General features: G+C 37.3%; 10 protein-coding genes and 1 pseudogene across 15 annotated transcripts in view; 5 read left to right on the top strand and 6 right to left on the bottom strand.

Moving 5' to 3' along the window:
* Positions 1-375: 375 nt before the first annotated feature.
* LOC126602632 (probable polygalacturonase At3g15720) lies at positions 376-3,479 on the bottom strand (annotated as a pseudogene).
* A 1,612-nt stretch (positions 3,480-5,091) lies between these two features.
* On the bottom strand, positions 5,092-7,906 carry LOC126602633 (probable polygalacturonase At3g15720). Its single transcript, XM_050269553.1, has 7 exons — positions 7,820-7,906; positions 6,973-7,143; positions 6,294-6,501; positions 6,131-6,212; positions 5,772-5,880; positions 5,481-5,597; positions 5,092-5,361 (listed from the first exon to the last, which is right to left on the bottom strand). The coding sequence occupies exons 1-7, from the start codon at positions 7,904-7,906 to the stop codon at positions 5,092-5,094; spliced, it is 1,044 nt and encodes a 347-aa protein (XP_050125510.1).
* Positions 7,907-9,534: 1,628 nt separating this feature from the next.
* Positions 9,535-14,875, bottom strand: LOC126602439 (DEAD-box ATP-dependent RNA helicase 15). Of its 2 annotated transcripts, XM_050269304.1 has the most exons (13): positions 14,838-14,875; positions 14,699-14,743; positions 14,478-14,593; positions 14,150-14,250; positions 13,575-13,747; positions 13,246-13,477; positions 13,027-13,145; positions 12,290-12,346; positions 11,985-12,169; positions 11,250-11,394; positions 10,626-10,709; positions 10,477-10,540; positions 9,535-9,924 (listed from the first exon to the last, which is right to left on the bottom strand). In XM_050269304.1, exons 3-13 carry the CDS (start codon positions 14,585-14,587, stop codon positions 9,914-9,916), a joined length of 1,281 nt encoding a protein of 426 aa, XP_050125261.1. In that variant the 5' UTR covers positions 14,588-14,593; positions 14,699-14,743; positions 14,838-14,875; the 3' UTR covers positions 9,535-9,913. The 2 variants fall into 2 exon arrangements, with proteins under 2 accessions (XP_050125261.1, XP_050125260.1); XM_050269303.1 differs by having other exon boundaries at positions 14,478-14,590; positions 14,699-14,848.
* Positions 14,876-16,049: 1,174 nt separating this feature from the next.
* LOC126602442 (protein BUNDLE SHEATH DEFECTIVE 2, chloroplastic-like) lies at positions 16,050-17,563 on the top strand. Its single transcript, XM_050269307.1, has 5 exons — positions 16,050-16,241; positions 16,480-16,568; positions 16,861-16,924; positions 17,036-17,132; positions 17,273-17,563. The coding sequence occupies exons 1-5, from the start codon at positions 16,184-16,186 to the stop codon at positions 17,358-17,360; spliced, it is 396 nt and encodes a 131-aa protein (XP_050125264.1). The 5' UTR covers positions 16,050-16,183; the 3' UTR covers positions 17,361-17,563.
* On the bottom strand, positions 17,475-19,682 carry LOC126602440 (probable carboxylesterase 17). The gene is made up of 2 exons (XM_050269305.1): positions 19,177-19,682; positions 17,475-18,691 (listed from the first exon to the last, which is right to left on the bottom strand). Exon 2 carries the CDS (start codon positions 18,608-18,610, stop codon positions 17,678-17,680), a length of 933 nt encoding a protein of 310 aa, XP_050125262.1. The 5' UTR covers positions 18,611-18,691; positions 19,177-19,682; the 3' UTR covers positions 17,475-17,677.
* A 122-nt stretch (positions 19,683-19,804) lies between these two features.
* Positions 19,805-22,526, bottom strand: LOC126602441 (SPX domain-containing protein 1-like). The gene is made up of 3 exons (XM_050269306.1): positions 22,119-22,526; positions 20,789-20,915; positions 19,805-20,465 (listed from the first exon to the last, which is right to left on the bottom strand). Exons 1-3 carry the CDS (start codon positions 22,413-22,415, stop codon positions 20,023-20,025), a joined length of 867 nt encoding a protein of 288 aa, XP_050125263.1. The 5' UTR covers positions 22,416-22,526; the 3' UTR covers positions 19,805-20,022.
* A 6,715-nt stretch (positions 22,527-29,241) lies between these two features.
* LOC126604609 (RNA-dependent RNA polymerase 6) lies at positions 29,242-35,208 on the top strand. 2 transcript variants are annotated; one of them, XM_050271896.1, is made up of 3 exons: positions 29,242-29,508; positions 30,564-33,303; positions 34,102-35,208. In XM_050271896.1, the coding sequence occupies exons 2-3, from the start codon at positions 30,586-30,588 to the stop codon at positions 34,975-34,977; spliced, it is 3,594 nt and encodes a 1,197-aa protein (XP_050127853.1). In that variant the 5' UTR covers positions 29,242-29,508; positions 30,564-30,585; the 3' UTR covers positions 34,978-35,208. The 2 variants fall into 2 exon arrangements, with proteins under 2 accessions (XP_050127853.1, XP_050127854.1); XM_050271897.1 differs by having other exon boundaries at positions 30,568-33,303.
* Positions 35,209-42,598: 7,390 nt separating this feature from the next.
* On the bottom strand, positions 42,599-43,954 carry LOC126601337 (ethylene-responsive transcription factor SHINE 2-like). Its single transcript, XM_050268023.1, has 2 exons — positions 43,699-43,954; positions 42,599-43,463 (listed from the first exon to the last, which is right to left on the bottom strand). Exons 1-2 carry the CDS (start codon positions 43,776-43,778, stop codon positions 42,902-42,904), a joined length of 642 nt encoding a protein of 213 aa, XP_050123980.1. The 5' UTR covers positions 43,779-43,954; the 3' UTR covers positions 42,599-42,901.
* Positions 43,955-46,428: 2,474 nt separating this feature from the next.
* LOC126601437 (phospholipase D alpha 1-like) lies at positions 46,429-50,878 on the top strand. 2 transcript variants are annotated; one of them, XM_050268153.1, is made up of 5 exons: positions 46,429-46,470; positions 46,919-47,055; positions 48,072-48,128; positions 48,241-50,095; positions 50,309-50,878. In XM_050268153.1, exons 2-5 carry the CDS (start codon positions 46,966-46,968, stop codon positions 50,737-50,739), a joined length of 2,433 nt encoding a protein of 810 aa, XP_050124110.1. In that variant the 5' UTR covers positions 46,429-46,470; positions 46,919-46,965; the 3' UTR covers positions 50,740-50,878. The 2 variants fall into 2 exon arrangements, with proteins under 2 accessions (XP_050124110.1, XP_050124111.1); XM_050268154.1 differs by having other exon boundaries at positions 50,292-50,427.
* A 1,647-nt stretch (positions 50,879-52,525) lies between these two features.
* Positions 52,526-55,797, top strand: LOC126605982 (uncharacterized). 3 transcript variants are annotated; one of them, XM_050273445.1, is made up of 5 exons: positions 52,526-52,761; positions 54,414-54,672; positions 55,092-55,179; positions 55,461-55,527; positions 55,610-55,797. In XM_050273445.1, the coding sequence occupies exons 1-5, from the start codon at positions 52,534-52,536 to the stop codon at positions 55,661-55,663; spliced, it is 696 nt and encodes a 231-aa protein (XP_050129402.1). In that variant the 5' UTR covers positions 52,526-52,533; the 3' UTR covers positions 55,664-55,797. The 3 variants fall into 3 exon arrangements, with proteins under 3 accessions (XP_050129402.1, XP_050129403.1, XP_050129404.1); XM_050273446.1 differs by having other exon boundaries at positions 52,595-52,881; positions 54,419-54,672; XM_050273447.1 differs by having other exon boundaries at positions 52,665-52,881.
* Positions 55,798-65,248: 9,451 nt separating this feature from the next.
* The window catches only part of LOC126602237 (EIN3-binding F-box protein 1-like), a 3,698-nt gene continuing 435 nt past the window's right edge, over positions 65,249-68,511 (top strand). Inside the window, exons 1-2 of the mRNA XM_050269064.1 lie at positions 65,249-65,546; positions 66,202-68,511. The exon at positions 66,202-68,511 is cut by the window's right edge and continues 435 nt beyond it. Coding sequence (XP_050125021.1) covers positions 65,522-65,546; positions 66,202-68,117 — 1,941 coding nt within the window. The 5' untranslated portion in view covers positions 65,249-65,521 and the 3' untranslated portion in view covers positions 68,118-68,511. The remainder of the gene's footprint in view (positions 65,547-66,201) is intronic.

Below are 68,511 nucleotides of genomic sequence, written 5' to 3' on the forward strand. Positions count from 1 at the left end.
ATTTACATATTTATCCTCACTAGTGACCGAAGCAACCAAGCGAAGGTCACAAAACCTGACACTTTCTGTTGTACCAAAGTCCTCACTGATTTGTGCATCAACACATTGGTAAGTTATTTTGTCATTATTGTACAAATATGACTTGCACATTAGTCCGTATAAGGGTCTTAAGCTCACCATATCATTAGTTTTATGAATTAATACAATTATTCCAATTGAAAGTACAAATTGATACAGTTTCAATAACACATCATTAGTTTTATGATAAAATTAAAACTTCATGACCCATAAATCACTCTAAACATGACTGTTATAAAATATAGTTAACTTTACAAATAAACTACATTAAAGTATAGTAGGAGTAAAAAGAAAACTTCAAATTACGGAATCTTTGCTTTTAGTTGTATCGATGTAATGCTGGTCAATAATAATAGGATTTTGAGCTAGAACAAGTGTGATTTGACTAAAGAAAATCGACTTAGCATACCCATATCCTCCCTTCAAACAAAACAAGAATAGTGTTATATATTAAATATCTAAATTAATTATTTGAAAAACATGTTATATCACAAACTGTTTCATCCAGAAGAAATGATATATGGTAGAGAGAGAGTACTATTGTAACTTGTAAGAGACCAATTTACATTAGAGGGTATCATCAACACATGCGCAAATTTTATCCACCTTAAAACGTAAATTATATTTACCTTCCAAGTCTTGATTCTTGCACCATTTTGAGTATTGGTGAAGGTACAATGTTGAACATGCACTTGTTCAACTCTATCATCAGCTTCACCTTGTCCTAAGCTTCCCACACCATAGAAACAGAACACACACGCATACAGTTAAAAAGTCAATTAGAAAAATAGATTGATTAGTTTGTTTGAAACGAACTAAGGCATAGGATTAGGGTTTAGGGACCTTTATTGTTCGTAAAGTTTCATTTTGTGACGAAAATGTAAAAGACAACTTTTTCACATACCTAATACCGTGACCTGGTCCACATGCCACATTTGTTATGTTTACAAAAGAAGAGCCACCCTTAATTGCAATGCAGTCATCACCTATGTATTGTAAACAATTAATCATATGTTACAAAGAATATATGCAAGTAAATAACATAAGCAACTAAACAATGACGAAAAATATCATGGGTGTCCACAACGCAATATGCCATGTTGACGTGTCTTCAAGTATAAAATCATTGATCACTAAGTTAAAATTTAACTTAATAGGCAACATCACGTCAATAATGTTAAGCAATGTTACAATTACACAAACTTAGCAAAACTTAAAGTTGAAATACTAGTGAACTCATAGTTATGAATACAAAGAATACTTAAGCTTCAAATATATATAAAGTAATGTGAATTACTGGTTCCAACGGAAGAGTCATGTATATCTATTTGACTTGACAAACTGATGTCAATGCCATCAGTGTTGGGGCTATTTGCAGGTGCATTTAGATGAACACTTGATATATGTACACCAGTGCATTGATGGATCATGATATGATTTCTTGGGCTGTCTTGAGAAGTAAATCCACTAAGTTGAAGGTTGTCACATTTGTGAAAGTGTAGAGCCTAACCACAAAAATCTCGAAATGAGATTTCAAAATCCCAAAGTATATATATCAAATACGAAAACCAAAATTTCCTAGCTCAAATAAGGTAATCTTTTTTCCTTTATAATCAAATAATATAGTGAAAAGGTATATTACCGATGGTGCTTTGCAATGAAACTTATCCTGCTGAACATACATATTAACAAAAAAAGCCTGATGAGTTTTTAAATTTCATAAATAAAACATGAAAAACGGTATTTTAATTATAATTTTGAGTTAATTTACATACTTGGTTCCACCAAATTGCACCCTTCCCATTTACATGTCCGCTTCCCTTGATGATCAGACCCTTCACGTCTTCGAAGCATAACCAGCATCCAGATTCGCACGCCGTTGTCCAAACATTAGGATCGGAAGGACCCACAATATTCCCGTCAACCTGATTAAATTCAAAGAGAAGTTAAATTAAGGGATACTTTGGATGCGGTCCCTAATTCTTAACATTCTTTGACTAAAACCTTAATGGTATTCAAAGTTTGATCAAAGTCCCTTGACTTTGTACAACTCATTATATTACAATTAATATTTATATTTTTATAGTTTTGACATTAATTGTTTGATATTTTATGAGATTTATAATCCTATAAATTTAAAATCTCTCATTATAATACTATTAAAAACGGTTACAATAAAAAAATTCAACCATTTTGATTGAATAAATGGATAAAAACTATGTAAAAATAAGAAATAATAAATGGCAAAAGAATGTATCCATAGTGTTAAAAAAATTGGTACATTTCACATATAACAAAGTAGTACATTAATAAAGAAGAATGGGTACATTATAAATAAATTAGGGTATAGATAAAAGAATAAACAATTATGAGTACAAATGATTTTTTTAAAAATATAGGCGCTAAAAGAAATTAATACATGGGTACAAAGTAAAACTAAAAAGAAAATACTACAAATTTAAAAAATGTTGCAAACTAAAAGTGGGTACAAACTAAAAATATAAATTTATGATACAAAGTTTAGGCATAAAACATAAATATACCATATGTAATTTTTATATCATTGATTAAATATGCAAATATACTAATTGTAACATTTTTAATACTAAAGGAATATATTTAAAAATAAAAATATTTTATTATTCAAATAATTAATGATATTATTAATATCCAAGGACCTTGATCAAAAATTGAAAATGAATAGGATTTTAATCAATGAAGTAGCAAAAAGAAGGATGCGAATCTAATTTCTCCTTAAATTAATCATTAACACATTATAATTAAAAGAGGAAATGCATGCATAACCCTAAACCTTAGTTGATTAATTAAGTACAAGGATTAACGTAAAGAATTCAACGAAAACCATATATATGCAGATATACCTGAATTTGAACATTGTTGGACTTGCAAGGACCCAAAAATCTGAGAGGGTTGAGTAGGTTTTCCCTTGTGGGATGCTTAGGGCTTGTGAAGATCCTGGAGTTCCACATGCTCTTTGCCATGTCTTCAAGTGAGGAAAAAATCATATAATTAAAGTGAGGAAAAGATTTATCAAATTACTTGTGAATCATCTGCGACGCCATCTCCAGATGCACCAAAATCAAACACATTATTAGTACCATTTTGCCCATATCCAATGCCAAAACTAGATGTAGCAATGAATAAAAACGGAAAGCTGACTAAATGTAGGTCCTGCACACAGAATTTAAATAAATAAAAAGAGAAGCTAATTTTAGTAGAGAAAGAAGTAACGTTAGTACTAAGCAAGCAAGAATCGAGTCCAGAAATTGCAGTGTTCCTCACCATTATCAGTACGTAAGTATATGCGAGATGAATTAAAACTCAATTTCTTAACTTAATTTAGCGATAATCACCCTACGCTCCTCCCTCTTCTTATACATGGTGTGGGAGTTGGCCGTGCATGCATGCAATCACTATACTAGGATTAACGATTAATGACTATTAATCAGTACATTTGGCTATGCAATTGTTTTATGTATGTAAAATAAAGTCGACGGTTAGCAGGGTTTTTTTTATATTTTGGGATAAAATTAGGGTAATGCTAGAGAGAACAAATTTTAAACCAAATTTACAAACTAGATGATGTGTCACTAATAAGAAATAAACATGTTAATCAACGTTTAAGTAATAATCTAATTATCAACAACCACATCATTTGGTTTGCAAATTGAATTTAAAAAATTTGATCTCCCTAACATTATTCATAAAATAAAGTCCATGCATACAGTCACTACCTAATATTATTTCTTTCAAAGTGCACTGCCACAATTTTTTTTTCCTCTTCTTTTTTTTTTCATATTTTTAAAATTTTGAATTTTTATAAAACATTCATCGAATCCATAGCGACTAAAGCTATGTACCAAAAATGGAAATTGTACAATTACAAAATTTAAAATATTCATGTAATAGTATTTCTTTTCACTTGTAAGTAAGAGGTCTTAGATTCGATTTTCGACAAAGGTGAATTTGAACCATATTATTGCTAGCCCATTGTGAGGCTAAGCCCACCCCCTCCTACTTAGTATAGATAATATCGTTTGTTAAAAAAAAATTCGTGATTCATGCAGTATTTCTAAAAAATTTAAAACATTCGTCTAATCCATAAGAACTAAAATTATGTGTTATAACGTGTCCATATATACCTCAATATAATACGTAGAATGTTTTATATCATAATTGATCAGATTAATAATGACTTTATATAGTGAAATTTAGACACAACATCACAATCGTAGTGCACTTATAAGATTAACTAAACTGATTTCATGATCAATCATAGTCGGGCAAACATTCTAGCTACGACCTTGCTCGACGAAATCTTGTCGAGCAAAACCTTTAACGACAAAATCCTGTCAGACAACCTTTAACGACTCGGCGAAATCCTTTTGTCTGGAAATGATGTTTTGTTACGGTGTCATTATTGGAGTTCAGAATGTATCGTTGGTGGGAGTTGGATTTCTTAAAACTGAAATTCTTTTACCACCTCATATATTACATAATTATTGGGTTTTTTTTTAAATAATTTCTCTTGTCATGTAGTTGATTGATATGTTACTTGGCGAGAACATCTCTCAAATCTTTTGTTGTTTCCTAAGTTTTTTTTTTTTTGTTTTTTGGTGATGCAATATGTTGTTTTTATTTCCAAAGTTAAATTTGCTATGCGAAGAACAATATATATACATCTCATCCATATAGCATGCACATGAATTATTCTGTCAATAACAATTTCAGTTTTTTAGAATAAACGTTCATCAATAAAAAATGGATTTGGAAAGGAAAATAATGGAGCAAGGGGACAAAGAGAGAAATCAAATTCAGGTACATAGAAGACCAAGGGACACTTGCAACCAATATGAAATGTGTTCTCTAATTCCATTATTCTTTACCACTCGTTCCTAAAATTATCTTTCAAAAATCTACACACCAGAATTGGTGGTGTTCTGTAATTCATCACTTCTAATTGATCTATAACTATCACCTTCATTAGAATTTTTAATAAAAGACAAAATCTTCACTTCCACAGTCACCTCCACCCTCGCAAACACCGTTCAGGCAAGGCACAGTAGGTGTGGTGCAGCTTGATGTTCCTTTTGCATTCAGACAATAAGCAGAAACCTCACTTCCATAGTCCCATGATGAAATGTTAATCTTGTTCATTGAAATGTTGGTGCAATTTGTACTTGCACACTTCAATGTGATTGCATCCTTCCTAGCACTAGTTCCCCTCACACCAAAATATGTAACATTGCTCACTGACACTGCCTCCGTCTGCAACATTAATTAATTAATTAATTGCACAAAATAATTAGAAACTTTTCATGTGTAATTAACTAATACTTTTTTTTATAACAGTCAATATATGTTATCATGTATATCTTTACCGAATTTTTGCAATCGTGTCGACCATTGCAGTAAAATTGGTCAATGATGATCGGATTTTTAGCTTCCCTAAGATGGATGTGTTGGAAATGTATGTTCCTGGCGTACCCTGAACCTCCCTGATAAACAACAATGTTTATGAGATGCTTAAATTAAGGTTATTGATCAAGTAAGTGATAGTTCCTGTCTAAATGTGTGGTCCAGATTTATTGTAGCTAACGAACGCTACTTGTTAATTATAAAGTTTGGCCCAAAATATAATTGAAAATATTGTTGTTGTCCCTAAACGCTACCTGCCAGGTCTTGATCCTTGCTCCATACATGGACTCTGTGAAGGTACAATTTCCCACGAACACTTCTTCAACTGTTTCATACGCTCCTTGTGCTCCAAGGCTTCCCACGCTACAAGATCATACAGAGTTCTAATTCATTTTATAATATATTTTTTTGCTCCATCTCTTGTCTTGTGGATAGAGAGAGCAAAATCGAATTTGAATTTGGTAATCTAAAGAAACTCGTGTGAAAACACTTGCTCCAAGGCCCCCCTTTTTTTTTTTTTTTTTTGTGAGAGGCACACATTGTATCTGTTTCATGTAAGTCTCTTTTATGTAGGTTCTATATCAACAAAAGAGAAATTAGGTCATTGACAAACCTTATACCATGCCCTGGGCCACACATAATCCCTTTAATATTGATCTTGGAACAATTTCGCTTGATAGCAATGCAGTCATCCCCTAAAATCAATAAAAAGTAAAATCATTATTTTTATTAATACGAACAGAACCACGTAATTAAGTAACAGATATTGGGATTACCAGTTGCAATGGTGCTTTCATGGATGCTCACATTTTTTGAGCTTGAGAGATGAATTCCATCTGTGTTAGGGCTTGATTCAGGTGCAGTTATATTGAGATTAGTAAGAGTTACATTTTCACTGTTACTGATATAAATATGGCTTCTTGGGCTATTAACATGAGTAAGTCCCCTAAGATGAAGATTAGAGCAGTTGCTGAGGCGTAAAGCCTGCAAAACAATCACACGTAACTAATTAGACCCTTCTTTTATTAGGATTGTTTTTAGTTAAAAAGAAGGGGCTAAAATTTCTTTTAGGATTTCTCTTATAACTAATTAGCCACTTCTTACCTAAATTTCTATTATGAATTAAAAGTGAGAAGTGGTTTTTTTTATCCCTCTATACATATCTTTTTTTTTTTTTAACCCTGTTTCTTGATTCTCTTTTAATTTATTCAATTCAAATGTTAAATATAACAAAAGTGCAGAGTATGAAAATGAGTGTTCAAAAATCATTTTCTTAATATGTTTCGACAATATTAAGAAGAGTGGTCTTACTGCAGGACTATAGCAGTTTCCTTTACCCTGAAAATCGAGAGATTGGTATCTGATTATTTCCTGGACATAAATTAAAGTTTGGTTACCTGTGTCATGATGTAATTTGGATAAGGTTAATATGCATATAGAATGAGAAATGTGTACTTTGTGTTTTTGGTGTTCCTTTGGTTTATGCCACCAATTTTCACCCTGGCCGTCGATCTTTCCCGATCCATTGATCATGAGGTTGTCCACGTTTGAAAATAGTAGCCAGCTATTTCCAACACAACCAGTCCATCCACTTATATACGCAGGAGCAATGATAGTTCCAAAAAACTGCATCCAGCAAAATTAAGTTTCAATTCATCAATTTGAATACTGAATAAAACTGTAAATAATCGATCCAAAAGTTGTTAGAATGTGAGCATGATAGTGGGAGTTAGAACCGGTCATAATGCTTTAAATGAATCTTGATACTTAGCACTCATAGTTCAATTAGAATTATGTGTCAGTTTCCTACACAATTTTAATAGAAAATCACTAGGATTATTTCAATATAAATAGTGGTCAACGCTCTCACAAAATAGGTAGCTCATTAATGGATTTAGACCTATTGTAAGTCGAGCATATTGTTGTGCAAGAGAGGAGAAACTTACATTTGAAGTCAAGCTATGACTTATCTTCTTCGAATTTTAAAGAACAGATTATTCTTATATGCGGTATTAGAGCCTTAGTTGAAAACTCTCATGACTTTGCATTATTGATTATTTTACAAAAATATAATCCAACTTTTCAGTTACTTTTTTTAATACCAGTGATATTCTACACTACTAGAAGAAGGATTCGAATTTGAGTCCATCGATGGAATACATATGAAACAACGTATACTGGTTAGAAGCTCCCAAAAAAGCATTTTTTATTTATTTCAACCATAACTAACTACCAAAAACGTTTTCTGCTATCTGAATACTACTTTGACATTTTCAAAATGCTCCAATAAATTAATTAGTACCTTAATTTGAACTGATCTCGACTTGCAGGGGCCCTGGAAATGCACGGGTTTCAGTTTAAATGTCTTTCCGCAAGGTATTTCAAGCATTGGCAGACCATAATAACTTCCTTCAGCTTCACACAACTCCTTCCATGCTTTTAAAAAGGCCTTTCATTGCACAAGATATATATATATAACAATCTTAGAAGGCAACTTTGAGGATTTAAGAATTAAAACGTAATTAACTAATTACAGAAAAAAAAACTGCAGACACAAAGTTGAAGCCATGAAGATATTTATTACTTCGGAATCATCGTGCTGGCCATCTGCAAAGGCGCCATAGTCAAGCACGTTAAAAATATTACTTCGGGTTTCATCCACAGCGCCAAACACAAAACTCGTTAAAGCAATATAAAGCATCAAACTGGTGCGCAATAGTTCCTGCGTGTAGTATAATATATGTAGTAGTTATACTAACTTAGAGAATAATAATATATGTGTGAGCAAATTTTCGGAGTACTCCAAATACGGTTATATTTATTTTACTCAAATTATAACATGCATATTTGTTTTCTATTAATATACACTAGAAATGAGACATTAGACACCTGAAATCTTATACCACGTATCATGTGTGCCATATACCGATAAAAATTTCTCTATTCTATGCATGTATGTATGTATATAAATGCATATTCCCAAATATAGTCGTAGTACTAGCTAGTAAAAACTAATTTACAGATAATAGGATTGCAAGATGAAAAAGGAGGTAGAAATTCTTGTATATGGATACCATTTTGAATATAACATCCACTGAAGAAATGGCATTGTCAAAAGTTTTAGGCGTGGTTTACATCAACTTTGCCCGACTTCAATAAATAGGAACAGTATTGGAGCAAAGAATTGCATGAGGAAAGTGTTTATTGCCATAGCTCATGGCGTTTGACTCGGTTCGATGGTTTCTAATTTATGAGAAAATACTCTATACAGACTCAAAATTAAGATCTCAATTAGGGGAACATTATGATTTGTGAAAAACATTTTTGGTTGCAACGGTTACACCTTTATGTATTCTTATTAATTCACGTATTAAATACAAGCGGATAACAGTTATAATCTATTGATAAACAGATATTGTGTATTTAGCATAAGTGACTTAAACACACTATAACAGTATGAAACTGTACTACCAAAAAACCCCTCACGTCTTGTGAGTTACATCGTATTCGTCAATGCATCTTTAGTGCTAGTGCATTGAAGAAGAGAGTAGCTTGTCAATCAATTCCCCAAACATAAGTCCTGGTTCGACTTAATAGCCACCATTTATAGGTTTTAAGTTTCCGATTTGAGTCTGAAAAAACTTTCGGGTACATTGGAGATGTCCCAAATATTGCAAATGGGTGAGAACGTGATTATGACAAAGAGTCACTAACCAGTTCACTAGCGTGTTGGACTTTGTAATTTACCAAAATAGTAACGGGGACACTTCGGTCATTTTAAGCTTCTCATCATCCGATCATTCTTATTTTTAACCGTTGAATTAAATAAATTAAACAAAACAACAAACATGATTAACCAAGAACGTAAAAAATGCTTTTCATCCTTTCTCGAACAGAACTGTTACAAAAAGTTTTTTCGACATCATTTCCCAAATAGAAATGCATTCGGAATTCAGAAATCTTGCATTATCAGATACCGATATAAAAATAAAAACAGAAATAACGTGGAACAAAATCTTCATGGTAAAATCTCAATACTGGCACGAAATAATATTAAAGCGAATAACATTTTCTTTGTTCTCCCTCCTCCTTAGCGTCTCATCCCTTCTGTTTTAACCCACACTGCTAGATAGCTGGTACTTAATACATAATACTGCAAATGAATTCTGAAATTTCCAACTCTGCTAACATCTCAAAACAAGCCCTGCCGGGTAACAGGTTGTGGAGGACCGCAAATGTCTACACACCCACATTTAAAAACACTTATACATCTGCGTCGAGCTTCTACCGCATAAAACAAATCGTTCAAAATCAGTCTGATAAAAAAACAGAACGGTTTGCAACACCCTCCACCACCAGTGCAAATGACACCTTCGTACTGAGATGTAAACTTCAATTAAGATGGCACTGCATACAAAGAAGATAGTACATTAGGAACGCGTAAATTCAGTTAATCACCTGTAAGAAGCACAGGAAGGGCTAGATGCGAGTAGTAAATTAGAATTATGGTCTGACTTGCAGTAACGATTGACATATCCAATCTGGTATGCTAAACGAGGAAGAAATAGCAGGACATTAATGGAAAGAGAAGGAAAATATCAACCATCTACTGCCATGTGGTTAAGTTGCTAACTGTTTTCATTACAAAAATAAACCCTAATTCTTTTCCTAAATAAAACAGAAAAAAAAATTCATAAAACATTAAAGTGGCGAGGTTGGTTAGTTAGGGAAACCCCAAAAGACTGGTCTTTTGTTTTTTATTATCTCATTTTTCTGTTCAAGAAAGGCAATTATCGGTGTTGTACGGTCATAATAAAAACAAATCTGAGAAGATTGTTAAATGTGATACAGGTTCTGTTTCCTAATTCCAATCAGTTATTTTCCGACCTTTAGACCAAAAATAAAAAGTTGACTATAAAGCAAAACACCACAAAAAAATATCCAGCAAAGAAAACATACTGTATGTGGCAGTATCGATCTGTTCAGGAAGCTCCTTTATATCAACCTCAAACCTCTCCTGAACCTGCATTTGCATACCCAATAAGTTTAAAACAACGGAAAAATTACAATAAACATAAGAGAACACACGTGGAAAACTAATTTCGTACATCATTTAGAACATCAGAGTCTGCTGCGGATGAAACAAACGTAATTGCAAGACCTTTGGTGCCAAACCTACCAGCTCTGCCAACCTATCAGAATTTTGATGTGAAAGCAAGAAGTTAGATCCAAGATATATTCGTGAATGTGTTAGCTGTTCATCGTCATGTTAATCGTCAGAATACTACTACCTACAACCATCCATCTTTGTACCAGGCACAATGTAAATGATCTTATTCTATACCCAAAAACTATAATACTCTTTAACGTAGCAGATCTACTACATATGAATATAAATTAGTTGCCAGCCATTCGCATAAGAGACAAAAGATGTAATAGAATTGCATCTTAATCTATATTTATTTGAACAGTAAACCACACTGCATAAATGATCATGCATTATGATCATCAAAATACATTTTCAATATCAGGCTTCTCTTCCAGCTACAAGTAACCCCAAAAGAAAAACTAGAATTCTTTCTTAGTCCTCCCTTTATGGAAAGGTACCAAAGGCATATAATTATGCACCACAATACCCAAAAAGAAAAGATAAACAGACGCTAATCAAAAGACAATACATAAGCTAAAATTCAGCTAGACAAGACTTATTCCAAACCATAATATCAACTTACCCTGTGTAAATAAGTGTCAGCGGAATCTGGCATGTCGTAGTTGATAACAATGTTAACACGCTCAATGTCAATTCCTCTACCGACTAAATCAGTTGCCACAAGAATCCTGTTCTGACCCTCCTTGAATCCTTTGTACCGCTTCAACCTACAAAAGAGAGACAATTTAAAATTAAATGGTCAACCTCCCAAATTGAAATAACTAGGCCAAAAAATGACAACAGTTCAACAAGACATTTTAAACGACATAAGGGCAATCAGGGGAGAGAAGTAGGGGCAGTGGGACACAAACAGCAGAAGATAACCAGAGAGAGTACTCATCGCCTATAACATCAATTTAAAAGTATGAAAAAACTCTAAAGCACAAGAATCACCAGGCATGCAACTAGAGAAAAAAAAACATTTATATAACACTAGACAACTATACAGAGAGAAGAAAAAAAATATGACACCTAAACATTAACTTTATAAATAAACACACAGTATAATAAACACCTACACAAAGCTGGTTAGCTAATAGTTTGGATCAAATTTTATAAAACGGTTAAGAAAACTATGATTTAAAGATGGAAAATGACATAAACTACTAAGATCAACTAAAGTAGAAGTTGGGGTAATGAAATATCCCAAATCCAATAAAAACAAAATTTGTGACAAAAAGGTGTCAGAGTAACAAGAATTAAAAACTTGACGAGGAATACAATATGGAATAATAATATATAGGAATTAGTAACAAACCTTTCTTCTTGGCTCATTCCAGAATGGATGCATATAGAGGGAAAGTTACACTCTGAAAGTAGTTTGTTCAGCTCAGCAGCTCTGCTAACGCTTTTGACGAATATAACAACTTGATTGAAGTCCAATGCATCAAGGAGGTCATTCAACTTGCGGTTCTTCTCTGCCTCAGTTAACTTGATGTAGTGCTGAAATTTTAGGTTATTGAGGTAAGATTCTTGTTTATTTTTATGAACGAACAGTGAAAGGTAATAATTATATGAATAAATAAGTGTAATAAACTAAAAGACCACTTGCAAACTAAATACCTGCACTAGACCATGCAAGGTCAACTTGGCTTCATCATCAACATATATTTCCATAGGCTGAAAGGGACAAATGTCACAGTAAATCATATTAGGGGCCTTCCTCAAGCTAATAGAATCCAGAACGAAATGAATGACGGATGCACATCTCCTGAATCAAGATTCTGCTCCATCTGTTTTGTCTCCTTGAAGTTAACTTTTTCTAAATCACTTTAAGCCACCACCATTGACGCTCAATACAATCTATTAAGAAATTTGACTGCTGACCAAGGCTGATCCCAGTGGGGACACCAACATGAGTACCCCCGCTCCCCAACACCGCCGACCCACCCACCCACCCACCGCTCTCACCCTTGACTGGAAAATAATGCCAATACACTGGACTACAAATTTAAACCCACAAGATGACTTACTAAAAACAAAAAAGCCAAACCCAACGAGGAAGATAAACCTAAGGAAATACTAATGCAGATTGTAAGGCACTTATCCCACAACTGAGAGAACTCCTAGTAGATGGCCTCCTTTGTGTATTACTCTCGCTTTTTACTCCGAATGAACACCCTTGTCAAGCCACAAATTCCAAATAAACGGCAGACTATGGTGGTCTCCAAATTAACACGATGCCGGTAAGCACATTATGTAACCACCAGATTCGACTTAATTACAAAACCTCTCGGAGAATGTGGGATTATGAAAAAAGAGACTTCAAAATTGAAGTAGATTCGGCCATGGGACATTACATCTTGCATAAATTTCTTGCAAACTGGGCGGATGTCTTTGCTGAGTGTTGCGGAAAACATCATCACTTGCTTATCGTGAGGCGTCATCTTGAAGATCTCCTGCACATCTCTCCTCATGTCTGCATTGAGAAGAAGCAAATATTAAGATGTGGGGACACTAACTGAGACATACATAAAAATCAGAGCACAACCGTAATTCAAAATAGGTAAAATCCATACCGAGTGATTCAAGCATCTTGTCGCATTCATCAAGGATAAAATGCCTCACATTCTTCAAGGAGAGGTCTTTATCTCTTGCCAGTGCTAGTATTCTTCCAGGAGTTCCAACAACAATGTGTGGGCATTCATTTTTCAGTAAATCTTTGTGAAGTTTGATATTAACACCACCATAGAAGACAGCAACCTTGAGATCAGGCAAGTATGTACTGAACCTCTCAAATTCATGACAAATCTACACAAGAGTTCAATGGCAAATTAGTATTGTATTAACATGAACAGATGGAAAAAATTCAGTGGCACATTACTATTAAATCAGATCCCAAATGTACCTGGTATGCTAATTCTCTAGTATGGCAAAGGACAAGGGCAGAGACTTGGCCTGCGACAGGGTCGATCTGCTGTAAAGATGATAGAACAAAAACAGCAGTTTTTCCCATCCCAGATTTAGCTTGACAAATAACATCCATTCCGAGGATAGCTTGAGGGATACATTCATGTTGCACTGATGAACCAAAGAAAACCGCATCGAAGGAACCATTGGTAAGTAAAACATTACGTCTCCAATCTTTTTATGAAAGTCTTTACCGAAACTCTAATAGTTCTCTGAATTCAAGTTTATGATAGTAGGACAAATTACCTGAAAAACATAAACTAAACTGAATTAGAACTAAGCACATGTTCTAAGCACATAAAAGAAAACAAATGAGAAGAAGCCCGAGAAGTTAAATATTTAACCGACAAAGAAATAGATTGATAAAAATAACATAATGGGGATTCAAATATGCTTATATGACCAAAAACATAATCATAAACTTCACCGATGAAACAGGAAAAAAAATCAAGACAACATGGTTTGACTTCAGCTACAAAATAGCAATCGAAAGGTCTAAGTTCAAGAGTTTACCTTCAGAAGGATGCTCAAATCCAGAGTCGACAATAGACCGAAGAAGCTCAGGCTTCAAAAGGAAATCTCTGAACCCTGAACTGTGAATTCCAACATATCCCCTGCAAAAAAGCAATGACAAACATAACCAAATTAGACCTAAATAATATTCAATTGCAATCAGAATACTTCTGCATTACGATCGGATTTTGAATTACAACAATCATATGCAAGCAACAGATAATAAGCAATTAGAATAACGAAAAGGTTGAATTTTTAATTCCCCGATCGACCAAACAACGAACTGAAAAAAAAAATAAGTAAGCAAATATGTAGAACAAAAACTCACTTTTTGGGGGCTTCGCCGTTGACTTTAGCTGCAGAGTCAGGGGCCTTCTCCTCCTCTTCTTCGTAATCAACGAGCTCCTCGTCGTAGACGTCGTCCCTTGTTTCGCCCATGTTCTGCTGAGAAATGGACACTCCAATTAGGGTTTTTCGAAGCTCGAGACGCAATTAGGGTTTTGAGCTTTGAATCGGAGAAATTAGGGTTTTGGAGATAGAAAATTATACCTGAGTTGGAAGAATTAAGAGTGAAGGTATTGAGTTTTGGGGATTCTGCAATTGAAAAAGTTAGATGAAAACGCGAATTTGAAAATTTTTGTTGTTAGAGAGAGAGAGAGAGAGAGAGAGAGAGAGAGAGGGACGAGACCTCGACGAAAGAGGAGAGTAAGAGAGAGTGAGAGATAGGGTTACAGGAATTGGCAGCCGCATATATATAGAAGTAGCCACGTCCCAGAATTGCCCTTGGGGTTGACCGCAATTGCAACAAGATTTTTCAGGATTTTTTCTTTTTTAAAACATTTTTTTATTTTATTATTTTCATGGTAACAAGTGGCTATTTACTACAGTAGTAGAAATATTTTAAATCATTGCATGACGGCGTGAATTCAAACCTCATCGGTGGCTAAAATCTACTCTAACAAAATCTATTATTTGATCGAAAAAAGAAAAAAATGGTTGGCTGCCTGCCTGTAGTTGATTTTTGGTCCCATTCATAGGAGAAAAAAGTATTTGTCAAAAAACCAAAAAAAAAAAAAAAAAATCTCTACAACATTGACATGAAACAGATATTACTTTCTTAAAATAATTTTGATTTCTATCTTAATGCACATAGCAAAATAAAAAGTATGCAAGGCTCGAGTTACAATTCGTAATACATAATTGGAAAATTTAAGATATAGATTCATTCGAAAGAAATTGTTCTCATACTTATTATTTTTCTTATTAGTAATTTATGATTTTCTCGATCCGAACAAGTAAACAACTCCAAAGTTTGGAGTTTGGAGTTTGGATAAGGGCTAACCATGTCATTGTGCAAGGAGTTGATCCTCCTAACCATGTACCACCCACTTTCTCACCCCCATTGAGCTTGACTTGTAACTAACCTCCAAAAATGCATCTATTTATGACATCCAGTCTCTCGAGCATTACAACCCTTGACACAACCTTATCTGCATGGTAAGATATTATTCATTTTAGGCCACGTCCTCACGGGTTTGTTCTTGGACTTCCACCCAAAACGTGTCTTACTATAGGAAGGTGGATATGTACAAATAAGGCACACCACTTCCCCTTCCCCGGATGATGTGGGATGTTACAACCCTTCCCTAATTTTCTTTGTAAAATAGCTTCTCTGAAATGACCAAAATGTCTCTAGAAGCATAAATTTCGTCTCCTGTCGAGCCTCTGAGCTCAAGACACGTAGTAATCAATATTCGATTTCATTTGGATGGTACTCATCATCATGAATGCCTAAGCGCGAATGATGCAGAAATCGGTGTTTTAACAAAGAAGAAGTGCATATTTTAAGTATAAGGGCAAAATGGTAATTTTGAGGGACAGAAAATTGGCTAAAGGCAGCAGCTTCGCTGCCCTGTCATTTGCGTGGAAACGAGCAGATAAGCCTGCTACTTCTCTCTTCTTTGTTTTCTACCTACTCAATCTCCATTCAAACTAGTTTTCATCATAACTTGCTAGCTCCCTCCTCATTCTCCAATGGCTTATGCTTTGTACTTGGCACCTTCAAGTTCCTTGAAAATCACCCCAGAACCAGGTCTCTCTCCGCTTCTTTCGTCTTGTTATCGGCTTTTTGTATAGTTTGGACCGGAGCATAGTATGCGCAGTTGGATCCTTAGCCGTTGGATTTTTGGCAGTATATTGAGTCGTTACTTCACCTGTTACATGCTATGAGCCGGTTCATTCTAAAATTTCCGCTTGTTTATGTACTTTCTCATGAACTTGGTTGTTATTTGATCACTGACTTGAATCAATGTATACACAATGATGGATAGGCAACCATAGCGCTACTCAAAAGCTGGTTCGAATAGATAAGCTGCTGCAAATTTCTCCTGCCGCTAGATTTAACCAGCTCAAAGCTAAGGTTCTTTACTTTTTTTCCCCGATCTAACCTTGAATTATTTTTTAATTTACAAAGTATCTAGTGTTCAAGTTTATTGTCTATGGGTCAGATGGTCACATCATACTTTGGTATTAGAGCATGTTATTCACGTATTACGCTCAGACGCTACACATACCCCACATCCCTAATAACAGTTGAACACGTATTATGTCAGATTGGAAATGAAAGTCTTGCATTAGGCGCTTAAAAAATAATTTTGATTAGATATATGTTGCATGCTGAAATTTTGGTGTTGTTTTTTTCATCCCAATAGGCTGAGAAAAGCAATGAAAGCGTAAAACCTAACAGCATGATTTGCCCTGATTGTGATGCAAATGGTAAGCTAACTCTAAAAGCATGTGTGTGTGTGTGTGTGTGTGTGTGTGTGTGTGTGTATATATTAATTTTCGTTTTGGGGAAATTATATTCTTGTATTGTGAATTGGTCAGGTGCAGTTCTGTGCTCACAGTGCAAAGGTAGTGGAGTGAACTCTGTTGATCTCTTCGGTGGACGGTTTAAAGCCGGTGACTCGTGCTGGCTCTGCGGGTAACGCCTTTTTTTATCATTCAACTACGATTTTCGGGTAAAATGATGTGCTATAGTTTTCCCTGGAGAGTGTAGGGTGTAGGGACTCACTGAAACTAACTGTTTTGCTATTCATTCTCGTTGTTCTTGTTTCCTTGTAGTGGAAGAAAAGAGATGTTGTGCGGAAATTGCAACGGAGCTGGGTTTCTCGGAGGTTTCATGAGTACTTCCGATAGTACGGCCGAATGATGAAAAAAACCATTAGCTGCACAACCTTCCTAGCTTTGGACTTGTGTACATTGGCTATGCATAGTGATATAGTCTTGTGACATTGTATATGGATGGAAATTTATGGGATTCATATTATACGGCGGTTAATTTGCTGTTTCGGGTCGAATTTGATTACGAATTTCAACTTAATGAACAGCTTTGAGTAGCATTTTTTCTGCATACGTATTACATATGACTATGTTTACTAAAATGCAGATAGAAGTAGGAGTTCATGTCTCCGTTATTTTACAAATGGTTCATATTAGGATGCCCTGGTGATTGGGTATCTGAAATGGCTAATAGCTCCTGATGAATTCACCCATATTTCTCTGAAGCAAACCGGCCCCCACTGAAACGGGATCAAAGACATGAAACACATGAGACTCCTTCTCCGCCTCCACCAGCTTCACTTCTTTAACTCCTTTTTTCTGCAGAAACTCTGCATACATCACTCCTCTCTCTTTTAAAAAATCCAAGCCAGCCACATAAACAACCACAGCAGGGAACTCATCGCTCCATTCGCTTGCAGACAGTTCGGTCTTTTCAAAGTTACAACCGAAATAGTCTCGGTTGGAGCCTTTAGGTATGCTTAGTCGCCAAAACATGTCATTGCTCGCCACATCCTTTGCTCCCTCTTCAGCCATCTCTTTCTCGGTTCTCTTTTCACTCCCAAAATAAGGATGTACCAACAACAATCCCCTTATTTTGACACAACTGATTCGATTGCAAATGGCTTTGACAGCAACGTTGTGTGTTATGTTCCCTCCAGCGCTGTCCCCGGTGAGAAAAACCCGAGAGAGATCAGCTTTGTCCAGCCATGGTTCAGAGCTTGCTTGGCGACTAAGCCAATCGAACGTGTAATAGCAGTCTTCATAAGCTATGGGGAGCCGGTTCTCTGGAGCTAAACGATAGTCAACGGAAACAACAATGGATTGGGATGCAACAGCTAAGCCTCCTAAGAAATGATGGTAGCCAAGCCATGTGGTTGAGCCAATGCAGAAGCCACCACCGTGAAAATTAACCACAACCGGAAGCTTCTTCGAAGATGTTGGATTACTAGGAAGGAAAATCCTTCCCGTAATGGGTTTCGATGAGTCAATAATCACATCCTTGGACTTGAATCCGTCGGTTGATTCTGGTGAGGCAGAAGCCACCCCGGGTGAAAAGCGTTTTACAGATCCATCGGAAAAAACTTGAAGAAAGTCCGGTGCTTCTTCAACAATGGACATAATTCTTCAAACGAAAAGAAGCTCTTCCAGTTTCTTCAACTGAAGGTCTCCCAGTTCGCGAGAGTTTATAGAGGGTTGGTGCTAGTAAAGATATGATGTTAGGTTCTTCATGTAAAGTGTGTTGGCCAATAATACAAGAAGTTGGTATTAGAAAAAGGGTAGGTTAAATGTAGGAGGAACTGAAAAGTTTAGAAGTCAAAGAGGTGCGTTATGTATGTGTAGGGCAAAAAGATTTACCTAACATCAAGACCGGACTTTGACGATATCTCCTACCTTGACGGTATTTCCAACCAATAATGCAATATCATGTAACTTTATACAAGATTCTAAAAGACGCTAGTCCCTAGGCACTAGTAGGGCGGTGAGTTGAGGCCTAGCGCCTAGGCGGTTAGATGAGGTCTAGACAAATTTAATTAAATATATTATATTTTGTGTAAATATGTATTTATTTATACTTAAAATATATATGATTTTATCGTAAACTACAAAATGGAATGACATATATTATGAGCTATTAGAACATAATAAAAACATGGAGAACAAGTATATAATATGTGTTAAGATACCGTTTGGTACATGGGATGGGACGGAATGGAGTGGGACGAGGCGTTCCGTCCCACGTTTGGTGCGCCTAAAACGGGTGGAACACGCTGTTCCACGGGACAAATTTTGGGTTAATTTTCATTCCGCCTCATCCCCTCGGACCGACTCGTTCCACATCTGTGGAACACAAAATTATAACATCTCCGTCTCATTCTTCTTCCTCGTTTCCATCTGAGGGCATCTTTGCTTCCTCTCTGTTCCGTCTCATCCTGTCCCGTCCCGTCTACATACCAAAAGTATTCAACAAGTCTCTTACAATATTAAAAAAATAAAATACAAAATGAAAGTTATATATTTTCTGTCTAAGTAAGTCGAAACCTAAGCAGGTGTCTAGCCGGATCTAGACGGGCTAGGCAAGTGCCTAGGCGGTCTAGGCAAGCGCCTTGGTAGATCTAGACACCCTTTCTTAATTTTCAAATGCCTAAGCATTAATCGAGACGGAGGCTAACAGCCTAATGTCTAGGGGGTGATTTTTATAACAGTGACTTTACAATATAGCAATGCATTATCGAATTGGAATACCGTCAGAATGCCAATCAGCGGAAGGGCAATGAAAACTAAAATTCTGGAACTTTGTACAAAAAATTAAAATTTACCGAAAAAGGGGGCAACAATTGATAATTCTAACAGATAGGGAGACAATCATCTTCACACGAGTTAACGTCAGTTTGACATGCAAACAGTGGTCAGGGTAAAAAGGGATGGGATTTCAAAGGCTCGATCCCACCGTTATGAGAATACAATTGGTATCTATGATTGGTCTAAATTCAATACCAAAAGGAAATTCAATCCCTAATTTTTCAAAACCTTTATTTGGCTACTTGTTCTAAAACAGGCATATTCTTCAAATCCTCTTCCATCACATTCATTTGCAAAGGGGGCAATGAGAAGGCACTCACAGTTGAGCTTCCACTCCGTACCTCTTTCAAGACACGCAATGCTGACACAGTTTGCTTCACATAGACGCTCTCCATCTGTTTTATTTCTGCAAGTTCTGTAGGCGCTTTAAATATCCTATCTCTATTTTCAGTCACAGCCGTAGACTCGCACCGTTCTTCCACTTTGGTTGCTTCAGATGGGGCTGATGGGTCATTCTTGGAGAAAACATGATCGAGCATCACCTCGCACTCCTTTACAAGCTTGTTTAGTACATCAGTAGTGAAGAATGGTTGTTGCATGACCCTTTGGACAAAAGGAAGGCGAATTAGAGCACCAGTTCGCTTGTCATGTTTCTTTAGTATCTTCAATAGTCCTGTCGAGGAAATAGGAAGCAAAACACACCAAAAAGCACGGTTCAAGATTCTAACAATTAGGAAAAATAAAATAAGATTGATAAGTTCCTTTAACAATATTAGCCATTCATTCAACTGAACTCGCCCATGTTAGAGTTTTATTGGGCTTTACACCTTTATAAACATGTTATATTTTGTAATTACTATTTTTCAATTACAACAATAAGAGATTCAATAGTTGGTAGTCTCATGCACGATCGTGCACAACCAGAATGTCAATCTTTTCAAGACCACGCATCTCTTTTACAAGTTTTGCACACAAACATAAGATAAAGATGTATACCTGTATAGTTAAGGGCGCTGTAATTTTCTAACAAAACCATCTCTCCATGAAAATCAACTATCTCTCTCCCTACATTCATCAACTCTTCATTTGAATCCTTTGCGTCCGCTACCCTGTCTTGCAGCTCCTGTATTCCAAAATCAGAACCAGAAAGTACGCAAATTAAAAAATAATCAAAGTCGCATGCCTCTGTATCTTAGGACACACTTTCTGCTAATTGGCAGGTCCAAAGAAATACATAGAAAACTCAGGGGCCAAGTGTATTTGCAAATTGCAAGTTCATTAATAGAAGTCGTTAAGTCTTGGCGAAGAAAAGAGTAATACTTGTGCATCATAACATGCCAAACAAAGCATCAATACCAATGATTACAGTAGTGCTTTTGGCCAAAGACTATCGAAAGCATGAAGCATGTCATGCTCTCCCTTAATCATATTGTGTAAGGCGATTACTGATAGAAGAATTGTGTGACACAATAAAACTAAATTGACGGTCACAACAAAGAAAAGTGATAAGTTTTCCAAATTCAATTAGCTAATAAAAAAGTGATCTAAGTTTTCCAAATTGAATTAGCTAATCAAACTTATAATACAGACATACTGCTTCAGGTGATAAAGGGTTGAAGAACAAACTGCAAATGTGCATTTGATGATGATATATACAAATTGGAGACAAAGGGATTAGCAAATTAGCAGCCAGGAAAGTCCTGCATCAAATTATGTGAAGAAAAAAAAAGACCACAGAAGTTCATCGGCAATTAACGTTGCGAATATAGGTAAAGATTTTTGTCATGTTCCGTAGATAGACACATCATGAGTGCTCTGGGCAGTGGATTGCGGAATACAAGACAGATATATATCAAACAAATCATACTATTTCTTTAACAACACTGATATAATGTCGATAAGTTCTTATATGCCTTAAGTGGTTGTACCAATTGCTGCAAAACCCGACATTTTAAGTCAAATGGAGCTCTGAAACAAACAGAAAACCAATTTCGGGACCAATTCAACCAAATTACATACATCAAAATTGGCTAGTCAAATTAAATTACATACCTAAATCTACAAGATTGCTACTGAAACCAAAATTTACAGCAAAACAATGGCCTAAAACAATGCAAAAACCAATCAATTTCATCCAAATTCAATATTATACATCAAAGACACCATCTTTCTATATGCTAAACCAAAATTATCATACAAAAACGTAAAATTTCCGAATTCGCAAGCAGCAATTCAATCTCTCAATTTATCAACTAATTCTCGTAATTCCCAAAATCCGAATTGTATTCTTAGATAATAATTTCAAAATAAAATCAAGAAATTATACCTTCCATCGAATAACGTAATCTTCCTCCTTCTCCTCAAAAAAAGCATTAAACTTTTCCAATTCGTTCTCCAACAACCTCACGAAATCCGTTACCTCCTTGGAAACCTCACCGCCCTCGCCGTCAGCACGATCGTCGTCGTCGTCAGACAATCTAGGCCGTTTATTGGGAGGCTTGTCTCCGTCTTTGGGGTAGATCAGCTTCAGCTGCTTCTTCAAGTCCTTGTACGACAGAAACTTGTCCCGCCATTCCGGCAAGGCCTCCTCGATCAGGATGCCGAGGCTCTTCGAGAACTTCATGCTCCCGCGCTACACCGCGACGCCCGAAGTGTTCTGGGAATTTTCCGGCGAGATGTTCTGCAAACAACGGCGACGTGCGAGGTCTGATGAGAGAGAGAGGGGGAGAGAGAAGGACGGAGAGGTGATTATATATAGAAGTGGAATTAGAATATTCGTCAAGTGGGTTATGGGGAATATTCCCTCTGTTGACTATGAAAGCTAAGGACTTTGTATTTTATCTTATCCTTTCATTTCTTTTTTTGGTCGGTATTTTTTTATCCTTTTTTGTATTAAAAAAAAATTTGGAACATTAATTTATTTTTATTTTTTTGTCAAATGGAACATTAAATTTTAGTCGAATTAAAAGTTTTGATCTTTGAACTAAAACTTTGTAAGTTTTAATTGTGAACTTGTCCTAAATTCATTGTGCGAATCCAAGGTCTTTTTGAGCAACTTCATTAAGAATTTTCGTCATTTCTTTTATTTTGGACTGAAGTTTTAAAGATATTATTCAATAACATTATTACTTTATATTGTGATAATTTTAGAGATTAATATTCACGAATTTTTTGTCAAACACCAAAGTTCAATTGTGCCAGTTTAAAAGACAAATATTCCAATTTTCTCATATTTAAGTGATGATAAAAAAAAAACTATAGTCCATTGGACTTTCTATTCATTTATAAATGAGAAATCTTATGTTCAAATGTGAAATATAGCGAATTGACAACCAATTTATTCCTTTATCTCTTAATATAAACATACCAATGATAATAAAAATATTAGAGGTCAAGCTTTAAACCTCATTACTACAAAGATTAATTATTGTGAATATAATGTTACGTGGCTTTTCATCTTATCCACCTCATCTGTCCACTGTTGACTGTTATATCCACTCACTTGCTGTTAACGTATTTTAACTATGCAAATTTTGTAAATCAATTATTGATTCTTTTATTTTCTCAATCACTTGATATTATATGTGCAAAAGACCAACCAAATTATAAATGATTTAGTCATCCATATATATGTATATATAATATTAACAATTTTTAGTAATATATTCACGATCTCAATTTGATTAATGTTACTTGTTGATGCACAAAACCGAAGGGGTCTTGGAACAACGTAAATTCAACCGTGAATATGCAAGAAAGGTAAATAACACAAGATGTATCGTGGTTTACCCCAATGTTTGGGCTACGTCCACACTGATATTGTATTTCTCTGAGAGGATTGTGAGGGAGAGAAACTCTGTAATGTGAGAGGGGATGTGAGATGGTGAAGGGGCTTCAGGCCTAAGAGTTGGCCTCCCCTAATGAGGAGAGTGAGGAGTCCTTTTATAGAATAAGGGATCCTCACTTATTACATATTTGCCCCTTCTTTTATTACATAATTACATTTGAGTCCCTCGAGTATTTATACGAGGTCTAAATACGAAGGCCCTGAGTATGGTACAAACAGTAGTCCCCCAAGTCTTCAGTCAAGAGAGTATTTTGGCTAGAGACTTGAAATTCAGTTCATGTGTGGGCTAAAGTAACTAGATGTCGTCTAGAACTTACACTCGATATGAGACGGTGCTCAATCTGAAATGATGCTCAACTAGAAGTAGCACATGTTGCGAGGCTGCTCTGCTTGTGTTGCCTTGGTTGGCTCGGCTTGTGGCGTTGAAGGTGATGGAGTCTCTTTTATAGAATAAAGGCTCGTTCCTCATTACAAAAATGATGGGTTAGAGTTAGTGCTCGCGGCGAGGCGGTTGCTCAGCTGGCAGCAATGCTCTCTAATGATGGTGAGGGAGTCATTTTATAGAATAAAGGCTCGATCCTCTATACATAAATAATGGGCTAAGTCCCCTAAGTATTTTTCGTGAGTGCTCTCTAATGAAAGTGAGAAAGTCCCTTTTATAGAATAAGGGCTCGCTCCTCAATACATAAATAATGGGCTAAGTCCCCCAAGTATTTTTCATGAGGCCCAGTTGAGGCCCAATATATGGTACATAATGTAGTCCCTCAAGTCTTCGGTCAATAGAGTATGTTGGCTGGAGATTTCAAATTGAATCCATGTATGGGCCGAAGTGACGGTTGTTCGAAGGCGGTATTTGTATACCCTGCACTGAAGCTTTGTAAATGAAGCTTTGCAAGTGAAGCTTTGCAAGTTGGAGCTTTGTAAATGAAGTTTTTGAGGTTGGAGCTCTGTAAATGAAGTTTTTGAAGCTGGAGTTCTGTAAATGAAGCTTTCGAAGCTGAAGCTTTGTAAATGAAGCTTTCGAAGCTAGAACTCTGTAAATGAAGCTTTCGAAGCTAGAGTTCTGTAAATGAAGCTTTTGAAGCTAGATTGACATGAGTGATGCTCATGGATGTTGACATGAGTGATGCTCATGAATGTTAACATGAGTGATGGTCATGAATGTTGATATGAATGATGGTCATGAATGTTTATGTGTGATTGACATGAGTGATGCTCATGAATGTTTATGTATGATTGACATGAGTGATGCTCATGTATGATTTTGGAGTACTGGACGTACCTTTGATCACCTGGTTGGTGATAATAGCGACAGGCTGCTGAATAATTTTGGGAGTATTGTGCGTACTTTTGATTACCTGGTTGGTGATAATAGCGGCAGACTGCAGAATAATTTTGGAGTACTTGGGCGTACTTTTGATCACCTGGTTGGTGATAATAGCGGCAGGGTGCCGAATAATTTTGGAATACTGGGCGTACTTTTGATCACCTGGTTGGTGATAATATAGGGCTTGGCTCTTTTGGGCATATGGTCATTCGCCCTCCCCATAACACTCCAGCCCATTATTTTGAGCTTGACGTTATTTTTTATTACCCTATAATGGGGTTTATACAGATATATCCGAAAAGATAGGAAAAATAAATTACATCGTTCAAAAATAAATCCGACCCTCTGCTCAATGGGTCACGCCTATAATTCCCTTTTCTGCATGCCATCACCATCGCAATTATGTCTGCTTCTTTTTATCTTCTTTTGCTTTATGCTTTCTCTTTTTCTTTTCCCTTCTCTGTTTTTGCTTTTCCCCATTTTGAGATGATGGGCCACGAAGGCCGGTAGCTGTCATCGTTAGTATTTTGGTCATGGAGAAGATATAATAATAAAAGTATTTGGTGGTCGGTTAAAAGCCATGATCAAAAGAATCCTTCCTAGTAGACGATGATAAGAAAAGAAATCCCACCAGAAACTGTCTGTAAACCTAATAATCATACCCCACCAAGTTGACTCGGAGGTGGAGACTCAGCTTACTGAACAACTCGTACATCCGACCCAGATCAGCTGCGCTCCCATGTGAGTGCAGAACAGTGAGCTTAATATATTTGTGCGGTGAATGAACTATAGCACGTCACCATCTGCGCCATATTTCATCGTTTGCTGGAATGAGACCAGTCCCCATGACAAATTCTAGCATTTCAACCAAGATTCTCTTTGAATAAGCCTTTGAATTATCCCTTAATATATGTTTGGCAATCGCCGAATCAGAAACTATCTAAAAGGACTTTGGTCCAAATTTCAACCTTTCTAAAGGTCATTCTTTTCCAGCTCTTCTTGTCCTTGTCCCTCACCAGCACCTCGCTTATCAAAACCCTTTCCTCATCGTGTCGACTTGACGCGTATTCCTTCTGCTGCGACTGAGTCGACTTGTCCGGCCGAGTCAAAGCTAGCGACGTCGAGCATAAAAGCGGCGACTTCCTTATGAACTGGCCCCGGCCTGCATTCCAATTTCGCGACTCGGACTCTGATAAGTTGGCAGACCAAGTTAGCAACAGCAACGCCGAGCAGAGTATGGGCAAAGGAAGGAACTTTGGGAAAGAAGAACGAGTCATAAACGAGTCGATGAGTTGGGCTAGTTACGTTGTCATCGGCGTCGGGAAGGTCCAAGTCACTGGCGTCGTTGAGGTTGTTGATGGTAGCTAAGAAATCAGAGTCGTCTTCCATGGTAACTTCCTGACCGGAATTGCCTGCGTCGGAGAAACAGATTTGTGATGGTGGGTCATATCCTCATCTTCAAGAACTCGTTCCCCCACTTCAACATATTTGTTGGGGCGTCTGCCTTTTCCATTGGAGATGTCTTGCATCCCTTGCGGTATGTGGTGCCATCCTTTTTCACAACCCAGCCGTATTCAGAACAACGCGATCTGGTTCTTGTACCTATTCCCAGTTTTGTTGGCGACTTGCAACTCAGGACCCACAATGTCCAACATAACAGCGTAAAGCTTCTTAGTACTCTTAACAACCTATTGAAAGCAGAGGAGATAGTTGGTCTCTGAATCTCTGAATATCTGAATCTTTGACTGGTGGTGTAGAGCAAAAGAATCGGTACTTTAGTTAGGTTTCCAATAGAGGATAGCCCCAAGGTGGGTAATGGTGCAGGGAAATTAATGGGGAGAAAAATGGGTTTTTGGATGGTTTTTTGCAGATTCACGACGGAGGTGAAAAAAAATGAAAGATAACCGACATAAATTTTTGTGTCGATTCCCACATAAGACGCCAAATGTTGATGCACAAAACCGGAGGGGTTTTGGAACAACGTAAATCCAACCATGAATCTGCATGAAAGGTAAATAACACAAGATGTATCGTGGTTTACCCCAATGTTTGGGCTACGTCCACGCTGATATTGTATTTCTCTGAGATGATTGTGAGGGAGAAACTCTGTAATGTGAGAGGGGATGTGAGAGGGTGAGGGGGCTTCAGGCTTAAGAGTTGGCCTCCCCTAATGAGGAGAGTGAGGAGTCATTTTATAGAATAAGGGTTCCTCATTTATTACATATTTACTCATTCCTTTATTACATAATTACATTTGAGTCCCCCGAGTATTTATACGAGGTCTAAATATGGAAGCCCTAAGTATGATACAAACATTACTGTTACACATATAAAAATATTTAAATGATAACATCAAAATAAACGAATTTTAACTATGGTTGGACAAAGTGATACCCCATGAGATAGAAAGGTTACAATTATTATATGTATATTTTTTAAGAAAGAGATTCTTGGTATATACGCATGTGGTAATTAGTTATTTTTTATTTGATTGTTTGTTTTTCAAAATATATTTTGATTAACTTTCTAATCACTTACATTTTTTTTTTGTGCAAATTTTAAATGTTTTTATCGAAATTCTGAAAAGGAGAAACATAATTTTTTGGGTAAATATCAGTTTACTACCCTCATGTTTCGTGGTTTTCAACATTTAGTACATCAAATTTTTTTTGTCCCAGAGTCATACCTAAAGTGTTAATTTTGGGACAGTCTCATACATCCGTTAGTCAAACTGTTAAATCTACCGTTAACTTATGACGTGGTGCCTATATGGACAATGACTAGGCGCCACATGTCATTAAGGGGTCCACGTGGATTTTTTTTAAGGGGTTCCAAAAAAAAAAAAGGAAACCCGTCTTCTACCCCACACCCTCTCTCCTTCCATTATCCCTCCCCTCTCTACCTCCGAAACCTGTCTTCTACCCCCGCACCCTCTCTCCCTCCATTCTCCCTCCCCCTCTCTCTCTACCTCTCTCTCTCCTCTCTCATCTCTCTATCTACCTCTCTCTTATCTCTCTCATCTCTCTGTACCTTTCTCTCATCTCTATCTCTACCTTTCTCTCCTCTCTCATCTCTCTCTCCTCTATCTCTCCTATATTTGTACCTCCATCCATTCTCCAATCCAGCAAAGATTCAATCTTTTCCCAATTTTGAATACGAAAGAGAGAAAGCATCTTTCCCTATTTCTCTGCAATTTCTAGGGTTTCCGGTACTGACCCCGACCTTGACCCGATCTTTTCTCCAATTTCTAGGGTTTATTAAAGAGATCCCGACCCCGACCCGATCTTCTTCGTTACACCACCCATTTCCCACCGCTGTGATATTCCTCGACAACGTCTCGGTTTCTCAGAGCTCGAGCCCGCCTACTTCGCCGGAATCAGAGCCCAAGCCCGCCTTAGACAAACCCTCAAGAAGATCTTTCTGCCACTGATGTCTTCATCTAAGCCAAAGCAAAATCTTGGTTTTTCTCCATTTTTGGTTTCTGGGTTTGAGAGTTACTTTGTTTTTGGGATTTTACAAGGAAGAAGTGAGAAGGGAGGAAGGAAGGATGAGAGACTGGAAGTTGCTTTGTTTCGGTTTTTTGTTTTTTTGTTTTTTTGAACCCCTTCTCAAAAAAAAAAAAAAAATTCCACGTGGACCCTTAATGACACATGGCGCCCAATCATTGTCCACATAGACACCACGTCATTAGTTAACGGTAAATTTAACAGTTTGACTAACAGATGTATGAGATTGTCCCAAAATTAATACTTTAAGTATGACTATGGGACGAAAAAAACTTGATGTACTAAGTGTTGAAAACCACGAAACATGAAGATAGTAAATTGATATTTACCCCAATTTTTTTAGTACACGATATAATTTACACAAAGGAGAGAAGAAGTTCAACTAAAGCATAGAATGAGCAAGTTAATTTGATATTGAATTCATCATCCACAAGATTCGAACTAAGACCTCTCACTCAGAGAAATAAGCGCAATTTAAATTATTCGGTTACAATAAAACAATACTACATTTACGTTTTTTAACATATAATATTATATTATGGGGTGTGCTATTCACACATTTCTTTTTACTTCTCACACATCCTTTGTTAATTTCTGCCCTTTGATTTTCTTTAATTCAGTCGATCCGACTACCGCAAATTAAAAAGATGTGTATATAGTAAAAAAAAGATGTGGAAATAGCACAACCCTATATTATTTGACCGAAACACCAGTTGTAGAAACCGGTCGGATATAAGTAGTAGTATTTTCAATGTGACAATTCATCGAACACTTCACAGCCGGCATTTACTCTTCCTTTAATTTTGCCCTTTCCTTTTTCCATTCTAGTCAGAGTCACAAAGCGGGAACTTCTTCAAGAAGGCGAGCCAAAAAGCCACAAGACCGCAAAATCACGCTTCCTTCATTCATTCATAAACCTCTCCACATTCCACCACCGAGGCACACAGCTCACACTCAGTCTTTCTCTCTCTCTCTCTCTCTCTCTCTCTCTCTCTCTCTCTCACATTGTCTCGCTCCGAGTTCTCCAACTCAAGAGGTCAGTGCTGCTTTTCTTCCTCAGTTTCTGTTCATTTGTGTTTGTTTGCCGAGAAAATGTGGGGGAAAAGTTGTATGTACACGGTCTGATAGATTTCTGGTTGTGATTATGCATCAATGAAATGGAATTTCTTTCTAATAGGATGCAGTTTTCTCAGAAAATTTAAGTCCGTACAGTGGAAATTGAGTTTGGTTTTTATAGGTGTATATGATCACAATTTGTTCAGTTTGCTTTGTTTTCTGAGCAAAAAATGGAACTTGTTGTTCTGATGAATCTGATCATGTTGCTACAAAAGTGTAGGAGATTAATCGAAAACGAACAATCATGTATTTTTGTTAGTTGGGGTTAATGAATCTAGATCGCTGTCTTGGGGCTAAGAGGAAGATGGAGTTTTTATTCGATTTCAATTATTTGAGGTTAATGGGTTTTCAGTGTTCTTCATTTGGTAACATATGATGTTTTGAATTCCACGACGTTTCGCCAATACTTTGCGTTCTGTCTTGTATGCGTGTATTGAACTATGAGATACACAAGGAAGGTGTGGGAGTGCCCATCATGTGGAAGCCCTGTCCCCAAACCACTAAACCAGACATATTGATCACTGTTCTTGTTTTGCTTTACACCCATTTATGCTTCCAATCTCACTTGCCGTCTTTTCCTTTGAGTGGAAAACCCAACCCCAAACCACATTGTTGATTTGTATTGTGTTCGCTATTCTTCCATTCAGTTTGATTTACTGATTGATTGGAACCTTAATCTTTGGGTTTGTGCACAACATTCTTTTCCGATCAGCAAGGATTTCGTGAACGAGTCTGTCACAATTTTTTGTGTTATATTTCTTTATATTTTGTCAAACAGATGATTATAATTTTCCCATCCTCCTTGGTCATGTTGCTGAGGACCCTTTTTTGAGTTCTTCGTTACCAGATGGTGACTTTGGTGGTTGAATTACTGTGTGAATATTAATCTATGTTGCTGATTCTGCTCAAGTACATGTTTGTTCATTTGTATCAGGCTTACTGATCTGGTTTTTTTTTCATTTTCTTTTGTGTCAGACAGTGAATATTTGTAGAGAAAATGGAATCTGAAGCAAGTGAAACTAGCACAGTGGTAACTCAACTTAGTTTTGGTGGATTTGGTAGACATGTGAAGGCAAGCGATCTTGTAACGTACTTGGAAGATGAAATTGGGCTTGTATATAGGTGCAGGTTGAAAACATCTTGGACCCCTCAAGAGTCCTTTCCAAATTTTGAGCTCATTGATCCTTCAAATATTGCAAGAACAAATGATTATATCATGGTGGAGCCTCATGCATTTGTGCATTTTGCCATGCCTGAGTCAGTAACTTTTGCTATGGATGCAGCAGGGCGTTCTCAACTCTTTTACAACAATGAACCATTGAAAGTAAGTTTGGGTCCTGAGAATCCATATTTCTTGAATAGGAGGAGGAGGGATAAAGCTCCATTCAAGTTATCTGATGTATGTGTCGACATTGGAAGTTTAGTTCGTCAAGATGAGTTTTTTGTCGCTTGGAGAGGACCCACTTATGGTGTTGACTTTATTGTGGATCCTTTTGATGGAACATGCAAATTTTGTTTTACCAGAGACACTGCATTTTCATTTAAGGGGATAAAGAAGCATGCAGTCATTAAATGCGATTTTATGGTAGAGTTCTTGGTAAGAGACGTTTCTGAAATCAAGCAATACACAGATACTGCATATCATGTAATTCTGTTGCGGCTGGCTTCATCACCCTGGGTTTCGTATAGAACTGCTGATGATGACATTGACCAATCAGTCCCATTTAATCTGTTGGATGATGATGATCCTTGGATTAGAACCACGGATTTTACTCCTAGTGGGGCTATTGGGCGTTGTAATTGCTACAGAGTTTCAATACCCCCCCGACATGGTGCAAAGTTGAAGAGGACCATGGATTATCTTCGAGAACACAGGGTGCGGGAGGTTTGCCTCAAACGGCCTCCTAAGGTTCAAAACGAACCTGATTTTGGAATGCCTGCTTCGGATCCTTTCTTCTGTATTCATTATAAGGATGATATTTCGTTTGAGATAATGTTCTTGGTTAATGCAGTAATGCACAAGGGCATTTTTAATCAGCACCAGTTGTCGGACAGTTTCTTTGATTTACTGAGGAGCCAACCAAAGGAGGTCAATGTGGCTGCATTGAACCACTTGTGCACTTACAAGCACCCAGAATTTGATGCCTGTAAGAGACTGAAAGTTGTTCAAGATTGGTTGCTGAAGAACCCCAAGCTTTTCAAGGATCCTAAGCGATTGGATGACATTTCTGAAGTTAGGAGGTTGATTATCACCCCAACTAAAGCCTACTGTCTTCCGCCAGAGGTTGAACTTTCCAATAGGGTTCTTAGAAAGTATAAGGAAGTTGCTGATCGGTTCTTAAGGGTTACCTTTATGGATGAAGGTATGCAGACAATCAACTCTCATGTTCTGAACTCTTATGTTGCTCCTATTGTGAAGGAAATTATGACGAACGCCTCTCCTCAGAAAACAAATGTATTCAAAAGGGTGAAGACAATTTTGACTGACGGCTTTTACTTGTGTAGTCGTAAGTACTCTTTCTTGGCCTTCTCATCCAATCAATTGAAGGATCGTTCTGCCTGGTTTTTTGCTGAAGACATGAACATTGCTATCCTTGACATCAAAAAATGGATGGGAAAGTTCGCCAACAAAAATATTGCTAAATGTGCTGCTAGGATGGGCCTATGCTTTTCTTCTACATATGCAACGGTAGACGTTCCATTAAGTGAAGTTAATTTTGACCTTCCAGATATCAAGAGGAATGAGTATGATTTTTCTGATGGGATTGGTAAGATTACTCCTGACCTCGCAATGAAAGTCGCAGAGAAGTTGAAACTCGACAGAGATCCACCTTGTGCATATCAAATAAGATATGCTGGCTGTAAAGGGGTTGTGGCTTGTTGGCCATCCAATGGTGATGGGTACCGGCTTTCTTTAAGGCCTAGTATGAACAAGTTTAAGTCATGCCATACTATACTGGAAATTTGTTCTTGGACTAGGTTGCAGCCGGGTTTTCTAAACAGGCAGATCATCACATTACTTTCTGCACTAGATGTTCCAGATGAGATATTCTGGAGAAAGCAGGAGAGAATGGTTTTAAAGTTAAACCGGATGCTTGTGGACACAGATGTGGCATTTGATGTTCTCACTGGCTCTTGCGCTGAGCAAGGAAATGCAGCAGCTATAATGCTGAGTGCTGGTTTCAAGCCCCAGACAGAACCTCATCTACGGGGCATGTTAACCTGTATACGAGCCGCTCAGCTTTGGGGCCTTAGGGAAAAGGCTAGGATTTTTGTTCCTTCTGGAAGATGGCTTATGGGATGTCTAGATGAGCTAGGGGTACTTGAGCAAGGCCAGTGCTTTGTCCAAGTGTCTACCCCGTCACTACAGAATTGTTTTGCCAATCATGGCTCTAGGTTTGATAAGATTGAGAAGAATCTTCAAGTGATTAAGGGGCTTGTTGTGATAGCAAAGAATCCTTGCCTTCATCCCGGAGATATAAGGATTCTTGAAGCAGTTGATGCCCCTGAGTTACGCCACTTGCATGATTGCATTCTTTTCCCTCAGAAGGGTGATAGGCCCCACACAAATGAAGCTTCTGGAAGTGACCTCGATGGGGACCTTTACTTTGTTACTTGGGATGAAGATCTTATTCCCCCAAGTAAGAAGAGCTGGACTCCTATGATGTATGATCCTCAAGAAGCCAAACCTCATGGGCGTCCTATAACTCAGATGGTACTTACTTGCCCTTTTCATTGGTTGTCTCCAAGATTCTGTGAATATTTTGGAACATGATTAATTGTCTTCTCTTTCCATGCTTGCTTTCTATAATGGACAATATGCCATTCTTTTCTTAGACAAACAGCATTTTCACTATCTTGCATGCTTCGACAACAAAGATTAATAAAACTGCATGTCTATCAGATATGTGAATTTTCTTTTAGAGTTGATAGTGTCATCAGTCTGATATCATGTCTGGTTTATGCTCACAAGAGTTGTTTTGTTTTATGCTCTATAGGAGTAAGTTTCTATCAACTAATTCCCTGGAAACACATTTGATGCCACCATTTCGGTTATGGTTGTACTATTAAGGATGCGTGTCATAAACTTCTTCAGTTTAGTGTTATTCCTAGAAGTTGAAGCTGGTATGATGTGGACTACAGAATTTTATGTTCGCACTCCTACAATATATCTAGCAACATGAAATGCATGTTAACAATTGTTTTATATTCTATCAACATCAATTGTCAATGTGAAGTTTCCTGGCAAATGGGTTTTCTTTTTTGTACAATATAACCATTCTTCTACTTAATCCATTGATAGAAAGGTTATATAAACAAGATGTGGCAGAATTATGACGTATTGTCCAAAAGTGAATCAAGCGATGTTTCCTTCGTGGTTTGTTCTTCATTTATTAGGTTTACATTCTAAATAAATTGTGTTCTCTTGTTTGATTTACACTATTTTATTTCGGTCCCAAAGTTTTCATGGATATCTCTTGATTCTCTTACCGTCATTATGTTTATACCGCAGGATATTATAAATTTTTTTGCGAAAAACATGGTGAATGAGAACTTAGGGGCTATATGCAATGCACATGTGGTTCATGCTGACCGTAGTGATTATGGGGCTATGGATGAGAACTGCCTTCTATTAGCTGAGTATGCAGCATTAGCAGTTGATTTTCCAAAAACTGGAAAGACTGTTGCCTTGCCAGCACATCTAAAGCCGAAGATGTACCCTGATTTCATGGGGAAGGAGGAGCACCAGACGTACAAGTCAACTAAAATTTTGGGGCGACTATATCGCCACATTAGAGATGCTTATGACGAAGAAATGGCAACCTCTTTGGAGCTGAATTATACTCCTGGTGACATCCCATATGATATGGATCTGGAGATTCCTGGAGCCACTGATTTTATAGCTGACGCGTGGGAGAAAAAGTGCTCTTATGATGGCCAGGTGAAGGGTCTAATGGGGCAATACAAAGTTAAGAGAGAAGAAGAGATTGTTACTGGGCATGTTTGGTCCATCCCCAAATCCAACAGCAAGAAGCAAGGGGAGCTGAAGGAGCGGTTGAAGCAATCCTACGGTGCTCTTAAAAAAGAATTCAGGCTAATTTTTGAGAACAGGGATCCAAATATTGAATCTCTTACTGATGATGAGAAGAGTATACTGTATGAACAGAAGGCATCGGCATGGTACCAGGTGACTTACCACCCGAAATGGGTGAAAAGATCAATCCATTTGCAAGAGCCGGATGTTGCTGGAAATGTGGCGATGTTGAGCTTTGCCTGGATTACAGCGGACTACCTTGCACGAATCAAGATCAAGCGCCGCGGAGTGGAACATATTGATTCTCCGAAGCCTATCAACTCTTTGTCGAAGTACCTAGCTGATCGAATGTGAGCAGCAATGGAAGACCTAAGAGCCGTTTATTGCGGCATCTGGAAACCCTTGAGAGTTGTCCCATGTCTCTCCGTTAAACATCACGGCGACAAGGCCATTCTGCCAGTTTTATTAGCTTAAGTTTTATGTTTAATCTTTGTGTTTTTTGATTTCTCCTTTGGAAGTATGACTCGTTGAAGCTACTGGTTGATATCTTCAGAAACAAACCGAAATAGAAGTTCTGGGTTCCTACTTTTGCAGTCTTTAATTTCTTATTTTTACTTCTGTGATTTGAAAGATTTCAGTTTTATTTGTCATTTGCCAGAAAATAATTAATATCTCAAATTTAAATTATTCAAAATAAATGGTTTCTTTCAAACCAGAAAATTCAAAATTTAGCCGTCACCCCTGTAATTATCGAGCTATTCCATCAGCATTATTCTAACAGAGTAGTTACTACTCCAGACTTGACACGGATCCACGACGACAACGAGCAAATATGAAAAGATGAATGCTACGGGTATATGCTCACGCACGCGAGTGACCTTAGAATGCTCTACGGTTGTCCGCTCACGTATGTTAGTGACTCTAACTATTGATGCCGGTGGGGTTAGAATGCAGCGACAACCAAATTTTTCTCGTATGCAGGTTCGCTCACAAATGACGCTAGCAAAACTAAAGCTAAAATTTCTCTGTGACTACAAATATCACTGTCACATCTGCATCAACTTTGCATTTGACAATCACATAAATTTGATCGTAGAGTATGGAGCATTGATGATCATTGATCATCCCCACCTACCCAAGGGCAGTCCCTTCAGGACTAGGTCGTGTTCTTTTAAATTTGTCATCGTACGGACGTTTGGGGGCGGCAGTTCATGTGGTCTTAATTCTTTCTAATTCACACCACAAGATGCGTTCGTCCTATTTTGCTGCCTTGAAAAATCCACGTCTACTTCTCTTCACCTCTTCAACTATTGGTAGTTAATTGACTTCAAAAAAATCTCATTTTGGTATTCACGATAAGAGTTCGACTCTCATCTTCTTCTTTTTTCTCCCTGAATTAATGGAAGAAAAATCCATGAATGTGTTGGGAAGAGTTTAGGAAATTGGGTTTCTATCCTTTCATTTGAATTATGAAACTCGGGTATTGTATTCATCATTCACAACATGATGAGCATCTCTTTGCACTCGTGTTTTCGATGTTTCCTTCCTCGTAAATCTTTGTTAAACACAACCTTTTACCCAAGGGAACTAAAAACTCCAGAATTTCGGTTCTAATGGATTTACTGCTAGAGCTTTTTTTTTTTTTTGTAAAGACAAATATGTTTTACAGTAAAATAACTCTTCAGATATTCTGCGGTAGAAATCTAAAATTGTCCAAGCATGTGGTATATATGCTTCTCAATCACATTAGAAATTCTAAGTTGATGCTGATTCCATTGATGTTGAAACAAAAAACATGATGGGTATGTGATGTTAAAACTGCTTAAACAGATGTTATTTTCAATATAATTAAGCATAAATTTATTTTATTTTCGTATCAGATTTGTATCACATCTTTAATAGTAGGAATGTAATATGAAAAATATCGTAAGAATTTCATTTTTACGTCCGCTAAGCGAAACCCCTCGTTCGCACTACGACAATCATCAATGACAAATCCTATATATAAGTTTGGCTAAAATATAAAACATTCCTATGCTTTATACACCAAATTTAGATTTAGACTATTTATGGAAAATATCAGTTCATTCATGTGCCAAATTCTTTTTACTGTGTTTTTGTTTCTGCATTTGTCTGTAAGTACAACCAGAGAACAATCTTTACTTTTCTTTTCTCATCTTTTGAAGCAATTGAATCATTTTTAGGGTTTTAATTGAAATGTACTAGACAAAGTCAAAGTTCAATTATTCTTTCTATGAAAGTAGAGCTAATTAAACAAGTTGTGTGCTTTGTGATTCCTTCTTTCTTGAGTTTTCTGATTAGGCAGGGTTTATTTATGTGCTCATATAATAATATAGGGTTGGGCATTTGGGATCGAAAACCAAACAGAAATACAGATTAAACCGAACTGTATGGAATGCTTAGTTTTTGCAATTTTGAAATGGTTTCCATCGGTTTGAAATCAGACCGAAAGTTAAAATAACGGTTTGATTTTGGTTCCTAGTATTTGGAACCGTAGACATGCTCACCTGTTGCCCAAATTGTTGGTATATGGTCCAGCCCATGATCAATGTTCTAGATTATTCTAGTAAGCAAGTGAGGTGGCTGGAGCATTCTAGACATTTCTCGCATGTTATTAAGTTGATGGAAGAAGCTAGAGAGTACTAGCTTCCTTGGTTGCAAATGGAAAGATCTAGAAGCTACAATGTTGTGGCTAGTCTAGAATTATCTATGCTGGAGGTTTGAAGAATACACTAGAAACTAGTAGAATGTCAAACCCTCACCTATAAATATGGGTGTGATGTTGTAATGAAGTAACCAATTAAGAACCAAGTGTGAGTAGCAAAGGATCAAGTCCAAAGCTAGAGTTCCACTCCAAGAGTGAGAGTGAGAGTGTTCCACTACACATTGTGAGTGAAGTTTAGAGTGATAGAAAGTGTGTGTCATACTTTCTTGTATCCATCAAGCATTGTCTTTGGCTTGGTAAGACTACACTTGTTGTACTCATCTTTTTCATATAGTGAAGATTGATCATTGTTTTGTGGACGTAGGCATAAATTGCCGAACCACATAAATTCTTGGTGTCCATTTTCTACTTTACTTTGTGCATTCTCTATCTTGTAGTACCGACATTCCTAACAAGTGGTATCAGAGCCAGGTTGATTCGTACTACGAGATGGAAGGAAGTGGCATTATGATCAAACTCACCAACTCTAATTGGGTAACATGGAAGCCAAGGATGGAGGACATTCTCTATTGCAAAGATCTGCATGAGCCAATTGAAGGAGATGCCGCTAAGCCCGAGAGCATGTCCGGTGCCGAGTGGAAGAAGATGAATCGCAAGGCAATTGGCATAATTAGACAATGGGTGGATGATAGTGTTTTTCACCATGTGTCTAATGAAACCAATGTCCGTGAGTTTTGGATGAAGCTTGAGTCCTTGTTTGAGAAGAAGACCCCAGCCAAGAAAGCCTTCTTGATCAAAAAGCTCATCAATGTGAAGTACAAGGATGGTTTAAGTGTAGCAGAACACTTGAACAATTTTCAGAATATCATCAACCAGTTGGCTACTATGAAAATGACGATCGAGGACGAGCTACAAGCGCTCTTGTTACTTGGATCATTGCCAGACAGTTGGGAGACCTTTGTGGTGAGTATAAGTAACTCTGCTTCTAATGGTGTTCTTACTCTTGATAATGTTAAAAATAGCATGCTCAATGAAGAAACAAGGAGAAAGACGTCAGGCACAAATAGCAGCCAAGTATTTGTCACAGAGAACTGCAGAAGAAGCAAGAGTAGAGGGCCTAGAGGTCATGGCAGGAGTCCTAGCTGATCCAAGTCAAGGTTCAGGGGTGGATGCCACCATTGTGGCAAAGAATGCCATATGAAGAAAAATTGTCGAGTTTGGAAGAGAGAGCAAAGGGAAGGAAACAATCAGAAGAAATATGATACTGGCAGTACCACCGCTGTCATATGTGGTGATGTACCAGAAATATTGTCTGTTGGTGAATGTCTGCATATGTTCAACTCTGACAGAGACATTGAATGGATCTTTGACAATGGAGCTTCTTTCCATGCTACGTCCAAACGGGAGTTTTTTAGTACATACAAAGAAGGTGACTTTGGCATAGTGAAGATGGGGAATGAAAGCTATTCCAAAATTCTTGGAATTGGTGATATTTGCCTAAGAACTAATCTCGGCTGCCAGTTGATGTTGAAAGATGTGAGACATATTCCTGATGTACGTCTCAATTTGATATTCATTAGTACCCTTGATCGATAAGGATATTATCACTATATTGGCGAAGGAAAATTGAAGCTTACCAAAGGCTTAATGGTGGTAGCAAGAGCACAACTTTGTTGTATGTTGTACCGGTCAAATGCCAAGGTTTTGAAATGTGAGTTGAATGCTGTGGAGGACTCATCTCTAGACTTGTGGCATAAAAGACTAGGCCACATGAGCGAGAAAAGTCTACAAGTTTTGGCAAAAAAGTTTCACATTCCCTTTGCCAAAGGTACGTCGTTAAACTCTTGTGAGCATTGTTTATTCGGAAAACAAAGAAAAGTTAGTTTTTCTGTTCCATATACAAAGAAAGGAAATTTGTTAGATCTTGTTAATTCAGATGTGTGTGGTCCCATGGAAGTCGAGTCACTTGGAAGAAATAAATATTTTGTTACTTATATTGATGATGTTTCACGAAAGGTCTGGGTCTTATTGTTAAAATCCAAAGACCAGGTGTTTCAGACATTCCAGGAGTTTCCTGCCATGGTGGAGAGGGAAACTGGGAAATCTCTCAAGTGCCTTCGTAGCGACAACGGCGGCGAGTACACATCTCACAAGTTTAGAGAGTATTGTGTGAAACATGGTATACGTCAAGAGAAGATAGTTCCTGGAACTCCACAACATAACGGTGTTGCTGAAAGAATGAACCGAACCATCATGGAGAAAGTCAGGTGCATGCTGAGGACTGCAAAGTTATCTAAGTAGTTCTGGGGTGAAGCTGTAAGGACAGCCTGCTATTTGATCAACTGATCTTCATCAGTACCATTAGGTCTTGATGTTCCAGAGAGAGTATGGACTGATAATGATGTGTCTTACTCTCATCTGAAGGTATTTGGTTGCAAAGCTTTTGTGCATGTGCCCAAAGAGCAGAGATCGAAGTTAGACTACAAAGCTACACCGTGCATCTTTCTTGGTTATGGAGGTGAAGATTTTGGTTACACATTATGGGACCCATACCAGAAGAAGTTTTTCAGAAGCAGAGATGTGATCTTTTATGAAGACCAAATAATTGGGGATTCGAATAAAGAGGCACAACCATATGATGCAGTCAGAGGAGTTGATCCATTAGCTTCAGATGAAGAAAGTCGCGGTGATATCCCTGAAGCAGCTATCAATGAAGTGCCTGTAGAACCAGATAATGTCGACCAGGGGGGCCTGATCAAGATGAGCCAGACCCTAAAATTGCTGATCGGGGGGAGCCTGAAGAGCAGATTCAAGAGGAACCTAATCAGGGGGAACATCCAGCCCCGCAAGAGAATGAAGACCAGGTCAGAAGATCCAGCAGAAGTCGAAGACCGTCTACCAAGTATTCTTCATCAGAGTATATCATGTTGACTAATTATGAAGAACCTGAAACTTATGAGGAGGCTAGAGCTCATAACGACAGTGACAAATGGATGAAGGCAATGGAGTCAGAGATGGATTCCTTATCAAAGAATGATACCTACGAGCTAGTGAAGCTTCCAAAGGGCAGAAAAGCATTGAAAAACAAGTGGGTGTTCAAATTGAAAAGAGATGACAACATGACAAGGTACAAGGCTCGTTTAGTTGTCAAAGGTTTTGGTCAAAAGAAAGGAGTTGACTTTGATGAGATTTTCTCACCGGTAGTGAAGATGACTTCCATTCGAGTTATCCTTAGTATGGCAGCAAGCATGGATCTTGAGCTCGAGCAGTTAGACGTTAAAACTGCATTTCTCCATGGCAACTTAGAAGAAGAGATACATATGGAGCAACCCAAAGGCCTTGATGTTAAAGGTAAATAAACTTTGGTGTGCAAGCTCAAGAAAAGTTTATATGGTCTTAAGCAGGCTCTGAGACAATGGAATAAGAAGTTCAACTCATTCATGGTGAGTAATGGGTACAAGAGAGCTCATGCTGACTCTTGTGTCTATATCAAACAATTTTCTGGAGGAAAATTCATCATTTTATTGCTTTATGTTGATGACATGTTGATTGTCGGTCAAGATGCTTCTATGATTAAAAAGCTCAAAGAAGAGTTATCTAAGTCCTTTAACATGAAGGACTTAGGGCCAGCCAAGCAGATTTTGGGCATGGAGATAATTTGTGACAAAAAATCCAAGAAGTTGTGGTTGTCACAAGAAAAGTATGTTGAACAGGTGCTTGGAAGGTTCAACATGAAAGCAGCCAAATCGGTAAGCTCACCTTTAGCCAATCATATCAAGTTGAGCAAAGAGTCATGTCCAAAAACATATGAAGAAAAGGAGAAAATGGCAGTTGTTCCCTACTTTTCAGCAGTAGGAAGTATCATGTATGCAATGGTGTGCACACAGTCAGATATTGCTCATGCAGTAGGTGTGGTGAGTAGGTTTCTCTCTAATCCAGGGAAAGACCATTGAGAAGCTGTTAAGTGGATTCTCATATATTTGAAAGGGACTTCTAAGATGTGCTTGTGCTTTGGCGGTTCCAAACCAATCTTGGAAGGATTTACAAATGCTGACATGGAAGGTGACCTGGATGGTAGAAAATCTACGTCTGGGTACTTGTTTACTTTTGCAGGGGGAGCCGTGTCTTGGCAATCCAAGTTGCAAAAGTGTGTTGCTTTGTCCACAACTGAGGCTGAATACATAGCCGCTACAGAAGCATGCAAGGAGTTGTTGTGGCTGAAGCGGTTTCTCCAAGAGTTGGGTTTGAAGCAAAGTGATTATGGCATTTATTGTGATAGTTAGAGTGCTCTGGATTTGAGCAAGAACACTACATATCATTCACGCACTAAGCACATTGATATTCGTTATCACTGGATTAGAGATGTTATCAAGAACAAGTTGTTACAGCTAAAGAAGATTCATACCGATAATAATTCTTCAGACATGTAGACAAAGGTAGTCACAATCAAAGTTGGAATTTTTCATTAAGGCTGCTGGGATGGACTCCAGGTAACTTGGAGTCATGATCAGAATTCCTTCCTCATGGACTGGAGGGGGAGATTGTTGGTATATGGTCCAGCCCATGATCAATGTTCTAGATTATTCTAGTAAGCAAGTGAGGTGGCTGGAGCATTCTAGACATTTCTAGCATGATATTAAGTTGATGGAAGAAGTTAGAGAGTACTAGCTTCCTTGGTTGCAAATGGAAAGATCTAGAAGCTACAATGTTGTGGCTAGTCTAGAATTATCTATGCTAGAGGTTTGAAGAATACACTAGAAACTAGTAGAATGCCAAACCCTCACCTATAACTATGGGTGTGATGTTGTAGTGAAGTAACCAATTAAGAACCAAGTGTGAGTAGCAAAGGATCAAGTCCAAAGCTAGAGTTCCACTCCAAGAGTGAGAGTGAGAGTGAGAGTGTTCCACTACACATCTACACATTGTGAGTGAAGTTTAGAGTGATAGAAAGTGTATGTCATACTTTCTTGTATCCATCAAGCCTTGTCTTTGGCTTGGTAAGACTACTCTTGTTGTACTCACCTTTTTCATATAGTGAAGATTGATCCTTGTTTCGTGGACATATGCATAAATTGCCGAACCACATAAATTCTTGGTGTCCATTTTCTACTTTACTTTGTGCATTCTCTATCTTGTAGTACCTACATTCCTAACACAAACCACATTTTAGTAACTTCTTTAGAGTAATATAATATCGTTCGAGTTAATATGTAGATGTAGTTAATATGTAGATGTGGTTAATACAAATACTGAAATTAACCAAGTATTGCTAATACCAAACACACAGAATTGACGAATATCTACTTCAAATCTTTCTACAAGTTGATCACCAATCACAAAACAACAGTGTGGTGGCATTTTATGATTTAATTAACTACCGTACGTAGCTGCAAATTGAGCACTTAACTGCCTCCTTACTTCGAGGACTAATAACACTAGGAATTCAAGCAGCTCAGATGGTTGGTAATATCTATCGATATTTCTACTGTACTTTGAAATATTCTATACTTCGAAATTTTTAACTGTTAAATTCCAATTATTGTTTTTTATCAAGAACTTAACGGTTAAGAACTCCGGCATATAGAATTCCCTTTAAATATCATTTCCTTCGTGAACATTACTTGTGGCTGAAGGTATTGGATAATTCCAATTCAGCAACTCCTCTATCATCTGCATTGCAAGTTTATCCTCTTCATCCTGATCTGCCTCACTCATTCCACCCTCAGTCAACCCCACCATTGACGATGACGTCAAGGATGACAGTGATTCCTCTTGATGATCATGATCAGAACTCTGATTCTTCTTCTTCCCAAGCTCAATCCTCATGACCCAATTGGAGCTCGCCCGCGATCCAGCAGGGCGCTTCTGCCAGACCCCAATGTCGGAATTGTCATTGTCGAGTCTCAGGCAAGTGAGGGAGGGAGATGGGTCTTTGCAGCATTTCCTGAGCTTGGCGCTGAGCAGCTCGGAAAGTGCTTTCGGAGACCATGGAGTGTTTTGGTCGGTGGCAGGTTTCGTTTCTTGGTCGGAATTGTTGTCTGATATCGGAAAATTGGTCTTGGCATTCTGTCCGTTCATCAAAATTGCTGCTTGGTCATATGCTCTTGCTGCTGCCTCTGCTGTCTCAAACGTCCCTAGCCACACCCTCCTCTTCCTAAAACCATCAACAACACACCAAAAAAAACAAAAAACAATAGAGAAAGTAAGAATCATTTCAATAGCATGGTGATCGAGTAGCGCAGTTAAACTGACATGTTATGTCACTAGATTCTTTCTTGTCAGACAGTCTGACATGTTACCATCCGACTGTTAGTGTTTGGAGTTAAAAATGATGAAATGGGGGTGGATGAAGTATTAAATGGAAGAATGTGAGAGTATGGTGGACTTACAGTAATGGGTGGCGAATTTCTGACACCCAAGAGCCCCACTGGCGCTGCCTGACTCCTCTGAACTTCCTTGTTTGTACCATGTTTTTATGATTTTTGAGAAATATCCATAGAGAGAGAGTTTTTGAGAGATGAGATGTTAGAGTGATGAAGGAAGAGTATAGGCATTTATAAGAACTGTCGGTGACTTGCAAGGTCGGAAAGTCTATAGTATAGAGGGAGAGAGTGCGGGTAATAAAGTCATTCACCTGCACACCCTCAGGTTCTTGACAACTGGAACAAAAGGAAATGAGCGTCATGATATGATCCTTTCTCCCTGTCCCGCCCAAAAAGAAATTGCATTTACTATTTCTTACCAACAGAAATAAAATATAAAATTAAAAAAAATTCATATTTTGTTTACTCTAATCAAATTAGCCTAGGGTTTCTTAATCCGACGAATAACATCGAACTTTTTGGGAAATTCTTGGGCATAACGTGTACATGCAACATCTTTCTCACAATACGAGCATTGTACACACTTTCATGGGCGACAAGTTTTTCGTTTATATGTTGCATACTAAAGATTTTTCTTTTCCCTCAGATGCTTAGGTCGATTTAGAATTTTTTTTTTTTAGGATTATACTATTCTTTTAGGACCAGGGTTTATTTAAAAATCATGTTGATCAAACCCATCAAAGGGTTTATTAATACAATTCAAAACAAGACTCAATGTTGAGAAATTTTTACGCACAACAAATATATACAATGTCTCTTTTCTCACAATACGAGGGAGGTTTTGTATACACTTATGTGCAACTTTTCGTCGTTGAGGCATAATAAAGACCTTTTCTTCATCTTTTCTTTTTCCTCGGATTGGCATTAAGGTGTTTGGTTAGGGGTTGACTCAAAAGACGTGGATTGGTTATTTACTCTTCTAGGACCACAAAGGTCTCTAAATTATTGACCTTTTGGCGTCCAAATTTATTGTTTGGCTTTGAATTTTCGACCTATTTTCAGTTTATCATGTAGCATGACTTGAATTATTGATCCCCTTTTCCATGTTTGGCTTAACACCATCTTCCGGACTAAATAAATGAAAGGATGTTGTTGTCAAGTTGGCTCGCCATCTAATTGTTGCAATAGGTTCTTGGAAGCTTTAGACATGCAGATGCAGTCAGTATTGGAATAGCAAGTAGCAACTCGAGAGGGAAGCAAGTGTAGAATACTGTAGGATTTATCGGCCTAGCTACTTTGTCGGATCCAGGCAGAAACTTCATGCGTGTTTATTGGTGCTGGGCGATGGGTCGTGACTCGTGATAGCTAGACGACTTATCCGATTCGTGATTTAGTTTTTATTTTTTTATTTTTTTACTCTTATTAGGATTCTCTCATTTCTTTTTTTCCCTACTCTTCTCTCATCTCCTATTTGAACGATCACGATTAAATCACATCAACATATTATGTTGACATTTTTTATAGAGAGAGATAAAGAGACGGAGTGGAGAGTGTGAGATGCGGGGAGGGAAGGAGAGGGAAATTGGAGGAGAGAGAATCCTACTTCTATTTTAGGAGGGTATCGGCTTACCTAGAAGGATGCCTATTGTACCCTAAAACCTGTACTGTAGATAGGACTTCAGGGTTTTCTTTTTTTGTAAAAGAAATACAAGAGAAACACTTTGAGACATTGTGAGAGTTGTGAGATACCAAGAACTAGGGTTTGGTGGAAGAGGATCTAGTCCGGATCTCTCCCATCAAAGGTCCAGGATCAAATGATATGAGCTGTTAAAATTTGATCCAACGGCTACAAACATAGGGACTCTCTAAAAGTTATAATAATTGTAGCCGTTAGATCAAATTTCAACGTCCCTAATCACTTGATCATGGACCCTTAATGAGATAGATCCAGACCAGATCCTCTTCCGGGTTTGGTTGGTTGTGTGAGTTATTAGAGTCCATTGAAAAAAAAAATATCTTGTTTCCGTGCTCGTTGTTATAACTACTTTTTTAATATATATTTTTTAAAATCTTTTTTATTATTGCGTTAAAAAAAATAGAACCATGAACTTAATATAATCCAACCACATTACATCACTTTTCTTCGCCATTGACTAACTCCCATTGACTTTCTTTTTACTCTTTCCAGCACAGAATAAATTGCCGTCTCATAAAACCAATTGATTAAAATTTATAAATTGGTAGAGACTTAGCACTCAAGCACCAAGTAGTTAGTAAATTTAGTAGTGAGTTTGGTATGGTTATTGTACCCAAATCTTTATACAAATTACCATATCAAATTTTTGATATGGCAATACCAAAATTTTGGTATACCATAGAATTTAGATTGGCAAGATATAATAATGGTATTGTACCAATTTTGTATTCTGCTATATTTCTGGGCTCGAATCTAACTTTTAGCCCAAAACATTTTTTGCTTTATTTTCTTTTGTAAAGTAAATTAAAATGACGTTAACCACTAGTATAGGCTTAAAATAATGTGTTACATTGGCATATTCCATAATAAATTAATACATTAAATTGGTTTGTACATAAAGCACATTGGTTTACATAATCTTCACCAAATGACTTGGAAGGTGCACAATAGGCATCTTGGAAGCAAAGAAGGAACTTATTCTAGCTTGAATTTTATGCAGATATATCCCTTCCTTCATAGACAAACTCACTGAGATTCTCCCCCTACCTCTCTCTTTCTATATGTATATGATTTATTCCAAAACCTCTTCAAATCTCTCCCCAACAAAGTAGCTTTTGTACAATACCATACAGACCTCTCACGTAAGTCTTTGTACACACAATTTCATTATAGTTTATATCCAACAGTCAAGAGGGTGTCCTTATTTTTTTAGAAAAATGAGGATCCCTTTTGTTAAAGGATTCCTATATATATATATATATATATATATATATATTATATACATTTGTTAAAGTTTTGCCCCATATAATAAAGGGAACTTTAACGAAAAGCACCCGGTACTGTTCACTTTAACGAAAAACCACATTTTTACACTAAAAACTCAATCGTGGTACTATTCACTTTACCCTTTATTTTGTCCTTATCATTAAAACTCAAAGTTTTCAAGCCCTTTTTATTAGTTTTCCTAGAATCTCCTTAGAAGTTTGTTCAATTTATGTTGCTTTAACTCTTCCGTGAAGCTATATAGTATTCTTTTATATATGTATGTGTATATACATGCATATGCTTTACCTCTATGTTTTGTTGCAGTCGAGCAATTCCCAAAAGAGTTTTAGTCACGGAAGTTAATAAATACAATGTCACGTTTGCTTCATGGGATGCTTTATGCAACAATATATGAAGTTGATAGGCTGGACACTGGATGCGGGTTCAACTTATTGTGCAAGGTACCTTGTTTTTTCAGTACGATTGAACCGAAACCTTTTAATTCTGTGCATCATTTATTTGAGCTAGTTAATTTGGATGTCACTTTTTTGTTTTATGATGTTATTATAATGCATAAGAAGTGGTTATGCGGGAAACAAAGTATAAACCGACCAAGGAAAATTGCCTCTTTTCTGCTTTTTTTTTTTTTTTTCCTCAAAATCATGTAAAGGGGTAAAAATTGATATGGTTGTAAAAAAAATTTTTTTGTTGGTATGATATGGTTGCAAAGTTGTAGAACGAGGTGGCACAATAAAACCCAAATGACTTTTCAAAGCACTTCTTTAAAACAATATTATGCAAATTTGATGATTTCAAGTTTTTTCTTTTTCCCGATGTGAGATTTATTATTAACACGTCCTCTTATGTGGACAACATAAATTGGGTGACATAGAGTACGTGTAGCCGATGGGTGTTACACATAAACAACCTTATCTTATAAGCACATGCAAAAACTATTCTTTCTCCAATTTGAGATTTGTACTTTCAACATAATATATATGAAATATTTGTTGAGAAAAGCTTTTGATCCTTGACTAAACTATAAAGTCATTATCCCCAGGTTGTACCAAACATATTCTAATGCCTCCAAGAATGTGTCAAATTTTGTTTCTCCTTCATAACTTTCTTAACTTTAAATCCTCTTCAGCTCATACAGGATAAAGAGATGTCCTGCAAGTCCGTGACTTTGCCTTAATAAATCTTTCTTATACTTTCTTATGCTTTTTTTTTTTTTTTTTGGTTACCTGCAAATCCTCTGCTACAAAATCGGTGCATCATCTTTTATGAGTAAAATAGCCATGCAAATTAATCTGGTGAACTGTAACTTTTGTTTCCCCAAATTGTACTGGAATACCATGCATAACGTCTCATATTTCAAACTTTTGACCGTATTTGAATGCTTAATTTCTCTTTTGCTCAAGTGTTCTTACCTGATATTTTTTCTTCCTTTACTTTTGACATTGTGGATGCCCCAAAGTCACCTAAAAGGTTTGCAACTCAAATCAAGAAGTTGGTGCTTTGCCGACCCCAGCAGGTATATTATACTTCCTTTGCCAAATATATTTATATCAAGTTCATTTTCCTCCAAAACTAATATTTTTCTGCATAATTCACTCTGACATTTACCATATACATTTTGTATATAGATTGTTGGATCCAAACTCTATGCAACAATTGATCTAGACAAGGCGAGGGTCGGCCGGACGCGAATGGTAAATGATCCAAACAATCCGAAATGGAGGGAAGAATTTTACATCTACTGTGCCCACAACATCTCACAAATTATATTCACTGTCAAAGATGATGATCTCATTGGGGCAACCCTAATTGGAAGAGCATATATACCAGTTGGGGACATAATCAAGGGTTATGTGGAGGAAAGATGGGTTGAAATTTTGGATGAAGATCACAATCCCATCCATGGTAATTCTAGAATTCATGTCAAGTTACAATTTTCCAGTGTTGCAGAAGATTTTCATTGGTCACTTGGGATTAGAAACCCTAAGTATGAAGGTGTTCCTCGGACGTTTTTCAATCAAAGGGAGGGTTGTAGGGTTACTCTATACCAAGATTCGCATGTTGCAGATGAATTTAATCCTCATATTCCTACGCCCCTAGGCGGATTATATGAGCCGCAGAGATGTTGGGAGGACATCTTTGATGCAATCACTAATGCAAGGCACTTTATTTACATAACTGGATGGTCTGTGTACACTAAAATAACCTTGTTAAGGGACCCAAGAAGGCGAAAAGATGACATCACACTAGGGCAGCTTCTTAAGAGGAAGGCTGATGAGGGCGTTTTGGTTCTTTTGCTTGTTTGGGATGATAGGACTTCTATTGAGGAGTTGAAGAAGGATGGTTTGATGACAACTCATGATCAAGAAACCGAAGAATATTTTCGAAACACAAAAGTGCATTGCTTCTTATGCCCTCGGAACCCTGATGTAGGGAAAAGCATAATTCAGGGTTTTCAGACTGCCACGATGTTTACTCACCATCAGAAAACGATTGTGTTGGACAGTGAGATATCAGGCAGAGGATCACAAAAGAGGAGGATTGTGAGCTTTGTCGGAGGCATTGATCTTTGTGATGGAAGATATGATACTCAAGAACATCCCTTGTTTGCAACCCTAGGCACAACCCACCAGAATGATTTCCATCAGCCCAACTTTGCAGGCTCTTCAATTAGGAAAGGTGGTCCAAGGGAGCCCTGGCATGACATTCATTGCAAACTGGAAGGGCCGGTTGCTTGGGATGTCTTATACAACTTTGAGCAGAGGTGGAAAAAACAGGTTGGAGAGAAGTTCTTAATTCCACTAGGCAAACTTGAAGAAATCACAGTTCACCCTTTACAAGATATGTTTTCGAACGACGACGAATCATGGAACGTTCAGCTATTCAGGTCCATTGACAATGGGGCTGCTTTTGGCTTCCCTGAAAAGCCTTCTGAAGCAACACAAATAGGACTTGTGAGTGGGAAGAATAACATCATCGACCGAAGCATTCAAGACGCGTATATCCATGCCATTCGCCGAGCCAAAAACTTCATTTACATTGAGAATCAGTATTTTCTTGGAAGTTCATTTGGATGGAGATCAAAAGACATTAGAGATGCGGATATCAATGCTTTACACCTTATACCGAAGGAGCTTTCGCTAAAGATTGTTAGCAAAATTGAAGTCGGAGAGAGGTTCAGCGTCTACATTGTTGTCCCAATGTGGCCAGAAGGTATGCCTGAGAGTGCTTCTGTTCAGGCTATATTGGATTGGCAAAGAAGGACAATGGAGATGATGTACACTGATATCTCAGAAGCCCTTCAGAAAAAGGGCTCAAATGCAAACCCTAGGGATTATCTCACATTCTTCTGCCTCGGCAACCGGGAGCGGGAGATGGATGGAGAATATAAACCTCCCGAGACTCCAGAGCCAGACACCGATTACAAAAGAGCTCAGAAGGCCCGGCGTTTCATGATTTACGTGCATTCAAAAATGATGATAGGTAAGTGACTCATAACCGCATATTTCCATTAGAACTAGCATGTTAGAATGAAGAGTCCTAATTCGTAGTCTAGTAACATGTTATAGCACGTCAGAATTTATGGTCTTGAATCACGGCTTAGCAACGTAACATGTTAGATACCTCGTACAGATTACTAGTCATTATGTTCCAATATTGATTAAAGTAATTTTTCTAGCATGTGTCTTGTTTTAGTTGATGATGAATACATAATCATTGGATCTGCCAACATAAACCAAAGGTCCATGGATGGGGCAAGGGACTCTGAGATTGCTATAGGAGCATTCCAACCTAACCATTTAGCTTCGAAAATCCCAGCCAAGGGCCAGATCCATGCTTTCAGGCTAGCACTATGGTATGAGCACCTCAAAGTGCCTGACGACTCCTTCGTGCATCCAGAATCTTTGGAATGCATCCGAAGAGTGAACCAGATTGCCGAAAGAAACTGGGAATTTTACTCGAGCGACACGATTGATGACATTCCAGGTCACCTTCTCCACTACCCCATTGCGGTAAGCAATAATGGAGCTCTAACAACACTGCCTGGCTTCGAATATTTTCCCGATACCAAGGCTCGTGTTTTCGGCGCCAAATCTGACTACCTTCCTCCAATCCTCACCACTTAGCTGTTGTGCTTCCTCTAAAAGTGTAGTTCCAGTTGAATAATTCAAATGTAAATTCCTACTAGTCACTAGCAATGTTGGTTCCTGATGTGTACAAAAACATATGCAAATAATATCCAAATAAAAGTTTAATGTCCACCAACTGTGATGTTGCATTTGCTTTTTTTTTTTTTTTTCTTTTAGTTCCTCTGCCCCATAATGCAATGGAATTTCCCGATATGACCTCACCAAGAAAGACATAACTGGCAGAAGCTATTTGTTGTAGGGAAATTACTTTTGCACATCCCTTCTGCACTATAATTTTTTTATAGTATTGGATTAAACAAATAAAAGGAGATTAAAGATTAAAACCAAAAAAAGGGCACACAAAATAATAGAGTGAAAATTTAACTTTTCTCTTGGTTTAGTGTTAAAAGTGATACATTTGAGAGGTGGTTTTCATGCATACAAAATTGTAAATTAGTTGACATCTTTTTTTGCCTTATACATTTCAATTTTTATGTTAATATTCTGATTCACCCAAATCAGATCAGAACTTCAGAATACACTTCATATACCCACAACAATCAAATAATTGAGTTCTTTTACCCCAAATCCAATAACTAATGTCATCTAAAAAAATACAGCAACAAGAAAAATGATGTAAAAGTACACAGCTTCGGATCTCTTTACACCAAGGCTACTGGATTAAGTGATCCGGACCTTTGAAATTTTATCCAACGGCCTACCTATTTTGATTCTTGGGAAAAGATGAAATAATTTTTTATTGTTCGATGAAATTTCAAAAACCCGAATTACTTGATTCGGTAGTCCTGGTGGAAGATATCTAGAGAGAATCTCTTTCCAAAGAACACTAATTGGATGATGATAACATGATTGATGGAATCCATCACAAACCCCATTACCAACACAATCCTAGAATTTCACAGAAGTTGTTGTAACTTGTAACCTTTGGTTCTGTCTCCCTACTCACATTTGACAAACTAATAGTACAATCACAGGACACATAAAAATATTAAGAAAATAAAAAGAAAGAAATAAATAAAAGAGAAGGGGAAAAGGTTGAAGAAGAACAGAGGGTGCCCCTTGGTTGAATCAGAAGCCAACCAGAGGGCCATCTGTTCCATGAAGGAGAGAAGGACCTAACACGTATGATATACCCAATTTCCAATCCAACTATGCCATCTTTCAGGTTCATTATAATTAAATTAAATAAAATCATTTTTCTTTTTTATGATTTTAATGTATTTTTCTTCCTTGGGAATCAAATAGAAACATGGATCTTAGGTTGCATATGAATTTTGCTAACATTAAATTGTGGGTTAATCATTTTTTTTTTGTTGGAAAATTGTGGACTCTGATGCATAGACACGGACACGAGGATACAACACAATCTCAAACGGTGATACGTTGAATTTTTAAAAATGAAGACATGATACAACATGGATAACAATAAAAAATATGGAGTTTTAAAGAAAATCCCGCGATGCTGTTCATTTTAACGAAAAACCATATTTTTACACTAAAAAGTCAAACCTGATACTATTCACTTTACCATTTATTTTGCCCTTATAATTAAAACTCAAAGTTTTCAAACTTTTTCATTAGTTTTCCTTAAAAAATATTAATTACCCAAATATAAATTTATACAATTCAAACTCTAAAAAAGAAAGGGTGGTGGTATAGAGCCGCTGGGCTCTGTAATTAGTAATTTCGGGCTATAGTCTCATTTAAACCCGAAAAATAATTAATAAAAATATGTGGTGTCGTTTTTCTCTACTGAAACAAACAAACGGCATGTCGACCTATTGCATTCATCTTCTTCACGAAGCCTCCTTCCACCAGATCGGGTCGTCTCCGTGCGACACCTTCTTCCACCAGATCGGGTCGTCTTCTTCGCGAGGCCTCCGTCTACCACATTGCGTCATCTCCGTCGCGAGGTTTTCTTCCACGTATCCAGACCGTCAGATACCCGTATCCATCTGTCAAACGCCGTATCTGTATGGGATTATGCAGGATCGTGAGGTTTGTTTCTCTCCTTTGTGGATTCAGGATTTTGGTGGACAAGTTTGAGCTTGGCCGCTTCTAGATGAAAAGCTGTAGATATTTCCCCTCTTGGGTCTCTGCCATTTTCACATGCGTGGGGTGAGTTTCTCTTTCTTTCTGTTATTTTTTGAGAGAAAAAAGGTTGTGGGTTCTGTTTGTTTCCTGAGAAAATTAAGGAAAATGAAGAAAAGTTGAAAACTTTGGATTGTTTATGTTGATTTTCTCAGCAACCAAACATAGGCATCCTGCTCTAATTGTCTGGTTATTGAGAGAATGAGGGAAGAATCATTAAAGTGAGACTTCACATGTCAGATGAGATTTGTTTTTCCAAGTATTGACTCTTGAAATTGAAATCTGAGATATGCAACTCCTTGGTGTTGTAAAATTGATTTTGCTCTTTCTGGGATGCTGACATCACAGGAAAAAAGAAGAAGATTTTAAAGTGAAAATTTGCTGTTTTTACTTTGTTTTCCCCCTTAGTTTTCTGGATGACCAAACAGGGACTTTATGTTTCTTCTGTAGCTCAAGCTTGTTCCTTTAACTTTGTTTTAGAATCTTTGTACTTTGGTTTACTTGTTCGCTAAGCGATCCTGAGAGTGAGTGAACATGGAAATGTGTTTCCAGCTTTTTTATTTCACATTCTTTGCTTCAAGCCTTAGGCATTTGGTAATTATATTCTTAGGGGTTTCCCTTCGCATGGATTTCTATAGGAAATATGTATTCTGGGTGTTGTTTTTGGTCTCAGATAGAGAGATGCTTTGAGAAGAAACTGTGCTGTTCATTTTTTGTGTTTTCCGGTGCTTGTTTTAGATCTTTTGTGGTTGTAGTTATGGAGAAAATCAATACGAAATGCAAGGCTCTTTTCAGAGTAAGGGATGCATGTTCGTTCTTTTTCATATGTAAACAATTTATTTGTAATGAATTTCTACTCCAGGGAATGATAATGCCTTGTCTTGTTATAAGAGTTTTTCACAATTGGATTGTCAGTACTGTCTGGAGTGCACTGTTTGTTGAACTTGGATCTGGTGGCGTGAGTTTGAGTGGCTAAGTTATTTTCTCATGTTTGAGTTTAATAACTTTAGTTACAAGGCTTCATTGTAGCAATGGTTGAATTCGGTACCATTGCAGTGATATTTTCGCTTTATGGATAATGATGGGTCTAAATTCATGCATGGCCGTATATCTCCATTATTGTTGAATGCTCGCTTTATATTTTTTCTTAGGCAGACTATGAATTGCCTTTGACAGCAATGCAAACCTTTTTTCTGTGAGAGTGCATGCTTAGGAGCTTGCATCATTTTCTTTTGTAAGGTTCTGTCTTGTTTACCTGAAAAAGAAAGCCAGATTTGATTATGGGTGGAAGTTTCATTAATTGGAAAATTCTACAGTTTTAAATCATGTTGATATGTATGCATCCGCACTTCAACTGTTTCCTTATTTCTTTGTTTCTGGGGTGTGGAGGCTTGGAGAGATTCCGAAGATTTTTGTATGCCGATTATATGCCCATGTAGTATTAATTTTCAATTTCCTTTTACTTGTTACAGTTTGGCATAAAATTTTGTATCTTAAATCAAATTGATAGTTGTGGCACTAATCATTTTTTGTGGTTACTTCAACCTAATTTGTAACAGAGCAGAGGCTGTCTTGGATGCTGTAGCCAACCCCGTGAACATATTCCGGTTGATGAGCAATCAAACAGACTGAGAATTCAAGGTCGATCAGTGAGAAAAAATAGCATATCAGAGGATTTCTGGAGTACTAGCACTACTGAAATGGAGAACAGCGGAGTTCAGTCTCAGAAAAGCATCTCATCTGTTAGCACTTCAAATCCCCTTGATTCCCACAGTACTTCTGCCAGCACAAGCAATACAACTGCATTTGTAAATCATGGCAAGTTCTCTCTGTGTCTCTTTCTCTTCAATGTACTTTTTGTGGGCATGCCATGTCTGACTGATATCCATGCACGTTTTATTTATCTTCAACAACAAAAGAGAAGACACTGGTGGATATTCACGAAAGTTTGATCCGCATAACCATTTTATTTTATTTTTTATGTCATCATTCTTTGATTGATCTTAGTGCTATCTTTGAGAAAAATAGAAGTTTGGCCTGGTGTTGCTGTTGCCATATTATCAAGCTGCAATATTTTAGACTAGCAAAGTGAGAGCAATGGATGATAGGTTTTGCAGTGCTTTTCTGAAACTGTGGCTTTACTATTGTCCGGAATCATATTATTGTTTTACCATGCCTCTAAATCAAATTGTTCTGTCAAACTAAATTTTTAATGTTCAAAATTTAAATGGATTCAGGTCTTTTACTCTGGAACCAGACAAGGAATCAGTGGCTTGCAAATAAACGGCCTCAACGCCAGAAGCAACTTCGAGAACCTAGAATAAGGTGAAATTTTTATTACTTGCACCTCTTGGCTCTTGCTGATATTCATTAAATCATCTCCGAACTGGTCAACCTAAACGGTTAAAGTATGAACGGACACTACCAAGCATGTAGAAATAGGTACCCTGATTACCAACTTCACCGCGTACTCGTCTTCACTTGATTTTAGCTCTCTCTTGTTTGCACATTGGATCGGCACGCAGTTGCTGCTTGTGCAAGTATTTATTCCTGGCAGTTCAATTATCAATTTTACGCTGATGATTGGATTACTGTGTTTTTTGTAGTTGGAACGCCACTTACGAGAGCTTACTCATTACCAACAAGCCTTTTCCCCAGCCGATCCCACTTCCTGTAAGTTGACTTGGCTCTACACCTATGCCAATGCTTCAGCAAACCTCTTTGATTCTGACCATTTCTGTAATTTAAATGACAGGAAATGGTCGATTTTCTCGTCAATATTTGGGAGCAAGAGGGTTTGTATGATTGACCAAGAAAACACTGTAAAAAAAAAACTCTGTTGCTTTTTTGCATGGTTTGCTTAATTATCAATAGCGACCTTACACCATTTCTCAGCTATTGTTTTTGGAAGTTGTTATTAGCATTTGAAATAGTTGTCTTCAACTCCTTCCCTATTTTGGAGCGCTAATAATCATTTTCTTGTTTTTTTGGAAAAAAACAAAACACGAAGACTGACACTAGCGTTATTACATGTGGTTAAATGCGATTAGCAGTAAAAACTAATTGATAAAAATTGAGGGATTGTCTACAAGACTTACATGTATTTAATACAATCACCATCTTACGGTCAACTAATTCATGTGAATATATGTGTTGTAGTCAAATCCGAAAAATTGAACATTTACTTAAGTAGATGGTGTAAGTAAATTGCATGGGTAGAATTAACAAAATTGAAGTTACACTGCCTAAAGTCACAAGGGCCAATTTTAAGACTTTTGCCCTTATTTATTTGTCAAAACAATGTACGGTTGGTCCATCCACGTATCACTAGTGCTTCCTTGGTGGCATCACGTTCTTCAACATTTCGTCCCACCTTAAATGCAATTTGTCCATAATATCAACAATTTTGAAAGCCATCACTTTGCCAAACGAAAAATGCGGAGTCCCATTTCCTATTTATTTTTATTTTTAATATAAGCGACAATATCATTTTAAGTAAAACTAAGACGAGCAGACATAATTTAAATTCAAAACGAAGTGAGTAAAAAAAACTTTGATTTGGATCCATATAAAAGTGCATTAATTAGACAATCCAACTAAAACCAAACAAATGGACATTGTCAAACTTGGATATGGAAAACTTTAAAATCTATAAAACCATTATTTTTTTATTGGTAATTTTTTTATAGTTGAACCAAATCGAACGAAACCGAAATTAATCATAACCACAGATGACACTTTAGATGATGCCTAAAAGGAGGAAATAAATTGCGTGAGCCAACTTAAATGGACCCAAGTCAAAAAAAAATTTGAGGACTGTGGACTAATGTGTTTGAGTATCAATCCAAATACAATGTTTTATGTCATGCATGTTCCATGTTTCACGTTTAATAATTGTAATCAGAATAAATAAAATAATAAAATGGATGCGTGAAGTGTGAACCTGTTGCTAATTTCTCCTTTAAAATTCTGTGGTATGCTTCCACGCAATGTAAATTATGCAATGGTGTTCTGTTATAAAACAAAGTCCAACCCACGACAACGATTGATATAAAACAAGTTCACTGCTATTGTAGCGTCTCGATTTTTAAAACAATATAATATGAAAAACCTTTTACACATGATATGCTTTAGTGAGGAGAAAAGTAACGTAATAGTAAACTTGTTCTATGTAAATTATTTCCTGACCCCACATTTATTCACTCTTGCTTCTCTTCAACACACAGAAGACAATGACATTTAAGCACCATGTTTTGTTACACAGTTACACTCCTTCAAACACTAGTGCAAAATTCAAACATTGAAAGAGGATGTGGGCCATCTTCATGTGAGATTTTTAAACAGAAGGATTGGTCAGCCCAATAATACATGTTCTAACTTTTTTCTAAGATTTGAGGTGCATGAATAAAACAGCGCTTCTTTATAGTAAAGTCGTCAAATTGTGTTTGATCTGTATACCAACGATCCTAGATATAGGGATGTTTAATGAGCATCCATTTAGTTAAATGAAGGTCCATGTGAGTGTAGTTCGTTACTTGTGGTGGTGAATGGTGGTTTTTGTGCTTGTGATGGTGATGACAGTGATATATGGGCACCCATTGACACTAGGGATACAGTCGCACCATTAGCTGACAAAATGTTCTTGTTACATAATATTTTAGGTAAGGAAATGTGAAATGAGTTGTTTACATGCATGGTAATTTTAAGGTTAAAAACATTAACTTATTAAATGTTGTAATAAGGCCTAAACGTGTAGGTGGCCAAGTTGGAAAAGGAAGAGCAAAGAGGTAAGACGATTTAGGTTCAAATTTTGATGGGTGTAAGTATATTTGGCTCATTTGATGTTTAGAAATCGATTAAATTGGGTAAGTCATTAGCTTCAAGCCATCTTGAAGCAAGAAATTAAGAAATTTTGTTCAAGTAAAAAAATGAACTAATCTCAAATGAAATTTACGATCTTCCCAAATCCATGCAAAATGAATAATTATTCACCTCTACCTTTATTTTCCAGTTTAACAAATATTAAATCTTATGAGTTATTCAATCTAATTCAATTCTAAGTACTAAACAAGCCCTTCAACGTACACTTGAGAATATGCATGTAGTTGGACGTGGGAAGTTTTACCTTAAATTATATGGTGATCATGGATATATTCGTTATTTGCCAAAAATAGAAAAGAGAGAGTGGGTTGGCCAGCATGATCCTTCAAGAAGAAATCTTTTAGGTTAATCAGGGGATGCATTGAGATATTCTTTCTTGTTTTTCCATGAGAAATCCTTAACCTACAACTTAAACTAATATTTGGCTGGGAAAACATATTTCAGAGAATCTTGGAATACGGATGCTCCTGACGAAGATGATCCAAAGTCCATCTTCTTAGCAAATGCAAATCATATTTCTTAATTATATATTGATAGACCCACTAATCCAGGGAGGTTGCATGCTAATTAATTAGCTTTAGCTGGCTGATGATCTGAAATAATAGTTAGTGCTTGTGCCTCTGGCTCCGCGTGGGACTGATTATTGTAAATCAAGTTGCTAGATTTAGTTGCTTAATTATACAGTTAATTGAGATTAAAGAATAGTGATTAATTAGCCTCAGAGCAAGGATTCAAAGAATGAAAGATGTTCTTGGGTGAATAGGAATACGGTCAAACATAGCACGTACACATGCATATGATGCCCCAATTTCAAATTGCTTAAAAATCGAGAGAGGAGAGAGAGAGAAATGATTAATATTAAAGTGTTTATTGTAGGTATCATGGGACTGCATACATGGAATCGAAATTCTCTGCTAACGGACTCAGAAATCTATGCCGTTGAAAAGAAAGAGATTCAAACTCTTAATTTATACGAGATGAGCTAATGAAAACCATATAAGTTAAAATATGTGGTCTAGATTTCTCAATCATTCACACCAAACATAGAGCTTCAGAAAGCATCTCAACAGCATACATGAGACTCACACTCCTAATATTTTTTTAAGGAATATGACTCCTTGGGGCATGTGGTATTGGGATTCATGGAGAAATGGCAATCGCAAGTCCTCCTTTTTTTTTTTTTTTTTTTTTTTTGAGAAGATATTGACTGGGATTCGTAGTCACTCTTATTCATCATTCATGCTTGCTCGAATTCGTGTTCACTTTAATCACTGATTAGTAAAACATGCTAGGGCTGGGCACGGGCCAGGCCGGGCCCATTTTTGAAGGGATCGGACCGGACCTGAGTTTAAAGAGAACGAGCCGGGCCGGGCCGGATAATGAAATTTCAGAATCTAGAACCGGACCTAACCTGATCCGTTTGAAACGGGCCGGTCCAGCTCAAATCCACGAGTCCAGCAACATTTTTTTTGTCAAGCCCCCTATAATTGCTGAAGACAAATCCCTCTGCAATTGCTGAAGACAAATCCCAGCCAAGCCCCAGGAACAGAAACAGAAATAAATCCCTTCAATTTCAAGTCGAAAATTTAATTCAAACACACATCTACCCACACCAAATTCAAACATGTCGAAAATTTCATGTCTTTCAAAGTGGCCAACATACATTTATACATTCACTTTCAGTTAAAAACCAAAGATTTTTTGAAAATCCATGGACATGCAAAAGCAATAAAACGAACAACCCACAACAGAAAATCCATCAAACATGTGTTTTTGATGTGCTAAACAGAAACATGAACTATCACAAGACAGAGGTCAAGATTCAACAATAGATCTGAAACTGAAATTGAACAGAGGTCAAGATTCAAGAACCTAACAAAATCCATTCGAGTTTGACATAAAGAGAGACTGATTTCTTGCATGCATTCAAAAATTAAAGCAAAAAAAAAAAAAAAAAAACGAAGGAATTCCCTGATGATGATGCCAGCGGACGGAGCTGATGATGATGGCGGCGGACGAGAGGATTTCAGTGACCATGGATCGAGATTTGATAATGATGGCGGCGGACAGAGTTGATGATGATGGCAGCATACAGAACTAGGACGGTGGGAGCGAGTCAGGAGGAGAGATCGACATCTGATGATGATGGTGGCGGACATAGGAGAGATCGACGTTTGAGTGAGAGGAGAGGAACCAAGAGGAAAGATTGATGGAAAGGGAAATTGAATAAATGATTAGGGTAGGAAATATTTTCGAATGACTTAGATTAGGACATGTTAGATACAGGCCGGGCTGGGGGCCTGTTCACTCCTATTTTAAGAACCGGCCCGCCCCGCTAAATTCATATACCCGCCACGCCCCGCCCCGTTGTGTGTTTTGAAATTTTGGACCCGCCCCAAACTGCGAGTACCTGCCCCGACTCGCGGGTCCTGGACCCGTTTGCCCACCCCTAAAACATGCTATGAAAAATGATTCCAATAATCTTCTTGTAATTCCCCTTGTAAGTGTAAAGACCACCTCATTCTCTACCATCTCAACAAACTATTTGTATAAAAAAATGCGTACTCTTGCAATAGTATCTGGATTCTCTCTTACCCCATTTCCTCTCTTATTTTCTCTCCTCGCCCCTTCTATTTGACCGGTTAAAACTAAGTAACGTCAATATTTTGTGTTGATTTCTTTATAAAAAGAGAAAAACAAAGAGGAAAATATGAGAGGAAGTAAGGAAAATGGAGGAAATTATGAAGAAAATCTCACTCCCTCTCTTTTCTGCCTATTTATAAGACTAAAAACAATTGACTTGGGAAGCAGCGAGTGCAAGTTGGTCAAAAAAAGAATCCTATAGGAAAAAGAAAAGTAGAGCAGAAGAAAGAAACAGCGAACCTAGAAAGGTGAGAGGTAATCCGTACGCGTCATTTCTGTCTCTTTCTCTCCCGATGCAGGCTGCAATCTTTCATTGTACATTGAACAACTAGGGGGAGCACAGTCCGTCCCACTTGCAGTATAAGTATCCTAAAAGTAAAAGATTAAGATAGGCTTTGCGTAATTATCGTCACAGTTATCATTCTTCTAATAAGTTAATTCACTCTTGGATCTGGATTCCATGATATATGAGATGGCTTAAGCCAAGTGTTGTGATATTATTAAGAATGTTCAGACTTTTCTTTTCAAGTTGAGGATTTGGGTTCCCAAAATGTGCTGGTTAATTACTCGTTGGAGTAGAGAAGAGAGTGCAGGAATAATCAAAGTATTCTGCACTACTTATATTGAACGTGTCGTGCTTAAAGCTCGTTGTAAGATTGTTCATACATTGATTTTAAACTAACACATCAACAGTTAATTATTATCTATTCTAACATTTGTCAAACTATAATGTGTATGATACGAAAATTGGAGGCAGTCGGAAATTAAACATGTGATTGTGTGAGGATAATACCCCCTAAATGCTCAATATTTAAGCTCCTCACAAAACAAATGAAACTCTATGAGAAAATATCTTGAAAAAGTCTGACATGACATGACATGTTATGTTGCCATTGTTAACTAAACTACTCGTCAAATTTACATTTTTATGCAGTGTTAGATTTACAAGGACAAGGATTGTTTGCCCTCTCATTTCTGGTGCCCTTCTGTGCCCTCTTGTTTTATGTGGTCACGGTTAAGCCACGTCGACATTATATATATATATATATATATATATTTTTTTTTTTTATAGAGATAATAAGACAAAAATGAATGGTAATATAAAATGTTGACGTAGCTTAACCATGACCACACAAAGAAAAGGGCACAAGAGGACACCGAAAATGGAAAGGGAGACAATCCTTGTCCGATCTATAAAAATCCTTGGCAGACCTTTCAATTTCAACCGTTACATCTCGATAAAACGACGATGGTGGGGTTTGTTTTCTTCTCTTTTGGGCAATTTAAAGTACCTTGTAAGTCAAGATTTCAAACCTTAAAGTAAGGCGATTCACCATTAGGTTGGGTAACTTAGGTTGGCCCCCAACCCAAGAACCATTGAACTTGGAGCTGGCATTGAACCAAATTTAACCAACCCTCTTGCTCTTTTTTGCCAACCATGGTATCCACATTGGGTGGCTGGCTTGGATGATTAGATACACACAGCTGGATCCCCATTCGGGAATAGAATAATGGTGCAACTTGGTTGTTCAAGTTAATTATTTCCAACTTGGGATTCAGCTCTGGGAGGTTTACAATTTGCAAAGAGTTTGCAAAATTCAATTGAATTATTTGAAAAACACCAACTGAGAGTATAGTGTTGAGAAATGGGTGATTAAACACTTGAAAATAAGCTGAGATTCTATTTTGATGGTTCAAGGAAGGAGTATAAGAATCTATTACAAGCTACAATGGTTTGAAAAAAATCAATTATGAAAAAAACAATCACCAAATAAGAAATCGTTTAGTCATCTAACTTTTATCCAATAAATGAACATGCTGACAGCTAAGCACTAAACCTGATGATTAAACAGTTTTTTATTAGATGGATTCTTCACATAATTTATTTTTGACGGGGAACTTAAAAAATAGATATTTTTTATCATCAAATAATGAGAACGTAAAAATTGATTGAAATAAAAAGGCTACTAACATTCCTCTTAAAATAGAATGCATAGTAATGTGAGATAGGAGATGAAAGTAACATGAATAACCCGTCTCAAGTACGCAATGTGGTACAAGATATTTAACATATTTAATATGATTGTCAAATTAAACATACCAAATGTCATTTTCAGGAAACACACAAAATTCAAATTCATTGTTCCCTTGGTATGATGCAAAAGGGTACAAAATGGGTTGACTCTTAAGTACCACTTTTTTCTTCCTTTCTCTTTACGTTTTTTCAACCCTCTAGTGTAAATGACCTATTTTTAGGAGTTAAAGTGGGGATAACTATCTAATCTTCTGGGATGATTTTAAATTAGTTTTAACTTTTTAAAACATTTCAAATAATTACTTAACGTGTTAAAAAATTAGAAATATTTTAGGTCATCAACGTTAAGTGATGACTTGACCAATATTAAGCGATGAAGTTTTTAGCATTAAAGGATGAGATGGACAAATATTAAAGTTGGTCTCTACTAATTGCCTTTAGAGCTTTAATTCCCCCAAATCGACTTCGTTTAGCCAAGTTAAGTTGTAAATTTGCTTAGCTAAACTACATCGATTTAGAGATTCAAAGCTCTATAGACGACTTGAGAGTAAAAACTTGCATTAATGATTGTCCATATCGCCAGTGGCGGATCCAGAAAATAATATTATGGGAGTCAGTAAGAATAGCTTGCGCAATGCGCAATTATTATTATTATTATTATTTTATATCAAAAATAGCATGCATATCATTATTTCATCAGGTCTTGGTAGGCTTGAAGTTATTTGTAAAGATATAATGCACACCTGTTAATGTATGCAGGGGCAACACCCAATGTATCAATGGACATTCACCGAGTCTTGGTAGGCCTGAAGTTAGTTAGAGGGCATGTATGAAGCCAACTCTAATCTTTAAAAGGGCAGCACTCAAGGTATCCATGGACATTCACCAAAGTTCGGGGGATTAGCACCCAATATATCTATGGACGTTCATCGAAGTTCGGGGGGTCAGTTGACCCCATGCCCCTCAATGCATTCGTCCCTGCACATCGCCACTTAGCACTAGTGAACCAAACAAATGTCCACTTTCCAAAATACTTGGTAGTCATGTGGAATGTTTCAAAATGTTAGAACCAATTCGTAATTAGCCCTAAAAGTTGGGTAGTTCTCCGACTTAATTTATTTGTACATGAAGCCATGTCTTTCTTAAAAATAAAATGCATTGAGAAATCTAATATTTACTTAAATTTTATCAATTTTGACGCATTTATAAGCACAGTTAATTGTATAAGGCATATAATGCCCTTGCCCTTTTACTCAATTTTCTTTAATTTTGAGCCGAAATTATTTTTTCAGTCACCATCTTCGGCCGAGTTATTTGATTCACCAGTTTAAGTGTCAACATCTAGCCATCAAATTGCGAATAATATCGAGAAGGAAAATTCGCTAAAAGCGGGGCAGCACATTTTTTGAAAAATGAGAAGGAAGATTTTATTTTCACCTATCTTTTGTTACTCTACATCCAATTTAAAAGTTTAATATGAATTGTCGTTTCTACCATAGGATATGTAGAGCGATGACAAAGAATTTGGACTCTTGTGTGAGGGTTCAATTTGTCACTCCAGTCCTCTCAAAATTTTAAATTTTACTTTAGAATATATTAATACCATAAACTTGTCACGGGCCCAAACTTTATTTTCAAACTTTTTACTAAATAGTATTTTTAAATAAAATATGTTGCAAGACTCAATTTGCTAACTTGAAGAAGTAGCAAATGACCTTATATCTTTGTAAGTATGCAAGGTAAGTTGTCATCTTTTCAATTTGCTAATTGGGTTGTTACTTCCTTTGAAAATACGTCTTTCCTATGTGACATAACAGGTCTAACTTTACTACCCATTTGTCCGTCTTTACCTAAAACAAGTAAAAACATATGCATTTGTGATTAAACGTAACATGGTAGGAAATTAAAATGCATCGAATAGGGCAACACCACCTCTACAAAGCGAATTACTAAATGAATTGGTATAGTTCAGTTGTGCTACTAGTTTAAGGTAAAAACAAACGAGAAAGTTACACTGCTTGATGCAAACTTTGGATAAGCCCTACGAAATCAAAACGCACCAACCTCTACTCAAAACAAGTAAAAAATTCCGAATTAATTGGATAAATATTACATAATAGGTAATCAATACGTAAATAAATAGACCGTAACGATCTTTATCAAAATAAGTAGAAATTTGAAATCTCACATAAATAGAAAAACAAATTGCAAAATATCAGACTGCATCCACCTCAGCCCCAATAAATAAAAATAGGATAAATATAACATAATAGGATGTCAACCCGTACAAAACCGGACCACATACAATGCTTCTCGTAATCAGTAAGAAATCTCGCAACCTGGATTAAATCTAACATAATAGGCAATCAAATAAATTGGTAAACCCAATTTCATCTTATATAAGAGCTCCCTCATTCTCCATTTTCCTCCACACATTGCAATAGCATTCTTAGCAATCTTCTTACTCACCAAGAAGCAATCCAAAGAGTGTTGTTCCATTAAGCTTTTTCCAATAAGAAACCTTGTCCATCCTCTTCAAGATTTCAACCAACCACCAAGTCACCATTACCATAGGGAGGGGATAATTTATATACCCTTTCTACATCAAATCCAAACCAAACACCCCCCATATCCATCCTTGTGTCCAAACACCCCCACTACTACTAGGCCAAACCCCCTCAATACCAAAACCAACCGTAATAAAAAAGGCAGGTTACGGTTTGTGGTATTCATTGGGTGGGTGGCAGAATATAACAAAGAAACCCACCTCATATCCAAATACATTGCATGTGAGTTTATCTTGCGTGTATTGTCACGTACCGAAACCCCATCATTCACAATAAAACTCCTATCAGACCGAGTCCCACCCTTCAATTCTCTCAGCTCCCTCTCCCTCTCCCTCTCCTCTCCATCTCTCCTTTTTTCCCTATCTGATAGGGTTTCCAGGTCCGTGTAGCTTCAACTTCTCATGCATAAGTCCCTTCAAGCTTTACTGATCGTTGTTGCAGCCTTAATCGTTTCTGGGTTTCTCTTTTTTGCTCTCTTTCGAGAGTTTTTCGGCCAAAAGCTTTGCATTTTCGACCGTCAGGAGGTTTTTGAGCTGTACCCATGTCGAAGCTACTCGGTTTCTCCGGTAAGTCTCGAGATTTTTCTTTTTCTTTTTTTTTTGTTAAATTTATTATCTTTTGGCTTAAATAGTTGTGGGTTTGTTTGAAATTTTTTATTTGAACGATGTTTAGCTGTTAATTTGTAGATCAGAGATGATATATTGGGAATTTTGACTATCTAGCCTGTTTTGTCTGTTCGGTTTTCTTGTTTTGGTGATTCTTTTATATTTTAGTTTCATTTTTGGAATAATAATTTGGGTGCTTAGCTGAGATAGTTTTGGATTTGAAACCCTAAGGATGGATCAGCCTTCTGTTTCATGTATTTAATTTGGGGGTTATTGTTTTTAATTTCTTCTTTTTGGGTGAATTTATTGCTTTCTGAAATTAGATGAGGATTAATTTACTGATCATGGATCTGATGTGAAATTTTATTAATATGGGTTGATTATTCTCTGTCTTCAAATAGTTAGGGACCTGTTCTGATCAAAATTAATCTTAGATCTTGATTGAAAGTCTAATTTTGAATTCAAATTTCAATTTTTTTCTTGTTATGTTTCTGGATGAATGTTTTATTTCAGCTGACCATGTTTATTAGATTAGATCTTCATTAATTTGTTAAGTTAACTTAGATAGGGATTTGTAACATTTTGTGGATGTTAATATTGTGTTCTTGGTTAACAGGTAAAGATGATTTTTGCCCTGGGGGAATATACACAAACCCTAAAGAAGCTGGCCTCTTCTTGTCTCTTGGACACCATGCGGATGTCCTATTTCCTCCTCGCAAGAGGTCTCGCATCAGTGCCCCCTTCGTTTTTAGCGGAGGACGTTTTGAGAAGGAGGTGTCGATAGATGTTCTACCAGATGAGTGCCTCTTTGAAATCTTTAAACGGATACCTGGAGGTGAGGAAAGGAGTGCTTGTGCATGTGTTTCCAGGCGGTGGCTTAATGTTTTAAGTAATATCAATACGGACGAATTCAGCAGCAACCCAACCAACCTATCTTTCAAGTCTCAGGATGAGGTCTCTGGAAATAATTCTGAGGATCAGGAAGTTGAGAATTGTGGATATCTTTCCAGGAGCTTGGAAGGAAAAAAGGCAACAGATGTTAGACTTGCTGCTATTGCTGTTGGAACTGCTAGTCGTGGCGGATTGGGAAAGCTTATGATCCGAGGAAGCAATTCTGTTTGTGGGGTGACAAACCTTGGCCTTAAGGCAATATCCCATGGCTGTCCTTCCCTGAGGGTTCTTTCTTTGTGGAACGTGTCCTCTGTTGGAGATGAGGGCTTGTGTGAGATTGCTAAGCGCTGTCATCTGTTAGAGAAGCTTGACCTCACCCAGTGTCCTGCAATATCTGATAAGGGTTTGATTGCAATTGCCAAGAAGTGCCCTAATTTGACTGACGTATCACTTGAGTTTTGTTCCAACATTGGAAACGAAGGTCTTCAAGCTATTGGCCAGTGCTGCCCCAATCTCCGATCCATTTCAATCAAGAATTGCCGTCTTGTTGGGGATCAGGGAATTGCTGGTTTGCTATCTTCCACCTCTTATGTCCTGACAAAGGTGAAGCTTCAGGCTTTGACCATCTCTGATGTGTCTCTTGCTGTTATTGGACACTACGGCTTGGCTGTAACTGATCTTGTCCTTACCAGCCTCCGGAACGTGACTCAGAGGGGTTTCTTGGTCATGGGCAATGGTCAGGGACTGCAGAAGTTGAAGTCCTTCACTGTTGCATCCTGTCAAGGTGTTACAGATACAGGTCTTGAAGCACTAGGAAAAGGTTGCCCAAACTTGAAACAGTTTTGCCTTCGCAAATGTCTATTCGTATCTGACAGTGGGTTGGTGTCATTTTGCAAAGCAGCAAGATCTCTTGAGAGCCTTCATTTGGAGGAGTGCCACAGGATCACCCAATTTGGGTTTTTTGGTGCTCTTTCCACTGGTGGTTCAAAATTGAAGTCTGTAGCTTTTGCTTCCTGCTTGGGATTGAAAGATGTAAACTTTGGATCGCCTGCTGTGTCTCCATGCCAATCTCTGCGATCATTGTCCATTCGGAGGTGTCCTGGATTTGGGAACGTTGGCCTGGCTCTTTTGGGTAAGCTTTGCCCTCAACTGGAGCATGTAGACTTCAGTGGTCTTGAAGCTATAACAGATGCTGGGTTTCTCCCACTGGTTGAGAACTGTGAGGCTGGCCTGGTAAAGGTTAATCTCAGCGGTTGTGTGAATCTAACAGACAAAGTGGTTTCATCCTTGGCTGACCTACATGGTTGGACTCTGAAAGCCGTAAACCTTGAAGGCTGTAGAAGGGTCAGCGATGCAGGCTTGGCAGCTATTGCAGGGAACTGCACATTGCTTAGTGATCTTGACGTCTCAAAGTGTGGAATCACCGATTTTGGAATTGCATCTCTAGCGCATGCAGACCAGCTAAATCTCCAGATCCTCTCCGTGTCTGGGTGCCCTTTAGTATCAGACAAGAGCTTGCCTGCCTTGGTGAAAATTGGTCAGACCCTTCTTGGTTTGAATCTTCAGCATTGCAACGCAATCAGCAGCAGCACTGTTGACCGGCTCGTGGAGCAGCTATGGCGTTGTGACATACTTTCCTAGGTTGGGAAGAAACTGGTAATTGTTCATTTCAGAATCAGAATCGTCAACCAGTGATCAGGATTGAAGTAGTCAGGAAGTCCACAAATCTTAGTCAGCTTTTGTGAGTAGCCACAGTTTGTTTTAGTTTTTGGACCCATCAGCCATGGGTCTTTAGTCGTCAAGTGCCCCGGTTCCCTTTTTACCAGGGAAAAATGGCCATTTACCATTTTTTGCAGGTTTCCTATCATTGGAGATCTGTTCCAGGTACTTGTGCCGTATATATCCCTGAGCAAAACTGCTTCCGGGTGCTTGATCTAGGTTGCCCTTCCAGTTTCGAGTAGTTCTGGTTTGTATTGCTAGGTGCAGGAGGCCTGTCTTTTTTGCTTGGCTATGTTCAATGCTTAGGCCAAGCTCT

The sequence above is a fragment of the Malus sylvestris genome, chromosome 15 (assembly GCF_916048215.2).
Source record: "Malus sylvestris chromosome 15, drMalSylv7.2, whole genome shotgun sequence".
In the NCBI taxonomy this organism is placed as follows: Eukaryota; Viridiplantae; Streptophyta; class Magnoliopsida; order Rosales; family Rosaceae; genus Malus; species Malus sylvestris.

Coding starts and splice junctions, on each gene's coding strand:
- LOC126602439 (XM_050269304.1), bottom strand. CDS start 14,587: ATGGGCGAAACAAGGGACGACGTCTACGACGAGGAGCTCGTTGATTAC. Junction 13,748..14,149: donor ATTTGAGCATCCTTCTGAAG/GTAAACTCTTGA, acceptor TTGGTTCATCAG/TGCAACATGAATGTATCCCT. Junction 12,170..12,289: donor CCTTGCATGGTCTAGTGCAG/GTATTTAGTTTG, acceptor CTAAAATTTCAG/CACTACATCAAGTTAACTGA.
- LOC126602440 (XM_050269305.1), bottom strand. CDS start 18,610: ATGTCCATTGTTGAAGAAGCACCGGACTTTCTTCAAGTTTTTTCCGAT.
- LOC126605982 (XM_050273445.1), top strand. CDS start 52,534: ATGTCGACCTATTGCATTCATCTTCTTCACGAAGCCTCCTTCCACCAG. Junction 52,762..54,413: donor GGATTATGCAGGATCGTGAG/GTTTGTTTCTCT, acceptor AATTTGTAACAG/AGCAGAGGCTGTCTTGGATG. Junction 54,673..55,091: donor AACTGCATTTGTAAATCATG/GCAAGTTCTCTC, acceptor AAATGGATTCAG/GTCTTTTACTCTGGAACCAG.
- LOC126602633 (XM_050269553.1), bottom strand. CDS start 7,906: ATGCTTGAAATACCTTGCGGAAAGACATTTAAACTGAAACCCGTGCAT. Junction 6,502..6,972: donor AGGAACACCAAAAACACAAA/GTACACATTTCT, acceptor ATTGTTTTGCAG/GCTTTACGCCTCAGCAACTG. Junction 5,362..5,480: donor GACACGATTGCAAAAATTCG/GTAAAGATATAC, acceptor TTGCAGACGGAG/GCAGTGTCAGTGAGCAATGT.
- LOC126601337 (XM_050268023.1), bottom strand. CDS start 43,778: ATGGTACAAACAAGGAAGTTCAGAGGAGTCAGGCAGCGCCAGTGGGGC. Junction 43,464..43,698: donor GAAATTCGCCACCCATTACT/GTAAGTCCACCA, acceptor TGATGGTTTTAG/GAAGAGGAGGGTGTGGCTAG.
- LOC126602441 (XM_050269306.1), bottom strand. CDS start 22,415: ATGAAGTTCTCGAAGAGCCTCGGCATCCTGATCGAGGAGGCCTTGCCG. Junction 20,916..22,118: donor ATTACGTTATTCGATGGAAG/GTATAATTTCTT, acceptor TTTGGAATACAG/GAGCTGCAAGACAGGGTAGC. Junction 20,466..20,788: donor CAGCGCCCTTAACTATACAG/GTATACATCTTT, acceptor TTTCCTCGACAG/GACTATTGAAGATACTAAAG.
- LOC126604609 (XM_050271896.1), top strand. CDS start 30,586: ATGGAATCTGAAGCAAGTGAAACTAGCACAGTGGTAACTCAACTTAGT. Junction 33,304..34,101: donor GGCGTCCTATAACTCAGATG/GTACTTACTTGC, acceptor TTTATACCGCAG/GATATTATAAATTTTTTTGC.
- LOC126602442 (XM_050269307.1), top strand. CDS start 16,184: ATGGCTTATGCTTTGTACTTGGCACCTTCAAGTTCCTTGAAAATCACC. Junction 16,569..16,860: donor TTAACCAGCTCAAAGCTAAG/GTTCTTTACTTT, acceptor TCATCCCAATAG/GCTGAGAAAAGCAATGAAAG. Junction 16,925..17,035: donor CCCTGATTGTGATGCAAATG/GTAAGCTAACTC, acceptor TGAATTGGTCAG/GTGCAGTTCTGTGCTCACAG.
- LOC126601437 (XM_050268153.1), top strand. CDS start 46,966: ATGTCACGTTTGCTTCATGGGATGCTTTATGCAACAATATATGAAGTT. Junction 47,056..48,071: donor GGTTCAACTTATTGTGCAAG/GTACCTTGTTTT, acceptor GATGCCCCAAAG/TCACCTAAAAGGTTTGCAAC. Junction 50,096..50,308: donor GCATTCAAAAATGATGATAG/GTAAGTGACTCA, acceptor GTCTTGTTTTAG/TTGATGATGAATACATAATC.